The 70,548-nt window shown below is 49.3% G+C and overlaps 2 protein-coding genes, 1 long non-coding RNA gene and 1 other non-coding gene across 4 annotated transcripts; 3 read left to right on the top strand and 1 right to left on the bottom strand.

Moving 5' to 3' along the window:
- Nucleotides 1-4,825: 4,825 nt before the first annotated feature.
- On the bottom strand, nucleotides 4,826-5,881 carry TEX44 (testis expressed 44). Its single transcript, XM_068968501.1, has one exon. The coding sequence runs from the start codon at nucleotides 5,879-5,881 to the stop codon at nucleotides 4,826-4,828; it is 1,056 nt and encodes a 351-aa protein (XP_068824602.1).
- A 17,053-nt stretch (nucleotides 5,882-22,934) lies between these two features.
- Nucleotides 22,935-23,007, top strand: TRNAG-CCC (transfer RNA glycine (anticodon CCC)). The gene has a single exon. It is a non-coding gene; the product is annotated as a tRNA-Gly (tRNA).
- Nucleotides 23,008-41,651: 18,644 nt separating this feature from the next.
- Nucleotides 41,652-48,660, top strand: NMUR1 (neuromedin U receptor 1). Its single transcript, XM_068968500.1, has 3 exons — nucleotides 41,652-41,762; nucleotides 43,625-44,510; nucleotides 48,278-48,660. Exons 1-3 carry the CDS (start codon nucleotides 41,652-41,654, stop codon nucleotides 48,658-48,660), a joined length of 1,380 nt encoding a protein of 459 aa, XP_068824601.1.
- Nucleotides 48,661-62,995: 14,335 nt separating this feature from the next.
- LOC138076959 (uncharacterized) lies at nucleotides 62,996-68,886 on the top strand. Its single transcript, XR_011144688.1, has 4 exons — nucleotides 62,996-63,121; nucleotides 65,760-65,901; nucleotides 66,856-67,051; nucleotides 67,912-68,886. It is a non-coding gene; the product is annotated as an uncharacterized lncRNA (long non-coding RNA).
- Nucleotides 68,887-70,548: the final 1,662 nt, after the last annotated feature.

The raw sequence follows: 70,548 nt of genomic DNA, 5'->3' as shown, positions 1-70,548 counted from the left end.
AAGGAATTCCCTGGCGGCCCAGTTGTTAGCACTTGGCACTTTCACTGCCAGAGCCCAGGGTTTGATCCCTCGTTGAGGAACTAAGATCCTGTAAGCTGCTTGGTGCAGCCAAAAAAAAAAAAAAGTTTAGTATTTATCCATCCAACACAGTGGCCCATGTGCCTGTGACAGGCTGGATCACCCCCATTTGCTGAGTGCTCCTGTTTCATGAATTGCTTCCTCTTGGCCTGTGAAATGGGGCCTTTCTCCAAGTCCCTGACTCTGGGCCTTGCCTTGCTCACTCCAGCCAGAGTTGGGGTGCACCCATGAGCCCCTGTGTTGGATTCCTCATTCCTGAGTGCACCGCCCTGACCTTGCAGGTACAGTAGCACCTGTTTGCCTGGGGGGTCCCACCTGCAGAGATGATGTGTTGCCAGGTGTATTTGCCAACACCACAGTTAATCCCACTACAAAGGGAAAGGCCAAGAGCAGGCAGGGAAATTCCGTCCTTAGCCCACAGCTCCATAGCACGCTTCTGTCCTAATAAACACAATGATCGTTAACACATTGCACTCAACAGTGTGCCAGGCACATTTCCAAGCCCTTGCTTCATTTATTCCTCACAACAGCCTGATGGGGCAGGTGTATCATCATTTTACAGATGAGGAGACCGACACAAGGGGGATGAAAGGAATGTAGCTAGGAGAACTCAGGGTAGCCTGACCCCCAAAGTGAAAGTGAAAATGAAGTCGCTCAGTCTCATCCGACTCTTTGTGACTCCATGGACTGTAGCCTACCACACTCCTGCGTCCATGGGATTTTCTGGGCAAGAGTGCTGGAGTGGGTTGCCATTTCCTTCTTCAGAGGATCTTCCCAACTCAGGGATTGAACCCGGGTCTCCTGCATTGTAGGCAAAGCATGCACTATATAACTAGGGTGGCTTTCTTTTTTTTTTTTAACTTCATGGGTGTGGAAGCTTTTATTTTTTTAAATTATTTGCTTATAAATAATAATTTTTATAACGTTTATTTATTTCGGTTGTGTTAGGTCTTCGCTGCTGCCCAGGCTTCTCTCTGGTTGTGGTGAGTGGGTGCCGCTCTAGCTGCCGTGTGCGGGCTTCTCTTGTTGTGGAGCACAGGCTCTGGGGCTCGCAGCCTTCAGGAGCTGCAGCTCTCAGGCACTAGAGCATGGGCTCAGTAGTTGTGGTGCCCAGGCTTTAGTTGCCTGAGGCATGTGGAATCTTCTTGGACTAGGGATCAAACCCATGTCCCTTGCATTGCAAGGCAGATTCTTATCCACTTTAACCCCAGGAGAGTCTGAAGCTCTGCTGGCTTTAACACACGAAATGGTGTTGTTCCAGCCGCCCTTGCTGTGAGGAACCGCCATTTCTGGACTGACCCTGCCCCAGAGGTGGACTTGAGGCCCATGCCAGGCAAAGAGCTACTTCATTTCCCGTGGCCTCCGTGATTGGCTCAGCAGAGCATTGGAGCCGTGTCTTCCCCTGGGATTCTCCTGCCAGAGCCAGGGGGAACAAAAGCCTCTCTTTCCAGGAAGGTGTCTGAGCACCGGAGAATGGAGCCAGCACAGGAGGGGCCAAGCTGGAAAGACAGAGCCCTGAGATCACGGCTGAGGCCTGGGTGCAAACACTCTGGCACTTGGCAGTTGTGCTCGTCGGCTGATCCTTGCCCCTAACCTGGGTTGCACTCAGCTTCCATCTCTCGTTCGCCTTTGCAGCCTCAGGATCTGGCAGTGCCTGGCCTAAAGCGGCGCTTTGTTCTTGTTTAGTTGGTAAGTTGGGTCCGATGCTGTGACCCCATGGACTATAGCCTCATGGACAGGCTCCTCTGTCCATGAGATTTCCCAGGCAAGAATACTGGAGTGGGTTGCCATTTCCTTCTCCAGGGGATCTTCCTGACTCAGGGATCAAACCTGAATTTTCTGCATTGGCAGGTGGATTCTTTACCACTGAACCTCCTGGGGAGCAGAGTGGCACTTGCATGCATGCGTGATAAGTCACTTCAGTCGTGTCTGACTCTGTGAGACTCTGTGGGCTGCAGCCTGCTAGACTTCTCTGTCCATGGAATTCTCAAAGCAAGAATACTAGAGTAGGTCACCGTGCCCTCCTCCAGGGGATCTTCTGGACCCAGGGATCAAACTTGCATCTCTTAGGCCTACCTGCATTGGCAGGCGGGTTCTTTACCACTAGCACCACCTGGGAAGCCCAATAGTGGCCCTTACGCTGCTTTAAAAATATTTGTTGAAACCATTTGGGGTCCACCTGGCAGTTCTGTCTCCTCTGCTCTGGACTCTGGACAGGTCGAGCTGCTAGGCCACCCTCCCCTCCAAGCACCCACCATGCCTGCCTCTACTTTTGTCATCCTTGCCTCTGTCGGGAACACATCCTTCTCTTTCAGCCTGCCTCAAAGGGCCCCTGATCCTGGGATCTGAACTGACAACCTCCCTCCTCTGGATTCCTTGCTTTCACTCCATAGGGGCAGCTCACCTACAGAAAGCGGCAGCTCCTTGAGGGAAGGGGTAGACACACCTGGTTTTATGCCCTTGGGGCCTGGCATTGGACTTATTCACAGGAAGCATCTGCTGGGGAGGGATGATAAGTGCATGCCTCTGGGGGTCAGGCCGGTGACGTCAGTGCTGATGTAGGGCAGGCGGTTCCCTCTAAAGTGGGCAGCTTGGCTGCAGGTTGCCCAGAATAAAGAAGGCCCCTAGGTTTCTCAAGAGAAGCAGAAGTCCATTAATAAGTATTTATTTATTTGGCTGCACCAGGTTTTAGCCATGGCACGCAGGATCTTCAATCTTTGGTGCAGTATGCAAACTCTTAGTTGTGGCATGTGGGGTCCAGTTCCCTGACTGGGGATCGAACCTGGGCCCCCTACATGGGGGGTGTGGATGCTCAGCCACTGGGCCACCAGGGAAGTCCTCAGAGATCCATGCTTTTATTTAAAATCTCTTGGCTTGGACTTCCCTAGTGGGGCAGTGGATAAGAAATCCACCTGCCAATGCAGGGGACTCGGGTTCGATTCCTGGTCTTGGAAGATTCCGTATGCCTCAGGGCAACTAAGCCCGAGCACCACAATCACTGAGCCCGTGCTCTAGAGCCCTCAAGTCACATCTACTGAATCTGTGCAACACAACTGCTGAAGCCCGTGCACCGTAGAGCCAGTGCTTCGCAACAATAGAAGCCACTGCAATGAGAAACCTTCCCACCACAATGACGAGTAGCCCCCGCTTGCCACAACTAGAGAAAACCCGCGTGAAGGAACGAAGACCAGTGCAGCGGAAAATGAAAAGAAAGAAAGAACTACTGTGAAGGGCAAACAACCCATCAGTGGGCTGGTTCCCACCAAGATTGTCTCCAGTTTGGAGACTCTGCTGGGAATGAAGGATGGGTGAACGCAGGACGCCATGGCCAGGGCTGTAGAGAAGGTGTGTGGGTTGTGACCCGTGTAAGGCGCCCAGCCAAGGGCGAGAGTCGGGGCTGATGTCCAGCCAGATCACTCACCAAGTCACGTGGCCAGGTTGGCACTGTATCCAGCCAGAGGGTGGAATGGTGGCCTTCCAAAGCAGGTGTCTCCCTTGTCAAGGTGGATGGATCACAGACAAGGCTCAAAACCACGTCAAGAGACTCGGGTCTAAGGTTACCAACTTATCCTGGTTTGCCTGGGATTTTCTTGGTTTTAAATCTGAAAGTCTCACATCCCAGGAACCCCAGGCAAAGCAGGGTGGTTGGCCAACCTACCAGGATCCCTCTTCCCACTGTGTCCACCGTCTGCTGGAGGATAGTAATCGTGGCAGCTGACACGTGTGAACTCATTAAGTGCCAGACATCATGTGTAAGGACCTGCGTTGTTCTCCTCACGTCTTAGAATATCTTCATGGTATGGGTTTGCTGTTGGTTCTATGGAGGAGAATTGGAGGTTTAGGAGGGTGAAGGGATTGGCCCATGGCAAGTAAGGGTGCTGGGATTTGGACCCACATTGGTCTTGCTCTGCATTCTCAATCCCACTACCAGAGAGCCCGGCAAGCTGGCCTGAGCCTGCTAAGCCAGGAAGCCCCAGAGAAGGGCCAGGTCTTGCTTCCTCAGAAACGCACTTACCTGGTTAGAGGTCCAGACCAGATCAATTTTTGCAGTGGTAAAGAATCTGCTTGCCAGTGCACGAGACCCAGGAGATGCGGGTGCCATCCCTGGGTTGGGAAGATCTCCTGGAGGAGGAAATGGCAACCCACCCCAGTATTCTCGCCTGGAAAATTCCATGGGCAGAGGAGCCTGGTGGGCTACAGTCCATGGGGTTGCAAAGAGTCAGACACAACTGAGCGACAGCACCCACAGCTCCCCACACCTGGCCTCCCCGGCCTGCCCAGGCCCTTCTCTTTCTCTTTTTTTAATTTTAATTTTTAAAATTGTATTGACCATGCCATGTGGCATGTAAGATCTTAGTTCCCATGCTAGGGATTGAACCTGTGCCCTCTGCACTGGAAGGCTCAGAGTCTTAGCCACTGGACCACTCGGGAAAGTCCCAAGGCAGGTCTCTTTCTGCACTTTGGCTCCCAGCTCCTGAGTGGGACAAGCTAAGAAGCCCTCAGGGGGGCACCTTTCCGTTTCCAGAACACCCTAGCCCCCTCCTGTCCCTCCACCCTGATCCCACTGCACAGACAAGGGAGGAGGCTGGCGCTTGGAAAATAAACGCTCGCCAGTGATTTATTGCCCAGTCTGGGGAGAGCTGTCCAGAGCAGGAGTGGGCGAGAAAGGGGGGGGGCCAGGAGTGTCCCCGGGGTCTCGGGAAGCTGCAGAACATGGGGTCCAGTCCCAGTAGGGGGTGGCGTGGGCCTAGTGTGGGGTGAGATGGTTGGTCAGGTAGCACATGGCCGAACGGATGCCCTCGACTGTCCTCCGCTCCACCGATTCCAGCACGTGGGTGATGGAGTGCAGGGCCGCTCTGGTCCTCACCACTAACCTGGAGGACAGGGCAGAGCTGGCTCTCCCCAGGATGCTGGAGATGGAGCGCAGGCTGGGCCCCGGGGTGTGCAACAGGTCTGACACAGAGCCACGGCCGGTGGCCAGGAAGCCTGTGGCTAGGCCCATGGTGGCATCGGACCACACCAGGATGTCTGCCAGGGAGCTGATGGACCCCTCGCCCCCGCCCAGCAAGCTGGTCATGGAGCGCATGTAGCTGTTCTCTTCGTCAGCCGTGGAGTCCAGGGGACCTGTCCCCGGGGCCAGCTCTCCAGGGCCCGGCGAGGCAGCGGTTGATGGCGAAGCATCAGGATCAGGGGTCAAGGCTTCGGGACCCTCCAGCTTCTCCTCAACAGCTTCAGGGGTGTCAGCAGTCCCAGGGTCAAGCTGGTCCTTGGGGTCTGTGGTGCTCACGATGGGCTGAGCCTCCACATTTTGGGGGGACTGTGTCTCGGCACTTGGGGTGGCTGTTGCTGGCTCCTGCTCTCTGTCCAGGGTGGCCACTGCTTGTGGTGTTACTTCCTCAACCAGGGAGTTAACTTGGAAAATCTGAGGATTCTGAGTCCTGCTGGAATCTTGCAGCAGCCCTTTCTGCACTAGGTTCTGGAAGCCCAGGGAATTTTTCAGGGCACCTGGGGCCAGGTCAGCAGGCAGGGCTGTGGCCTCCCTGGGCTCCTGGGCCTGCCCCTCGGCAGCTTCATGCCTATCTGCATCCCCAGACTCCGACGTGGTCCCCGAGGTGGCTGGCTCAATGGAGGCCTGAACTACATCCTGCCATTCAGCTGATGTTATAGCATCAAGAGACACTGGGTCATCTGTGAGGAGGGGGACCTGACTTTGGGACCCCACTGCTGGGAGGTCTGTAGACCTGCTGTCCCCATGCGGAGGGGTGCTGGTGGCTCCGGCCTCTCCCGAGGGCACGGTGGTCATCTAGGCCCTTTGTTACTTGTGCTGGTTGAGAGAGTGGCCGTGGCCCTGCTGGGCTGAGCTCCCCAGAGGGTGAGGTCACAGGGCACTGTCGAAGCTGGCGATGTCACAGGTACTTGCAGAGCAAGGGTCCTGTGCCTCTGGAGTGGCTGCCCTAGTGGGCTGAGTCTGTGGGGCTGTTTGTAGCCATGTTTTCAGATGTCTAAGGAGACGCAGGCAAGTGTCTTGGAAAAGCAGGGAGGTTGTATACAGGGCGGGTGCCCACCAGGAATTGGGATGCTGTGGCTCTCGTGAAAGGATGGGATGCAGATGTTGATTTGTAATAAATGTTATAAGGGACCATTCCCAGCACCTCTCTGTCCACAATGGTGACTCACTTGGCCAGTCCTTCTGCAGAGACTCAGTTTCGCAGCAGTGGTGAGTAGGAACAAAGGAAAGGGAGGGGCTTGGGCAGCTCCCAGCCCTGACTGTCTTGGTTGTGGGGAGCTATAGACTTAAGGCTGTGTCTCACCACAAAGTTTGTATGGTTGAAAGCTACAGTACTTGGAGGTGGAGACTTGGGGAAGTGATTGGGTCATGAGGGTGGAGGCTTCATGAATGGGATTAGTGCCCTTATAAAAGGGACCACACAGACTCCCTGGCCCCCTTCTCCATTTGAAATGCAGCTAGAAAACAGCTATCTATAAACCAGGAAGTAGGCTTCACTGGACACTGAATCTGCAGCCCAAATGTGCTAATACAGGGGTTAACCCTGTGATGTGGAATAAATACTCTCCATCTTCTCTCTGCTTAGCTAGGCTGAGAGGGCAGAGAATAACAAACGATCTGTAAACCCTCGAGTGTTCTCTGGAAATGTGTGGATCCAGATAAACCTATTCGAGCTTGTGCTCTTCATTAAGAAGGTGGCTGGAGTGAAGGTTCCAGTCTGTTGTGTCTTGCTTCCCCTGGGGTTATCAGCTAATATTTAGTGACTGCTTATCATAGGCAGATATGTGACTTCCCCGGTGGCTCAGATGTAAACAGTCTGCCTACAATGCAGGAGACCCGGGTTCAATCCCTGGGTTGGGAAGATCCTCTGGAGAAGGAAATGGCAACCCACTCCAGTACTCTTGCCTGGAAAATCCCATGGATGGAGGAGCATGGTAGGCTACAGTCCATGGGGTAGCAAAGACTCGGACACGACTGAGTGACTTCACTTTCTCTTTTATCACGGACAGCAGAAGGAGCTAAACATCTAATCCTTCCAACTACCCTGTCATCTCTAGGTAGGTGCCATCTATTATTATACCCATTCTATACAGGGGGAAACTAAGCCTCAGAGGGAATAAGTGACTTATTCAAAGGCACATATCAATAAGCACTGAATCTGTGATTTGAACCCTGTCTGGTTTCAGAAGTCAAGTTCTCCAGCACTGTTTTATACCCAGAAGGGATACTGAAATATCGAATGACCAGCATGGTAAGGATACTAGCTAATGCAGAGAGAGGCCTACCATAATCCAGCCGCATCAGTAGGAAACAGTTGCTGTCACTTCTCCCAGCACCAGGCTCAAAAGTATTTCTTCTCCCCATGAATGCTCTGCAGCCATCTGAGAGGTCACAGGGCAAACCCAAGCTTATTGTGGGTGGGATAACCTTACACTTTGTGAAGGAATTATTGAGAAGACTGGTAGTTGCTCACAAAAGCCTAAAGTCTAAGGGCAAGTTTCTGCACAGACAGAGTTCAGCGATGCCTTCAGGATTCAGTCTTCTTTCTCTCCTTCTCTCGGTTTCCCCTTTCTTACTGATGGCTAGATTTAGGGGAAGATTCCTCTGGGTGCAGGTTGCTAGCACCTTCAGGCTAGTGCAGACACCCTGGTCCTTGGTAATTAATGGCAAACATCAAGCCCTGAGTCTCATGGGCCTTCTATGAAGGAGTCAACACAACTTGGGGACCAAACCCGGGTTGGTCAGGCCTGGAATGGGGCTTGAGGTCAGCCCCACTGAAACACAAGGCCTGTAAGTGGAAATCAGGTTGGTCCCCAAAGGAAATTGGGTGCCATTACCAAAAGGAGGCAAAATGGATGCTGGTCAAGAAACACAGAAAAGATCCACTCTATGGCGATTATAGACATCTAAAGAAAGTCTGTTTATTGGGGAAAAGCCTGGCAGGTAATGAAGGAAAATGTTCAGAAGAGACTCTGATTATTGTGACAAAATCAAAAAATACATATAAGCAAAAACAGGTAAATAGCAATAAAAATACAGTAAGCAATATGGTAGACTGAGTGATGGGAAGCCTGTTAACACCAGCACACTTACACAAATATCATAGGGTTAGTATCTATACTGTAGGAACTTCCCAGGTGGTCCAGTGGATAAGACTCAGTGATCCCAATGCAGGGGGCCTGGGTTCGATCCCTGGTCGGAGAACTAGATTGCACATGCCACAACCAAGAGTTCACCTGCCACAGCTAAAGATTCCACGTGCTGTAACTAAGCTCACACAACCGAGTAAGGAAGTCAAGGAAGGCCTGGAGACCCCCCAGAAGCTGGAAGAGGCGAGGAGGGCCTTCCTGGAGCCTTGAGAGGGGAGTGTGGCCCTGTTGACAGCTTGACTTTGGACTCGGGTCTCCAGAAGCATGAGAGAATGACTGTGTTGTTGTCAGACACCCAGTCTGTGGTTATTTGCCTCGGCAGCCGTGGGAAACTAAGATAGCCTCTCACGGTGATGGTGATGTCCAGTTGTTATCACTCTCAACACGTGCTCAGACACCATGTACTCGTCCTCCAACGATGTCTCATGGTTAAGTACTATTACCACTTTGTACAGATGGGGAGACTGTAGCTCAGATAGAGGAAGACCTGGGTATGAGCCAGGCTGTCTGGTCTGAGCCCACACTCTTCACCCCTGCACGATCAGGCCAACTGACATTTAGCAGCCAGCACCCCTTTGAAGCAGGTCAGAACTTTGTTTCCACAAACCTGTGTGATCATTTCTGGGGCAACCCCCCCGCCCCCGCCATCCCCGTTGCCCCAGTACCTGATGTTTCTACAGCTTTTCTACACCCGCTGTGATGGGCGCCTTTGACATGGGCACTGCTCGGTGCTGCCACCTTGAGGTGGCCGCTGGGATCAGGCCACTCCCCAGCCTTCCACCTCGGTTCCTAAGCGTGGGCCTGCAGCTCTTGTCTGCAAGAATCCCCTGGGGCCCTGTCCATGACGAGGGGGGTCCCCACAGCCCCCACCTGCCCGTGAGACCATCTTGGGGCCTGAGTCTTTGGTGGGTGCTCCGTCGCAGCTCTCGCTGCCAGGGCAGCCACCCTGAACACCAGTGTTCTAAGGGGAAACTGCAGTTTTTGCCCCTTGCCAGGACTCCCACTTTCTGCATGTTCAAGACATTTAAGGAGTCGGAGCTCCAACCATTAGCAGGTGGTGTGGGAATTCCACTTAGAACCTACAGTGGATTTGTTTGGGAGAAGCAGGTTAATAAGCCCCATGGGATGGGGGCTGAGACCCCCAAAGGCATTCATTCTCAAATGACAAAGGCCGTCACCCTGCTTTCTAAGGAGGTGAATGTGGTTATCTGGAGAGGAGAGGCTTCGTTCGGAAAGAGCTGGGTTTGGGCTGGGAGTCCTACAGCCAGGCCATTCTGTGGGAGAAAAGAGCTGATGGCTTTGAAGTTCCTTGGCTGCACCAAGGGGAGAAAGGTCAGGTCTCTCTGGGGATGGAGCAGGTGAGGCTTGGGGAGAACAGAAAGATCTAGAGGGAATTTTTAAATTGTTTGTGTTGAGGTCTCCAAGGTAAACTCCTCACCTCCACAACATCGGAAATCAGGCCTTGTTTGCCAGCGCTTTTGTGTGAGTGCTGGTGCCAGAGACGTCAGGCCCAGAGGAGCAGGAGGCTAGGGTTTTCTCCTGTAGGCTGGCACAGAGCAGACTGCCCTGGGGACGCAGAACAGGGACAGTGGAGTGCTGAGCTACAAAATGGTGCTGGGACAATCGGTTAAGTATTGGAAAAACAGTGGCTTAGTTTCTCACTCTCACTTGGAGATGAAAACTACAAAGAGAGAGAGTGAGAGGTCATAAGTAAACTGCAAATACTTGATTTGGGGAAGAAGTACTTTCTAAATATAGAAGCCAGTAAAGAAATTCCAAGGAGGGGAAATCAGTCTAAAAATAGGTCAAGGACTTCCCTGGTGATCCAGTGGTCTAAGACTGCGCTGCCAATGTGCCCGGGTTTGACCCCTGGTTAGGGAACTAGATCCCACGTGCCTCAGCTAAGACCTGGCACAGCCAAATAAATATTTCTTAAAAAATAAAAAGAGAAAAATAAATAAATTTAAAAAAGAGGTCAAAAAGTAATCTAAAAAAATTTTAAGTACAAGCCACAAACAAAAAATGTTTGCTACAAATACCCTAGAGGGTTAATATCTATACTGTATAAAGATCCCAGATTGAAAGGACACCATTATGTTCCAAATAACACAATATGCAAAGAATGAGAACAGACCATTCACCAAAGAAATTTAAATACCTAATAGCCATGAGACAAAATTCAGAAGTACTAGTGGTCAAAGAAATATAAGATTTTAAAAAAAAAGCAAAACAAGATATTTTTGGGTAGTGGGATGACAAGTGACTTAATTTTTGGAGGGGAGCAAACTTTGTTTTCTGATGTTTCTCTAGTAATATTTCTTACTTGCATCAAGAAAAGATTCTAAAAGTTAAAAGCACGTGGTTTGGTCAAATAACAAGTGAATAGCCTGTATCAGAGACTTTTTCATTGTGGTGGATCATGGACAAGTTTTTTCTTTCAAGCTCTTGCACATTTTAAAATTTATACAATTCATTTGCCCTTTCAACAATGGGTAAAAACTACTTGAAGCATTAGAACAAATTTGCAAGTTAAGATAAATTCCTTCTCCCTAACCTTCCAGAAGCCTGGGCTCTGAATGTAGATAGGATTCCTGGGGCCACCCAAACACCCACTCTGAGTGGGAAGGGACTCGAACTGAGGGGCCACACCCACACCTTCCTCTGCAAAACAAAGGGGGTACTTCAGCCACCCCACACACACACCACACATACACACACGCGCACATGCGCACACACACACACACACACCCCCGTTGGACTGCTGCAACTCTTAGGATGCCTTTGCTAGTCTCCATCTCCAGGGTCCACCCCCATCTCTCCCTACTCTCAGGTTTGGCTGGCCAGCGGCTATGAGAGAACTCAAGTCCCTCAGAGGTCCGGTTGGTGGCTGTGGGGTGGCCTGGGGGGGGCCGCTGAAGGGACGCTTGTGCAGACCAGCCTTGAGAGGCCAGAAGTCTGCCCATGCGTCCCTCCATCCATTCTTCTTGTATTACCCGTGGGTGTCCGAACTTCAGAATGTGACTCTATTAGGAGACGGGCCTGTAAGGAGGTAATTAAGTTAGAAGAGGATCATCCGGGTGAGCCCTAGCTCAGAATGGCTGGTGTCCTTTGAAGAAGAGGAGATGTGGATGCCGACAGACACACAGAGAAAGCCGTGGGAACATGAAGACAGCCCCCCGTACACCAAGGAGAGCAGCTGGGGACAGCGCCTTCCTTCACGGCCCTCGGAAGGAGTAGACACTGCCAGCGCCTTGACTTCTGACTTCTGCTTGCAGTTCTGTTGCTTAAGCACCCCCTCATCTGTGGCACTTTGTTCTGGCAGCCGAGCTGACAGACACGGGACTCCTGAGCAAAGGATTAGGCCCTCAAATAGAATCACAGAGAAGGATTCCCTGGTGCCCAGTGGTAAAGAATCTGCCTGCCATTGCAGGAGACACACGGGTCCGATCCCTGACCCAGGAGGCTCCCACACGCCATAGAGCAGCTACGCCCGGGAGCCGCAACTACTGAGCCCAGGCGTCACAAATACCGAAGCCCGCGCGCCCTAGAGCTCAGTGGCTGCAACAAGAGAAGCCACTGCAATGAGAAGCCTGTGCACGGCAGCTAGAGAGTAGCCCCTGCTTGTCACAACTAGAGAAAAGTCCGCACAGCAAGGAAGCCCCAGCACAGCCCAAAATACATAAATTTATTTTAAAAAATCACAAAGAGATTAAAGATAGGTATCTAATGGCAAAGAATCTATCATCTAATTTAAGAGACAGGTCACCAATCTGCTGTCACAAGGTGGCCTAGTAAGTTGAAAGCACATTCCCCAAAGTGTGCAGGTTCCCTGGGTTTGGGATGCTGGGAAGACTTAACAGGATGGCTAGAGGTCAAACCACGGTGGTGAGGTCACAGGGTTTGGTGACCTCAGCCTTCCCAGCTCTCTTCTGGCTCCAGAGATCTGCTAGTCTCCTATGGGGGCTGGAGGGTGGTAAGGCAGGGTCTGGGGTCAGGGCAGAGCCCTGAGCCACCTCCTGCTCCCAGCATGGACCCAGCTGTGCTCCACCCCTCGGGCAGCCTGTCTGGACAATCTATTTCCCGCGACTGGGACTCACTGCTGCCTCTTTTCTCCTCCCACCAGGGGCCCCTCAATTCAGAAAAAGTGGGGATAGGGCTTCTTCCACTTCAGGTGGGTTTCCCCAGAGGTATTGCTCTAAGGAAGAGTTACTGAGCCTTAGCTCTAAACTAATGGTTTTAGCCTCCTTAGTCTGGAAGGAACAATTTGGAGAAGTGGTGAAAGATATGGGCCACTCCCCAGACGAAGGAAATGACAATCCACTCCAGTATTCTTGCCTGGAGAATTCCATGGACAGAGGAGCCTGGCAGGCTATAAAGTCCATTGGGTCACAGAGTTGGATACGACTTAGCGAATCGACAACAACTACCTCCAAGATCTGAGCTGTGTCTGGTTATTTGCATTCCAGGGACAAGCAGACCCCCCAAATCCACCTGCCAAGTGACTGGTCGGCCCACGGCTGTGCACAAGTGGAGGGAAGGGTGGTCAGGGATGGAAGGCACCAAAGCAGCAAGAGGGGTCCTGTAGCGAGGCAGTGGGAGCACCCTGACTGATGCTGGAAGGAAGCCTGTCCCTGAGGCAGATCTCACTTTCTCCTGCAGGCCAGGCGAGAGGCATGGAAGAAGCAGAGCTTTGGAAAGGTTTGGGGAAGAAGCCTCTAGGAGCCCAGCTCTGTAAGAGCCTGCCTGCCACACTGCAGCATGAACAAGCGTTTTGCAAACATTCCCCAGAAAGACAGGCTCTGTCTTTCAGAACAAAGCAGGAACAGCAGAGCAGGAGGCCCAATCAGGTTCTGAGTGAATAGAACAGAAAGTCTCATCCTGCCCCTAACAGGAATGTGTTCATGGGGGACGATCAGCAAGGAGTTTAGGAAACTGGGGTTTGGGGAGTGGACAGCATTGTCAAGGTAAGAAGTTGGTGTCCCCAGTGTGTCCCCTGGAGTGGAGGGACCGCCAGCTTGCAGACACCTAGACAGGTCCCACTCACCCCGCCCCCCACTTTGTGTCCACACTCAGCCAGCCACCTTGGGTGTCCCTTGGCTTCTGGATTGAATTGTGGCACCCAAAAGACATGTCCACCTGCAACCTCAGAATGGGGACTTATTTGGAATTTGCAGATTCCAAATTTTTTTCCAAATTTGAAATTTGCAGATTCCAAATTTGAAATTTGCAGATTCCAAATTTATCAAGCTCATCTCCAGATGAGATCATCCTGGATTTAGGGTGGGCCCTCATTCCAATGACTGGGTCCTTGTAAGAGTACAGGGGAAGATGCTGGGAAGGAGGCAGAGAGGGGGAGGCCACGTGAAGACTGAGGGAGATGGGGGCCAAGGAACACTCAGAGTCACTAACAGCGAACAGAGGCCAGGAGAGGGGCACGGGGCACATTCTCCCGCAGGGCCTCCAGAAAGAACCAATCCTGTTGACAATTTTTAACTTCGGGTTTCCAGAACTGTGAGAGAAGAAGGCCATCTTATAAGTTTACACATATAAAATAGATAACTAATAAGAAGCTGCTGTATAGCTCAGGGGACTCTAATCAACGCTCTGTAATGGCCTGTATGGGAAAAGAATCTAAAAAGGAGTGGATATATGTATATATATAACTGATTCACTTTGATGTACAGCAGAAACTAGCAGAATATTGTAAATTAATTATACTCCAATAAAAGTTAAAAAAACAAAAGTTTGCAGTAGTTTGTTACGACAACCCTAGAGATGAATACAGCTTCCTATGGTGATCACAGGTGTTCGGAAAGGATCACAGGAGTAAATGAATTTCAGAAACACTGGGCTTCCACGGTGGCTCAGCAGTAAAGAGTCTACCTGCAATGCAGGAGACGTGGGTTCGAGTCGAGTCAGGAAGATCTCCTGAAGGAGAGTGTGGTAACCTACTCCAGCATTCTTGCCTGGAGAATCCCATGGACAGAGGAGCCTGGCAGGCTACAGTCCACAGCATGGCAAAGGGTTGGACATGACTGAAGCAACCGAGCGTGTGTCATACTAGAGGTTTCGTTCCTGAGGAACGTCTCAGAGCCTTTGATAGGCTACAGAGCCCTTTGAGTTTTGAAGATCGGGGCAACCAGTGTTGAACACACATTTCTCAAGCTTATTTGACCAAGGAACAATCATATATTGGTCAGCTTGGGCTGCCATACAGACTAGTGGCTTAGACAACTGACATTTGTTTCCTACAGTCTAGAGTCCAAGATCAAGCTGTTGGCAAGGTTAGCTCTGGGGAGGTCTCTTTTCCTGCCTTGCAGATGGCTGCCTTCTCACTGTGCCTCGCATGGACTCCTTTCTGTGCATACATGCAGAGAGAGACAGAGAGAGCACATAAGAGCTCCAGTGTCTCTTTCTCTTTTTATAAGGACATGAGTTCTGCTGGATTAGGGTCCTATGCTTTCAGCTTCATTTAATCTTGATTACCTCCTTAAAAGTATTTCTAGGTATAGTCACATTAGACCTTCAACATACGAGTTTGCAGTGGAGTTGCGGGGAGAGCACAAACACCTTTCACACTGACACACCTGGGGAGATGCAGATTTAATTGCCTTGAACTTGACCCCAGGGATAGGGGGTGGCAGGGGCCACTGTTAGTGAGCAGGTGGCTGTCATCCATCCGTGCCTGTATAAGGATGTCCTTGGTACGACAGGAGAGAAGAAAGAAGATGTAGTAGGTATTTTTTGAAGGTCACATCATCTTGCAACTCCTCCTGTCAAAAGGAGTCTATTTTCTTTAGCCGCTGAATCAGGGCTTAGTCATGTGACTTGCGTCGGTCAAGGGGACAATAGGAAACATGAGAAGCAGAGGCTTAAAACGTGTTTCTGCATTGGGGCTTGGCTCCTCTCACTCCTTTTGGAGCCCAGCTGCCAAGCGAAGGAGTCTGGCCAGCTTGATAATGAGATTTGTGTGGCCTAGTTGCCTTCGTCACCCCTGCCAAACGCCAGACACGTGTGTGGGGCTGTCTGGACCATTTCAGCCCCTAGCCTGTACCAAGTCAGCCTTCTCAGTACTTTGGGGAACATCTTTGTCACCAGTTTTACTATTAAAATTTTCTAGCCTTTTAAAGATATTAGCATGATGAATGCGTGCTCAGCTGTGTTCAACTCTTTGTGACCCCATGGACTGTAGCCCGCCAGACTCCTCTGCCCGTGGAAATTTCCAGGCAAGAATACTGCAGTGGGTGGCCATTTCTTTCTTCAGGGGATCTTCCCAACCCAGGGACTGAACCCGCATCTCTGTGTCTTCTGCACTGGCAGGTGGATTCTTTTATTGCTATGCCACCTGGGAAGCCCATTAATATCAGGTAAAAAATCTTAAACTGATACCCCACAAAAATAGGATGTGAGGTTTATTAGACTGGTCCCTGAAATTAGCCATAGGTTGACTAGAGAGAAACTGGAAATGTTTCGAATGACAGAATGTATCAAACATGTGAATACTGACCTATCTTGGGTATTTTTGAATATCCCACTGGAAGGAGCTGGTGAAACACATGGGTTTGCTTAAAAAGCAATTCCCTTTTGAGAAATGCACCATCTTCTGAAAACCCCGCTGAAATGATTGTCTTCATTAGTCTTGGTTGTCTTGGGAGTGTTAGGGACAGGGAATGCGGGCAAGAGAGCAGCTGATGTGGGCACCTCCCTGGTGTCCTCCTACTTGGCCTGGCTCTCGGCTGCCCCCTCGCGCTGGTTCTGAGGCACTGCAGGAGGGTGCCCATCCGTTATTCTTTATGCAGGCTCCTGGCTCTGGTAGGTGGCATCCTTCCCAGCCAAGGGACAGAGTGAGGAAGAGGATTGCACTCCATGCCTCACTCCTACTCCCACTCTAACAGCTACACATTCACTGTCACACTACAAGGTGTCCAGGGACAGGAGACTATGGATCGTTATCAACCACTGCCTCCGTGCATGCATGCTCAGTCACTCAGTTGTGTTTGACTCTTTGCAACCCCATGGACTGTAGCTCACCAGGCTCCTCTGCCCATGGGGTTTTCCCAGCAAGAATACTGGAGATTGAGTAGCCATTTCCTTCTCAGGGGGATCTTTCTGACCCAGGCATAGAACCCAAGTCTCTTGCGTCTCCATTGGCAAGCAGATTCTTTACCACTAGGCTTCCCTGGTGGCTCAGATGGTAAAGAATTAGTATGCAATGCAGGAGACCCAGGTTCCTGGGGACTGGAATACAAAAGTAGGAAGTCAAGAGATATCTGGAGTAACAGGCAAGTTTGACCTTGGAGTACAAAATGAATCTGGGCAAAGACTAACAGGGTTTTGTCAAAAGAACTTATTGGTCATAGCAAACACCCTCTTTCAACAACACAAGAGATGACTCTACACATGGACATCACCAGATAACTAAATGAGATATTCTTTGCAGCTGAAGATGGAGAAGCTCTATACGGTTAGAGAAACAAGACCTGGAGCTGATGGTGGCTCAGAATGTGAGCTCCTTATTGCAAAATTCAGGCTTAAATTGAAGAAAGTGGGGAAAACCACTAGACCATTCAGGGGTGTGTGTGTGTGTGTGTGTGTGTGTGTGTGTGTGTGTGTGTTTTAGTGGCTCAGTCATGTTCAACTGTCTGGGACCCCATAAACTATAGCCTGCCAGGCCCCTCTATCCATGGAATTTCCCAGGCAAGAACACTGGAGTGGGTTGCCATTTCCTTCTCCAGGGGATCTTCCTGATCCAGGGATTGAACCCAGGTCTTCTGCATTGCAGGCGGATTCTTTATTGTCTGAGCTACCAGGGAAGCCCAGACCATTATGGGCTTCAAATCCCTTACGATTATACAGTGGAGGTGATGAATAGATTCAAGGGATTAGATTTGGTAGAGTGCCTGAAGAACTATGGATGGAGATTCATAACCTTGTACAAGAGGTGGTGACCATAAATATCCCCCAAAAAAAGAAATGCAAGAAGGCAAAGTAATTGTCTGAAGAGGACTTACAAATAGCTAGGAAGATAAGCAAAAGGCAAAGGAGAAAGGGAAAGATATAACAAACTGAATGCAGAGTTACAGAGAATAGGAAGGAGAGAAAAGAAAGTGTTCTTAAATGACCAATGCAAAGAAATAGAGGAAAACAATAGAATAAGAAAGACTAGAGAACTCTTTAAGAAAATCAGAGGTACCAAGGTAACATTCCATGCAAAGACTGGCACAGTAAAGGAGAGAAATGGCAAGGACCTAACAGAACAGAAGAGATTAAGAGGTGACAAGAATACACAGAAGAACTATACAAAAAGGGTCTTAATAACATGGATAACCACGATGGTGTGATCACTCACCTAGAGCCAGACATCATGGAGTGTGAAGTCAAGTGGGCCTTAGGAAGCATTACTATGAACAAAGGTAGTGGAGGTGATAGAACTTCAGCTGAGCTATTTAAAATCTTAAGAGGATGTTGTTAAAGTGCTGCACTCAATATGCTAGCAAATTTGGAAAATTCAGCAGTGGTTGAAAAAGGCCAGTTTTCATTCCAATCCCAAAGAAAGGCAATGCCAAAGAATGTTCAAACTACAGCACAATTGCACTCATTTCACATGCTAACAAAATAATGCTCAAAATCCTCCAAGCTAAGCTTCAGTAGTATGTGAACTGAGAACTTCCAGATGTACTAGCTGGACTTAGAAAAGGCAGAGGAACCAGAGCTCAAACTGCCAATATCCGTTGGATCACAGAAAAAGCAAGGGAATTCCAGAAGAACATCTACTTCTGCTTCATTGACTACACTAAAGCCTTTGACTGTGGGTATCATAACAAACTGTGGAAAATTCTTAAAGAGATGGGAATACCAGACCATCTTACTTGCCTCCTGAGAAATCTGTATGCAGGTCAAGGAGCAACAGTTAGAACAGGACATGGAACAACGGACTGGTTCAAATTGGGAAAGGAGTATGTCAAGGCTATATATTGTCACCCTGCTTATTTAATTTATATGTAGAGTATATCATGCAAAATACTGGACTGGATGAATCCCAGGGTGGAATCAAGATTGCCAGGAGAAATATCAACAACCTCAGATAGGCAGATGACACCACCCTAATGACAGAAAGCAAAGAGGAACTAAAAAGCCTCTTGATGAAAGTGAAAGAGGAGAGTGAAAAAGCTGGTTTAAAACTCAACATTCAAAAAATGAGGATCATGGCTCCTGGTCCCATCACTTTATGGCAAATAGTTGAGGAAAAAGTAGATACGGTGAAAGATTTTAATTTCTTGGGCTCCAAAATCACAGCCATGAAATTAAAAGACACTTGCTCCTTAGAAGAAAAGCTATGACAAACCTAGACAGTATATTAAAGAGCAGAGACATTACTTTGCCAACTAAGGTTCATCTAGTCAAAGCTATGGTTTTCCAGTAGTCATGTATAGAGGTGAGAACTGGACCAGAAATAAGGCTGAGCACTGAAGAATTGATGCTTTTTGAACTGTGGTGTTGGAGAAGACTCTTGAGAGTTCCTTGGACAGCAAGGAGATCAAACCAGTCAATCCTAAAGGAAATCAACCCTGAATATTCATTGGAAGGACTGATGCTGAAGCTGAAGCTGCAATACTCTGGCCACCTGATGGGAAGAGCTGACTCATTAGAAAGTACCCTGATGCTGGGAAAGATTGAGGGCAGGAGGAGAAGGGGGAGACAGAGGATGAGATAGTTGGATGGCATCACTGACTCAATGGACATGAGTTTGAGCAAACTCTGGGAGATAGTGAAGTACAGGGAGCCTGGTGTGCTGTAGTCCATGGGGTCACAAAGAGTTGGACACAACTTAGCGACTGAACAACAACAACTTACCTCAGTATGTATGGTACACACACACACACACACACACATATATTTTAATTGGGATCTTGCTGTACTTTCCATTTAAAGCTTTGCCATTGTTCACTTATTTAAAATGATACTTTAAGCAATTTCCTATAGCCTTAAATATAGTATTAATAGCTGAATATATTTTAATATAAATTTAAATTGGAAATATTACTTTACATTGAATAGCTGCATTTCCATCATTTAGATACACCATACTTTATTTAGCCAGGCACCTATGTGGGATGTTTTTTAGTCAAGTTTTCACTAGGTATAGCTGCAGCAACAACATATCCCCACATCTCAGGGGCTCATAATCATCAAGGCTCGTTTCTTGTCCTTCTTATATTTCCTTCACAGCGTAGTTGAGGCTTCGCTCCTATGGGCTGGGTCGGCTGTGGCTCTAATTCTCTGTTCAAGCCAAAGGAACAGTCCCCAGGGACACGTCAGTTTTGTGGCAGAAGACAGAAGTGCGTGAGCAGGTGGAAATAAGCAATGGCTCTTAAAGTCTCTGCCGCAAGTTTTGTCCCCACACAGGCCATTTGCAAACGCAGTCATGGGGTCAAGACCAAGGTCAGTGGGGCGAGGCGACTACTCCTGCCAGAGAAGGGGCCACAGGTCACATGCAGTGGGTGGGGTTGTATAATCCTCTTCAGGAAGGGAGGGTGAATAATTGGGAACAATAATACAATTGTCTGCAGAGGTTCCCATGTTGAAACTATTAAAGTGCTTTTGAACTCTCTCTTTTTTAAAAATGATATTAGATCTCAAGCAACTTTTGAAATTAAAATTTCATTTTAAACAAGGTCACACAGGTATATGTTTTTAAAAGTCAAACAATTCTTTAAGGTTTGTAAAACAACACCCCTCCCCTCAAAAAGCAGCTTCCTTTAGCCAAATTCCCACACCTCAATCAACTGAAAAAGAACTTTCCCCCAGTTTTACCACATGCCAGGAATTGTGCTAAACAACTTGCCTAGGGTATCTCAACTTACCACCACCTCAGGAGGTAAATATTATTATTTATCTTCCTAGTGGAGAAGAAATCTAAGCTTGAGAAGTGATTTCTTTGGACTGAGCAGCCATTTGCCAGCAGAGGGCAGATTTGCGATTGGAACCCAGGTTACCGAATTTCCGCAGCAGTGGTCCTGGAAGAGCGGTCCTGGCCCGCAGCATCCGCCTCACCTGGGACCCTGCTAGAAACACTGGTTCCTTGGGCCCCACGCCAGCCCTGCGGACTCAGAAATTCAGGGGTTACAATTGGCAGTTCGGTGACTCAGATTGACACAGGAAGGGGCGTGTGCCCTGATCACCCCCGCAATGCTGGCTTCAGTGATGTGGGGGCCATTAGAAACACGACTTGGGAGCCGGACATAGGCGCCCCTGGGCCCCCGTGGTCCTCCCCACTGTACCCCACGCCCCCATCTCCAACCGATCTGCCGCGGATCTGAGCGAAAGGGCCGCTCCTCTTGCCCCGTTGAGGGGCGAGCGTGTGCAAGCGGGGCTGGGGGCCTAGCTGGTTGCCCTGGGAGGTCTCTGCAGCCCTGACCCGGGCCCGGAGTTGCCTGAAGTCTGGTCTGGAACTGGAGCCCTTCGCATCTAGGAAGTAAAGGGTGTGTGGGGTGGGGAGGGGAAAGCCTACGAATGTCAGAAATTTCCAAATCAAGCTCATGGCTGAGCTTTACAGAGGGTATAAAGCTCAGCTTGCTTGCCTGGTTTCAGCTCCTCACCCCCACGCTGATGGGCTTCAGCTCAGCCCTTCCCTGCCCCACACTCCCCCCACTCCACGCCTCACCCCCACCCCATGCCACAGAGCTAGAGGTGGGGTCAGGGTGGAGAGCTGAGGGTCGTCGGTCAAGAACCCACCCTGTGGCTGCAAGGCTCCTCCTGTCTCTGTGGAACCCCGGAAGGTGGCTGCTCCCACCACGTGGGGCTGCGCTTGAGCTGGGGCTGCTCCCTAATGCCACCCTGGGCCCCTCATCCTGGGGGCACCCAGCTCGTGCCCTCCCTCTCTTGGTCCTTTGCTCCCCAAGGGGCATTTCTGGGACACAGGAGATGGGTCCCTCTGCCCTCGGGCCCATAGTTCTCCTCTCTCCCTTCCCCTCTCTGCCTATCTCCCCCTCTTGCCCTCTGATGGTGGAGGGGTACCTTGCCCTCCTTGGAGCCATTACTCTGCCCTTCTTCCTTTTCACTTCCTCAGCAAACCCTTCCAAGTTCTTCTAAGAAGGACTTCAGGGGAGAAAGGGCCCTGCCTGAATGGGGACGCCGGGGTTGGAGTGGAAGGCAAATGTGGGAGATAGTTTGAAGGCTGAATCAACAGGACCTGGTGGCTGATGGGTGTTGAAGACAGGGAGAAGTCAAAATCCAGGCAGCTGGGAGAACAGGCCTGGAGCCAGAGATGTGAAAAGTTTGTTCATATTCAAGGTGATGGGAAGACTCCAGCCAGTGGACAGGTCCAGAAGGCCATTGGGAAGGGCTGAGCCTGGATGCTGTTCATGGAAGGGATTAGGGAACACTGGTGAGGACCACTCCTGGGGAGTGAGTGGATGAGCCTGCAGGGGGCAGGCAGAGGCTCAGATCAAAAGGTGGAGACGGTCCCACCTAAATAAAGGGGACTGAGGCCGAGGAGGAGCAGGCAGGGAGGCTAGAATGCTTATAAATAGCTAGTGGGGACCAGCTGGCCCACAGCCCCATGCAGGCTGAGCAGGGCTCTCAGCTGGAAAGGGATGCAGGCGGGCCTGGGAATCAGGCATCCATGTATCCAGGCAACCTGGTGCATAATAGGTGCTCAGTGTGTGTGTTTCTGACTGTGAGGAACGCATGAAAGACTGAAGTGTGTTAGTTTCCTGTGGCTGCCATAGCAGAGTAGCACAGGCTGGGTGGCTTAAACAACCGAAATTAATTTTCTTGCAGTTCTGAAAGCCGGAAGAGCGAGATCAAGGTGTCATCATGCTTGGTTGCTTCTGAGGCCTTCCCCCTTGGCTTGCAGATGGCCATCTTCTCACTGTGACTTTGTGTGGTCTTCCCTCTGTGTGCTAATCTTATCTTCTCATAACACCAGTCATATTGGATTAGGGCCTCCCAGTGACCTCAGTTAAGCTTAACCATTTCTTTAAAGATCCTATCTCCATGTCTAGTCATGCTAACTGGGGGTTAGGATTTCAACAGGTGAAGTTTGTGGGGACACAATGCAGCCTCTAACAGGGAACAGTACATAGACCTGGGGGCTTTCCAGGTGGCGCTAGTGGTAAAGAACCTGCCTGCCAGTGCAGGAGACAATAGGAGATGCAGGTTCGATCCTTGGGTTGGGAAGATTCCCCTGGAGAAGGGAATGGCTACCCACTCCAGTATTCTTGCCTGGAGAATCCCATGGATAGAAGAGCCTGGCAGGGTGCAGTCCATAGGGTTTCAAAGAGTCAGACACGACTGAAGCAACTTAGCACGTATGCACGGGGAGATAAAATATACACACTGAAGTAATTTTAAGAAATGGTGCACAGTTAATTGTTAAATTGTGTGCTAGAGAGAAATAAGAAAGTAAGACTGTATATAAGAAATTATTACACATTGGAGATGCTGAATAAAACGAAGTGAAATTCCCTGGTGGTCCAGTGGGTAGGAGCCTACATGTCTACTGCAGGGGACATGGGTTTGATCCCCTGGTCTAGGACTAAAATCCCACATGCTTTGCATTGCAGCCAAAAAAAAAAAAGGTGAAGGGGATTTTCTCATGCGTCTCACTCAACAACTTCTACTCAAGAGTAGCTCCTGTTTGGGAAATGTCATCATTTAGCTGGATATATGCTGTTTAAATAGTCACTTGAGGGACTTCCCTGGTGGTCTAGTGGTTAGGACTCTGTGTTCCCTTTGCAGGGGGCCTGGGTTTGATCCCCAGTTAGGGAATTAGATCACACAAGCTGCAACTAAGAACCGGCCTGCCGCATCGAAGGTCCTGCACGTGGCAACGAAGATCCCGCGTGCCTCAACTCAGACCTGGTGTAGCCAGAAAAAAAAAGTTAAAAAACAAGGGCATTGGAAAAGCAAAGAATCCAGGATCTGCGAGTGAGGAAAGAGGGGGGAAAAGAAGAAAGTACATGAAGTGGGCAGTCCGAGTCTCTGTCGCAGGTCCCAACCCAAATCCCTTCTGTCTCTTCCAGTCCAGACTCCACCTAGCAGCCAGAGTAATTGTTTGCTTAAATTTTAAGGCACTGCCTTTACAGAGTGGGGAAAAAAAATCTAGCAGTACAGCTGATAATATAGTGAAAAATAAGTCTCCCTCTAACTCCTACTTCCCACCCGCTCAGCCCAGAAATAATCTCTGGACTTTCCACCTGCAAAGCACACTGCAGCGTTTTCCTGCTGAAGACGCTTCCCGGGTCCCAGAGTCTGCTCTTGGACCCGGCCTCCTTTCTGCCCTCGGTTCACCCTGCTGACCTCCTGTCTCATAGGGGCGCCTCTCTGGCTTCCACTCAGTCACTGAGGGCAGTGCTCCTCGGCCCTTCCCCTGCTGTTCTCTCCTCCTGGAATACTCTTCAGGGCTCAGTTCAGTTCCATCTTGTTCAGCAGCAAGTCTTTCTTTTTAGGTCCAACCCTGTTCACAGCATCAAGCCCTCCACCCTCCAGTCAGGGACCCAAACCCCTGCACCACTGAATTCCACCGCTCTACTGTCAACCCCCAAGGACCTGATGGGGTCAGCCCCCTGTCAGAAGGTGGGAAGGGCTCCTGCCCGAACATGGATGATCTTAGAAGCTAAGGGATCATTCGTTTCTTGACTATGTATCGGGGAATTCCCTGATGGTCCAGTGGTTAGGATGCAACGCTTCTACTACAAGGCCACCTGATGTGAAGAGCCAACTCATTGCAAAAGACCCTGATGCTGGGAAAGATTGAAGGCAAAAGGAAAGAGGGGTGGCAGAGGATAAGATAGTTAGATAGCATCGTTGATTCAATGAACATGCATTTGAACAAACTCCAGGAGATAGTGAAAGACAGAGAAGCCTGGTATGCTCCAGTCCATGGGGTCGCAAAGAGTCGGACACAACTGAGTGAGTGAACAAAACCAAAAACAAAACAAAGCTGCAAGGGGCATGAGTTTGATCACTGATCAGGGAAATAAAATCCTGTAAGACAGGAGGCATGACCAAAAAAAATCAGTATCAGGTGCTGTCTCCTGTGACCTGGTATCAGGAAGATACAAGAGAATGAGAGGGTCATGTTCTCCTGGAACCTGCAGACCAGATTGAGGAGATAGGCAATGAACAAGAAAATGAACCAATAAGATTATCCCAGGCTGCAGTTCCATGAAGGGCATAAACAGGGGATGTAGCAGAAGGTTTGGGAGTGGAGGAGGGCATGCCAGAATGTGTGGTCAGGGAAGCCATCTCAGAGCCCCGAAAGATAACAAGGTGCCAGGGAAGGAGCCGGGGAGAGAAAGTTCTAGCAGAACAAACAGCATGCATGTGCAAAGGCCCTGAGGTCTGAGAGTGGTCCAGCCAAGCACAGGGAAGGAGAAGGTGAACACAGCTGAGCGAAGCTGAGCTGCACGCTGACTTAAGCTGGGGTTTATTCTAAGAGCCTTAGGAGGATTTTCAGCAGGACAGTGGCGTGATCTGGTTTGATTTATGAGGAAGCCGGCTATGGGACCTGAACTTCGTGAGTCCTTTGAGTTGTTTCTGTAATTTTCCATTTGCAGTGTTGTCTTGGGATAGTGTTATTTTTGGTTTTCTGGCCAACTTGGTTGAACCAACAGCGGGATTTATTTTATGCGTGTAGAGAAGCAAAGCAAGTCTCAGCAAATTTCCTACCTGCTTCTCTATGACCTCGGGGGTTATATCTTCCAGGAGAGACACTCGTACCCCATGAATGGTAGACCCTTCATCCTTGACATTGCGCCATTCAGCACCTCTAAACGTGCCTTCCACTGACAGATGCATCAATCAGGGCTCTCTAGGAAAACAGAACCAATAGGAAATAAGTGATAGATAGGGAGGTAGCTAGATGGGTGGATAGATAGATGAGAGAGAGAAATAGAATGATAATGAAACCTTTAAGCCAACCTGGACTCTTGCTCTGGGCAACTCTATGTGTTTTAGGAGTACCAACTATCTTTTGCTTGAAAATGAAGGCGTTTGACACTGCGCAGGTCTGAATTTGGGAAAGAAGAAAATTCCAGGTGCCTGTTTCCCAATCCAGGCCTAGAGGCTGGTGTGAGAAGGCGGATGAAGCCTGGACCTCTCCCTTCTGCTGTCTGACCCTCAGCCTGTGCTCAGTGACTATCAGTGAGGTTCATGACCAAAGTGACCTGGGCCTACAGGGCAGGAGATGCCGCGCCACGTTGGTCCCTTTGGCTGTGGGGCCTCTAGAGGAGTTACTGGCTCCCTAGTTGCAAGTCTTGGCTGTGCAATCTTGGCTTTTTCTTAATCAGATACTATAAGATCACAGTGAAGGGTCTGACTCTTCCCACAGAGTCTGCTGAACTCTGACCCCATAGCCCTTCATAACCTCCTGCTTCTCTGTCTTGGTGGTTTGTGTGGTCAGATGACACCCAGCCACAGAGACAGGCAAAATAAGCCCAAGGGGAAACAAAGACTCCCACACATCCTGCCTCGAATAAAGGGCAGAGGTAGGCCCTGCTTGTTGAATGGTCTCACCACTGTTCCCAGGCCTTAAAGTGTGTGCGTGTGTTAGCATGTGTGCAAATCATGCTAAGCATGCTTGGGATTTGAAGGCCAGCTCTGTGATTAGTCTGGACTTTGGTTCAAGCCTTTGCCCGGACAGTCAGTCAGGGGGCAGACCCCCCAGCTGAGTTCCCTATGGATGGAGCTCAGAATCAGCACTGCCCTGAGGGACCTTGACCTTCAACCTGAAGAGCATGATTGCTTTCATTTGGGTTCCCTCAAAAGCAAACCTTGAGATGAGAATTGGGTAAAGTACTTTGTTTGCAATGTGATCCCCAAAAGCATGGGGTGGAAGAATGAGACAATAAGAGGAAAGAAAATCACAGGTGTATATTAATAAGCCACTTCTGGCTTTGGGAAACTGGGGTTCAGTCCTAGTGGGAGCCCTCTGAGAGGCTCTGTGGAACATGCCTCGGATTTATTTCAGCAGGGGGAAAGGAAGCTGTGCTGGTTTTTTTTTTTTTTTTAAGTTTTATTAAGATATAACAGCCACACCATGCAATTCACCTATTAAAAGTATACAACTCAGTGTTTAAAAAAATTTTTTTACAGATATATACAACCACCACCATGGTCCATTTTAAAAGCTTTTCAGAGCCTCAAAAAGGAATCGCACCCATTTAACCCCTTTCTACCATCACCCCACCTCAGCCTACGCAACTGTTAATCTACTTTCAGTATATGTAAACTTGCCTGTTCCGGCCATTTCATGTGAATAGAATCATACAGTATGTGGATTTTCGTACCTGGCTTCTTTCACTTTTCAAGGGTCAGTTGAGCTATATATAGCATGTATCTATACTTCAATCCTTTTTCATGGCTGAATAACATTCCATTGTACATATATACCCATTTGTTTCTCCATTTGGGATGTGAATACCAGGAAGCAAGGCTCACTGGGGCCATCTTGGAGGCTGCCTATCACATGGGGCATTTATTCATCCATTCCCACCCTTCCGTAGGAGAGTTGTTCCTGGGGAGTTAAGTCCCTGACACTTCTGCCCTAAACCTGAACATCCTGAAGACACTTTCATGCAGAAGAACACCCTCAGGCAGACAGAGATTCAGGAAACTGTCAGTGCGTAGTTGCTGTATTTGCAGATGTTTACAAGAGATAAGAGCAGGGTGCTGATTTGGTCTGTTATGGTGATCAAACCCATCCCACATCAGGACTCCCATATCCTCCTTCCTTGCCAAAAGGCCCACTGCCACCCAACACTTGCCCTCATTCGAACATCCCTCCCCTCCCCTGCCCGACCATTCTTATCTGTTCCTCCCTTAGTCGGTCGACAGCTATTTCAGCAGATTCCACAGGCTTCTTTAAATACTTAATTGATTTTTTTTGGTTTTATGATTATATAAGCCATAAACATTGCTGAAAATACTAAACAAAAATATATTGCTAGGAAGTAGAAGTCCCTTATAATCTCACTCTAGAAATGATCACAGTTGCTTGACTGACACATATTCTTCAATAATTTTCTGGGCATAAACAAATAAAACAGAAGGCAAAATTCAAATTATTAAAAAAAATTTTTTTTTAATCCCACCTACTTAAAAAAAAATCAAAAAACACCTAGTCATTTACATGGCTGGGATCCAACCCTCCCTGCTATTATGTTCCTTACAGGTTTCTCTTGGCAACATATCTTGTCTGGGTGCCCCTCTAGGACAACATGTGTAGATTAGCCTCCATTTTTCACATGCATGCACAGTGCTGCTTAATATGCATGTCCCACCAATTGTTTTCCCATCCCCTATTGATGGAGAATTGATGCTTTTGAATGTGGTGTTGGAGAAGACTTTTGAGAGTCCCTTGGACTAAAAGGAGATCCAACCAGTCCATCCTAAAGAAAATCAGTCCTGAATATTCATTGGAAGGACTGATGTTGAAGCTGAAACTCCAATACTTTGGCCACCCGATGCGAAGAACTGACTCATTTGAAAAGACCCTAATGCTGGGAAAGATTGAAGGCAGGAGGAGAAGGGGATGACAGAGGATGAGATGGTTGGATGGCATCACCAACTCAATGGACATGAGTTTACATAAACTCAGGGAGTTAGTGATGGACAGGGAGGCCTGGAGTGTTGCAGTCCATGGGGTCACAAAGAGTTGGACACGACTGAGGGACTGAACTGAACTGAACTGATTGACAGAGATAGCAGGTGCCTTTGGGGCCCTCTGTCTTTTCCCCTAATGTGACTCTGATTTCAGCCTCACTGGGGAGGGAGGGGGGTCCCCACTCAGGCACAGGCTTTACCTTGTCCCCTTTCTGCTCCAAGACCTCTGACACACAGGAGTCCTCGGGACTCTTGTACAAACACAGTCAGGAAGTGCAGGGGGAGCCAAGAGCTCCAGAGAAAGTCAGTTAGAAACCAGTTGTCTGGTCCTTCAGGCGGATGGCTCTGGGTAAAGGATACTTTACCCAGGATACTCTGCTTTCAGGAGCTAAGATAATTTAGGTTGTCTCCAATTTTTCATTATTACAAAGTTATAACAAGTAGCCTCTTACACTTATCTCTGTATTTGAGCTACTATTCTTTTCCATTAATTTTTGGAGGTAAAGTTGCAGGGCCGAAGGGATAAACCTCACTATGTGGTGGCTATGGCCAATCTGTCCTCCAGAAATGCTATGATTCCCATCTATGGTGGGTGAGGAAGACTGTTTCCCTGTCTCTGGGAGGCTGAGTGAAGTGAGTAGGGTGTCCTGCCTGCCTCCCGGATAGAGGTGGGGAGGGGGCAGGGACAGCTCAGAGTCAGGCTTGTGTGGGTTAGGAGGGGTCGACAAGATTGGTTACATACTGAGGGGGGTCCTTGTTGTTGCAGTCAGTCGCCCAGTCGTGCCCGACTCTGTGACCCCATGGACTGCAGCATGCCAGGCCTCCTTGTCCCTCACCGTCTCCCAGAGTTTGTCCAAGTTCATGTTCATTGCATCGGTGATGCCATCCAGCCTTCTCATCCTCTGTCACTCTCTTCTCCTTCTGCCCTCAGTCTTTCCCAGCATAAGGAACTTTTCCAATGAGTCATCAGTTCACATCAGATGACCAAAGTAGTAGCTTTGTTTCCAAGACAAGCCATTCAACATCACAGTAATCCAAGTCTATGCCCCTACCACCGATGCTGAAGAAGCGGAAGTTCTAGAAGGCCTCCCAGAACTAACACCTGAAAAAGATGTTCTATTCATCATCCAGGACTGAAATGCAAAAGTAGGAAGTCAGGATATACCTGGAGTAACAGGCAAGTTTAGCCATGGAGAACAAGATGAAAAAACAAAATGAAGAGGGGGGCCCACCCAGTAAGTAAATATGCTGCAAATAGAAGGCACATTTCTCACTCTCAGGGAAGGTGAATGCTGGGGCATTGGATTGGAATTAAAGGTACTGATGTCAGTTCATGTTTTTCAGTGTTTATTGATAGATATAAAAATAAATATTGATTGTGCATATGTATTGTATTTACTTTTGTAAAATAGAAAGTTATATTTCCTAGTTGGGCTCACTGACAGGGCCTGGGGGCAGCAACACTCCAGTAGTAATGATCATACAAGGCATCCAGATCTTTGTTTCTAAACCCCAGTCTCTGCCAAAAGGAACCAGATCTCCTTGGAAAATGGCTGATTTCAGACTGGTGCAGGGAAATACATGATGAGCCTGTAATATCTTATTGTGCAAGAAAACACAGAAATGTTTATGATGAAAATGTGGAAAGGATATAGGAGGCAGCTTGATGAGGTTCCCACTGGCCAAATCTGGGATAATTTAAACATGATAAATAATGATAATGGATTATTAGAAATTCTGCTTCCACACAGATATAAATAAAGAGTGAGAGCACAAATTTTTATCTTACAGTATAGTGCAATGAAGTATAACCAATGAAGAAATGATAGAATTACCACTTGGCAACCAATAATTAATCTAAGAATCATAGAAAATGCTAAATTAGTGGGTGTTTGATGAGAAATGGAATGTTTACACAATCTCAAAGTACCCTCCGTGAAATACAAATTAATTCCCAAAGAAAAAGTAGTAGTTTTCCAGAGAACCTTGGCAGATACCACGTTAATCAAGGGAATAAAATGATCATTTTCAGTAACAGGACCAATTAAAACTGGTGGCTGCCTCACAGGATGCAATGAAAAGAACAAATCTCCCTTTCTGTGATATTGCCACCCAAAATGTATAACCTGAATCTCTCATAAGGAAACATCAAGCCTTACTTGAAAGAAATCCTGCAAAAGAACTGGCCTGCGTGCTAAGTCACTTCAGTCGTGTCTGACTCTTTGTGACCCCAAGGACTGTAGCCTGCCAGGCTCCTCTGAACACGGAATTCTCTCTAGGCAAGAATACTGGAGTGGGATCCCCTTCTCCAGGGGATCTTCCTGACCCAGGGATCGAACTTGAGTCTCTTACATCTCCTGCATTGCAGGCAGGTTCTTTACTACTAGCACCACCTGGGAAGTCCACGAAACAACTGACCTAGAATCTTTAAAAATGCCAAGGTTATGGAGTCAAGGGATGATTGAGGAACTACTGCAGCCTGGGACAACTGGCAGAACTTGAAAGCGTATGAGCACTGGCCAGCAGGAATGCCTCAGTGCCGGTCCTGATGTTGATGGCAAGGTTGTGGTGATGCAGGAGAGAGTCTCCATTGGCAGGAAATAGGTAAGAAAGTATTTGGGGAGACTGAGCTTCAGGCCAGCAGCTTATTTTCAAAAGGTTCAGGATGTACTACGCTCGCAAAATTTTTCTGGAATGTATTCTGTTGTTAAAAATGCTGCATGTTCCCCAGAGTCTATAAGAATTATCTCACTTAATCCTCGCAGCAGCCACTTGATGGATGAGAGGAATGAGGCCCTGGGACTCACACAGGCAGTTGGGGCAGTGGGGGATTCAGCCAGGCCTGCGCTGTCTTTTTAGGTCTTTTGGTGAGGAATGTGGTCCGTCAGGATCAGGGCTTTGCAGGGGGAGTGAGAAGCAGGGAGAGGGAGAGCCAGTGATGTCTCCTCACAGAAATGATACTGAAGCCTTTAAGCGCCCAGAGGACCATGCTGTCAGGCGTGATGGGTCCTGTGCCCGCTTGGGGACCACACAGGGGGCAGGATCTGGTCCAGGCTCCTGGTCGGAGGCTCCTGTGTGCCCCTCATGGGCTTTGGGCAGAGGGAGCCCTTCCATCCTGGCCCCTGCACCAGGACCAGAGGGCAGAAGCCGCCACACCTGGAGGCGAGGAGTGCAGACCAGGTGCCTAGCCCCTGGCTTCTCACACAGGACCTGGGAAACTTGGGTGTGCAGCAGGGGCGACATAGGGGAGGCATGACAGTCGGGGTGACAAAACGGAAGCGATATGGAGGGGCCTCGAGGGCACAGGGTATGTGACCAACTGGAGGGCGTTACTGTGTCCAAGTTTTCCTGAGCTGTCCTTCAAAGACTTCTCACCAGACTAGCCATGACCCTGATGATGGCTTGAACAAAGGGCTTGAGCAGAGACAAGCTGTCAAGTTTAAGAAAGGACCTGCCTTTTAAAATGGAAAAAAAAAAAAATCTACAACTAAGATGCTTACTCCTGGGTAGAAAAGCTATGACAAACCTAGACAGCATATTAAAAAGCAAAGGCATTACTTTGCTGACAAAGGTCTATCTAGTCAAAGCTATGGTTTTTCCAGTAGTCATGTGTGGATGTGAAAGTTGGACCATAAAGAAGGCTGAGCACCAAAGAATTGACGTTTTCAAACTGTGGTACTGGAGAAGACTCTTGAGAGTCCCTTGGACTGCAAGGAGATCAAACCAGCCCATCCTAAAGGAGATCAACCCTGAATATTCATTGGAAGGACTGATGCTGAAGCTGAAGCTCCAATACTTTGGCCACCTGCTTCAAAGAACTGAGTCACTGTAAAAGATCCTGATGCTGGGAAAGGTTGAAGACAAGAGGAGAAGGGGATGACAGAGGATGAGATGGTTGGACGTCATCACCGACTCAATGGACAAGAGTTTGAGCAAACCCCAGGAGATGATGAGGATAGGGAAGTCTGGTGTGCTGCAGTTCACTGGGGTCAAAAAGAGTCAGATACGCCTTAGCAACTGAACAACAAAAATAAGACCCAATGTAGCTGAATAAATAAACAAATATTTTAAAAAATAAAGTAAAATGAAAAATACATCTATATATATATATTATTATAGGATGGATGAATGTTGACTGCTGAAAAAGAGTCTTTTGATTGGAAAACAAACAATTACCCTAATCTGCTCCTTGGAGATAACCACGGTCAGCTTCAGAATTGAGTACTGCTCAGTGCCTGGGATGGATCCCGTCTGCTTCGTTCCCCAGGGGCATACATGTCCCCATTCTACAGACGAGGAGACTGAAGTTGGTGGAGCGAACGGACTTACCCAAGGCCACTGAGCTGGTCCACAGCTTCTCCTTGCCCTCGCTGCAGCTGCCCTCCCTCATTACAGAAAAGGCCCTGCCCCCTTCCTGCTGGGGTCCTCCTGGGTCCTTTGGGGCCCGGTGAGGTTGGAAACCTTTCCCGTGGCAGGGGTTCAGCCTGACTGAAGTGGTTATGCCCTAATAATGCCCTGCTGGTTGCAGCCCACTCTTCCGGACCTTGTTTACAGTGCCTGCACACAAACACACTTGAGAGATTTCTGGGAACTTGAGAGCTTTCACAGGAAGGCAGGATCCCAGAGAGACCACCTGAGGGTGGGGAGTGCCTCTCGATGGGGCCTGCCTCCAGTCCGTAGCTTCTGTGTCCCTCCCTTTCACTTTCCACGAGCCCCTCTTGCCAGGGAACAAAGAGAGAAACCTCTTTATTATTTTCTCTCAGTGCCTTGGAAAAAAAAATATTAAAAATCACTTCCTTTGTGTTCAGAAAATGTACGAAGTTTCTGAGACATGCACCTACCCTGATTTATTTTGAAAAACAGTTATCAAAAGCTGGCTGGGTGCCTTCCCGGAAACTCCGCATCCTTTATTTCATTTAATCTCCATAATAACCTTATGAAGCAGGTCTGTTGTCATTCCCATTTTACAGATGAAGAAACTGAGGCATAGAGAGCCTAAGCATCATATCTCCAGCAGCCAAAGGATGAAGATAAAACAACTTGTACCCCTGGAAATGCATCTAACAGCCTCTCTGAGCTGGGACTACACATTATAACCCCTTGGAAGGCATCAAGCCCTAACTAGGGAAAGTTTGAATGTTTACCAAAAGTTCCAGAGTGAACTGGGTACCAACACTCTGGAGAAAGGCACTTAGTGGCCTGGCTTGTCCCCACGGAACAACTATCCCTGGGCTAAATGGTGACAGGCTAGCCCATGGCAGCTGGCACCCCAATGAGTTCAGAGCCTTAAAGAACCCTGATGCACCCAGGTAGCTCTTGGAGAAAACTCGTAGCCCAGTGAGGGAAAGGCAAATGGGCTTCAGAAGGGGAACTAGGACTTTGTGGGTGGCACTAGTGGCAAAGAACCTGCCTGCCAATGCGGGAGATGTAAGAGATGGGGGTTCGATCCTTGGCTTGGGAAGATCCCCTGGAGGAGGGCATGGCTACCCACTCCAGTATGCTTGCCTGGAGAATCCTATGGACAGAGGAGCCTGGTGGGCTACAGTCCATGGGGTTGCCAAGAGTCGGACATGACTGAAGCGACTTAGCAGGCGCACCTGGAAGATTCCACATGCTGCGGGGCAACTAATGCCACAACCAGAGAAGCCAGTGAGCTGCAACTAAGGCCTGACACACATGGCCAAATAAATAATAAATGAATAAATATTTTTGTAAAAAAGGAGGGAAACTATGGCAGACGTGTTTATACACATGTAGTCTCTGAGCGGGTAAATATACATATGAACTTTTGTTTTAGGCCTAGACTCTTGCAATTTGACCTGCTTTAAAAATGGGAGAGCCAGACTCAGAAATGTAGAATAAAAGGGAAAGTTTTTACTCAGATAAACATAGAGTCAAATCCCAGCTCCAGCGCTGAGCTGGGGGACCTTGGGCAAGTTATTGAAAATTGTGGGCTCCCTGCTTCCACATGTTAAAAGTCAATTCATTATAATCTCCGCCTCAAGGCAGCTGGGAGGAGAACTGACATTCTCTTCCTGAGGGCAGGCTGTTTATAAGTCTGCTATTTTGAATCCAAATGAACTAATAAAAAGGGTTAAACTTTCAGTTCCCAGATGTGCTTCCCTCAAATAGGAGTGTGACCTGGGCCTTCCTATTTGAATAACTGGAATTTCTTTTCTTCTTGGCAGACACATGTTCTCCTTGGTATCATTTTCCAAAAAGGTTACGTTGACACTTGTGAGCTGGAGCAAGCCACTCACACCCAGCAGCAGGCTCTGCTGGGTTGCCAGCCCCTCTCTCTCAAGCTGGTGCATTTGAAGAGCCCTCGAACCCTAGCTGGCAGATAGTAGTAGTGTTAGTTGCTCAGTCGCATGAGACTCTTTGCAGCCCCACGGACTGTAGCCCGCCCTCCATGTAGGCTCCTCTGTCCATGGGATTCTCCAGGCAAGAATACTAGAGGGGGTTGCCATTTCCTTCTCCAGGGGATCTTCCCAACCCAGGGATTGAATCCAAGTCTCCTGAGTCTCCTGCATCGGCAGGCAGATTCTTGAGCTCCCTGGGAAGCCCTGACTGGCAGATTTGTTGTTCAGTTGCTAAGTCGCCTCCGACTCTTTGCGACCCCATGGACTGTAGCCTGCCAGGCTCCTCTGTCCATGGGCTTACTCTGGCAGGAATACCGGAGTATTTCCTTACTTGTGTGGTTTGTTTGGCTGCTTGGCACCTGTACTGTCTGCCAGGAGCTGTAGCTGCCCCATTGCATGGGGAATCCTCCTTTCTCCATTGCAGAGGGCCTGAAGGCTCCCCTTCCCAAATAGTGAGAGTGCTGAGTTAGGATCCAACTTCACAGCATCCGGCATGTCACCTTGGGCAGGGGTCCATCAGGTGCCTCAAAGAAGTAGGGATGGGGTCCCAGCCTGGGGCTCATGTTGCCGCACCACCAGCCCTTTCAGCTGCAGGAGGTCTTCAGCTACCTAGTCTTCAGGAAATCATGCTTAAATCAGCCAGAGCCAGTATTGATATTTGCAAACCAAGATCCTCACCTGGCACAGGAGCCCACATCACTTGCTACAAGAATTTATATTTTTACCAAAAAATGTACAGTACTTACACCACCACAAGTCATGGTTAATCCAAGAGAGGGGTTTAAACTTTATTTTTATTTGTTTAGAGATTTTGACTTGGAGCAGTAGTTTACCATTGACTGCTGTCAATCTTCACTGTAGTTTTAAAGAAAAACTGTAAATGACGGTGCTATCCAAGTCAAATAAGTGCGTGCTTGCCTCATAGTGAAGTTGTAGTTCTCCGTTACATATATATATTTTAATCAGTATTCAACATTTTGTGGATGTTGACTACCTGAGGTTTATTTTCAGATGTGCTATTAACATTTTGTTGGATTCAGAGGGTTCCTTAGAAGTTTTATGTATAAATAGGTAAAATAAAAATTAAAGCTTTGTTTCATTAAAAAAAAAAAAAAAAGAATTTCAGTCATAGAATCTTCTAGCATCCTGCCTTGAAGTGCTCAGACTCCTGGCCATCTTTAACTTTGCGACAACTGTGCCCGCACTGATGCCTAACTCCCCACCACACGCTCTCGGCGTCCGGTGTTTGTACCCTTCCCCAAGTCTAACGACTGCTGGTGGCTACACCCAGCACTTCTCACCTTGTGATAACCTTAGAAAGATTCACCCACATGCACGAACAATTGTCATTTTTTCACTACTTCTGGGCTCTTTCATTTATTTTCTCCAACTTAATGCTATTTCCTTCGTCGTCCTGGGCCTGTTTTTTGTTGTTGTTGGCACTTGACTATTCACTGCTTCTGTATCTACTGGCTGTGGAAGCAGTCTGCCTTGGGAATGGCAATAATTGGGGAGAAAAGTAAAGTGGTTATCAGACCAGCTAGGAGTGGTCCACTGTCTGTAATCACAATGCTGAGTGGCAAGAGATTACTCCTCCCAGGCTGACTGTTCCCTCTACCCTCACCGTTTGGTACGCCACTGCCTCTGGGAAGACAGTCCCATGGAACTGATATTCATGGAACACACTGAAACTGAACCAGAACTGAAGTATTAAAGTGGTAAAGGTTTGCGACTGACTGTCACACAGTCCAGAAAAAATTGCATATACACATACACACACAGGGCTTCCCTGCTGGCTCAGAAGGTAAAGAATCCACCTGCAATGCAGGAGACCTGGGTTCAGTCCCTGGGTTGGGAAGATCTCCTGAAAGAGGGCATGGCAACCCATTCCAGTTTTTTTTTTTTTTTTCCATTCCAGTTTTCTTGTTTTTAGAATCCCATGGACAGAGGAGCCTGGTGGGCTATAGTCCATGGGGTCACAAAGAGTCAGGACTGAGCGACTAAGCACACAGACACACACACACACACACAGACACACACACACACAGAAAAGGATTCAAGAAATGTAAAAGTTTAACATTTGGTGAATCTGTGTGGAGGACGTATAAGAATTGTTGATTCTATTCTTTCAACTTGTCTGTAAGTGTGAAATTGTGCCAATATTAAAAGCTAAAAGGGAGAGACTTCCCTAGTGGTCCAGTGGTTAAGACTCCATCTGCCAATGGAGGGGACAAGTGTTCAATCCCTGGTCCGGAAAGTTCCCACATTCTGCAGAGCCTGAGAGTGGCAGCTACCAAAGCTTGAGCACTCCAGGGCCCTTACTCTGCAACAAGAGAAGCCACTGCAATGAGAAGCCTGTGCTCCGCAACAGAGGAGCCCCCACCTGCCACAGCTAGAGAAAGCCTGCACAGCAACGGAGACCCAGCCCAGCATACACAAATAAATAGAAACTAAAAGGAAGAGCAAAAACTCTACTGTAGACACAGTGAACCATGGTGAACTAATGAATTCCCAAGTCTGACTTCATTCACTGGCGGAGCTTTGGTTCTGAAGTAACCGTGGGCATTCCTAAAAGGGACAGTCTAAGGAGTGGTCTCTATACTGCCTCTGAACACAGTGTCTTAGCTAGGAAGGTGTGCAGCACGCAGGTACACACACACCCTGAGGAGGCATGAGGGACACACAGGCTCAGGATGAGAGCGGTCCAGGCTTTTTTCTGGTCCTCTCGCTGTGGGACCATGGCCACCAGTGGAGGTTGAAGCCTGGGGCACCTGTCAGGTGCTGGGGGAGGAGGTGGGTGACCCCTCTGGGTTTCAGTTCCTCGGGGACCTGACAGACTGGGGTAGTTCAGAAACCAGCTGCCTGGCCCTTGGGTGGCAAGGGCCAGACGGCCTCAAGCAGGCCTCTCCATGGGGAGGAGAGGCGGAGGTCTCCGGGGTCCAGCTGCAGGGCCCAGCCTGCCGGAGCTGTGGTCATGCTCCCCCTAGTTTCGTCTTCTCCTTCCCTCCTGCTGGGGCCAGCTCTCCGGCCACAGCTGTCTGGGGACCTGTCCCTCCCAACCGGCAGAATGATGCACCCCCAGCCCTGACCCCTGGAAGTTTTCCAGTATCTCCCAGAGAATTCTGAGCAGAGTTATGAACGTCATTTCCTGAGTGGCTCAGTCCTAAGTCTTTTAACCAATGTTATTGAGCTTAATGGGCTTCCCTGGTAAGTGAGACGGTAAAGAATCTGCCTGCAGAGTGGGAGACCTGGGTTCACTTCCTGGGTAGGGAAGATCCAACCCACTCCAGTATTCTTGCCTGGAGCATCCCATGGACAGAGGAGCCTGGTGGGCTAGCATCCATGGGGTTGCAAAAGAGTCGGACACGACTGAGCGACTAAACAGCAACTCTGGCGGAGAGCCCAGGTGGATGGGGTGGGAGGGTGGGTTGGGGGTTCTCATCCAGGCCCCACTGTCCCCTGACTTCTTATACCCTCTCGTTTCATGAGAGTGAACGAGTTTCTGTAAGGAGTCAGGCCTGGCAGCGTGTGGAGTGTGGGTGACTATTGAAGCCACACGGCTTCCTAAGATGTATCTCAGACTCCATCATGGGGCCCAGACCTTTCCTTCCTCCCGGCCATGGCCTACTCAGGCCCAGCTGAGCAAACCAGGTGGAAAAGGCTCTAACTGCCCAGCTGAGCAAACCAGGTGGAAAAGGCTCTAACCACGGAGGCACCCAGCTGAGCCTGGACTGTCCTGTTGCAACGTTCGCTCTTCCCAGCTCTCCATGTTTACCGAGCCTGATTACTGGCGGCTCCTGGGCTGTCTTCACTGCCTGGGCTTCAGAACAGCCCCTCCGTCTGGTCCAGTGCCTCAGCGTCCCCAGGCTCACCTCACTCTCCTTGTCTCATCCCCAGGGGGTAGTAAAGCAGGGTGGAAGTGGGGGTTTCTGGGCCTTCCAGGAGTCCCCAGGGTGAGGAAGGCTACGGGACTCATCACAGGCCTCAGGCCCAGCGAGCCCTGCGGGTGGGTCAGAACCTGGGAGGCGGGCCCACCAGCTCCTGGAGGTCCCAGTAGCACTCCTCTGGCAGAACTGCTGTTGTGTGGAGGTGGACCCTTAGCACCCAAGCCTTGGTAGATGTCTACCATCCAAGCTCCTGAGACTGAGATACACACCCAGAGAACCTGACATCCGTTTAGTCCAGGCCTCAGCTCTGCGGGAGTCCCAGACAGACAAGGCCGTGGGGAAGCCACCTCAGGACGGGGTGGGAGGCAGTGGATGTCGGGGGTTCTGATGGGACATGCTGCCGTGGAGGTCTCGAGCTCTGGCCCAGAGGCTAGGACACCCAGGGCCCTCTGGACAGTGCTACAGTCATGATGGCCACTGGGCCTCTCCTTTTGGAGGGCATCCTTTTAGCCTCACGTGGTCTTTGATGGCTGATCACGCTGTGAATGGTGGGGTGGCGGATGATGAGATGGTTAGATAGCATCACTGACTCAATGGACATGAATTTGAGCAGGCTCCAGGAGATAGTGGAGGACAGAGGAGCCTGGCCTGCTGCAGTCCATGGGGTTGCAAAGAGACGACCATGACTCGGCGACTGGACAACAACAATGCTATATGAAAGATGCAGCCAGCTGTAGGAATTCCTAGTGGGTGGGAGCCATTCTGCCTCTCTTAGGCAGAAATAGGGCTTCCCACGTGGCACCACCTGCCAATCCAGGTAGATGTGAGAGATGCGTGTTCAATTCCTGGATCAGGAAGGTCCCCTGGAGGAGGGCGTGGCAACCCACTCCAGTATTCTTTCCTGAAGAATCCCATGGACAGAGGAGCCTGGCAGGCTATATAGTCCATGAGGTTGCACAGAGTCAGACATGACCGAGTGACTTAGCATGCACGCACACAAGGCAGAGATAAGGTCCTTCCCCATCCTTTTTTGGGCTCTGAGCACCTCCAGAGGGTCCACAGTGGGTTTCAGGCTGCTCAAGAGTCTGAGTGAAGTGGTGGTAGTTGTGTGTGCGAGTGTGTTCCAGGAAGGGGGGTAGGGCTTGACGAAGCTCATTGCATGTTTAAGTGCTGTCTGTGACCCCATGGTGGGCTGTTCCCAGCGATGCCCTCTGCCCCTCACTGCTCATCTGATATGACTGCAGCCCTGATCTTGAAGGCACCAGCCAGGCTCATGCATCTGGGCCTGAGTAGCTATCAGGGATACGCCAGAATCTTTTCTCTGGGGGACACGGGGACCCTGTGTCTCTTCGCTGCCCACAACCTCCTTGAGCCTGGGGCTGTGTTTACGTGTGGAATTCCTGGGAAGGTGACTCATGGGGAGGAGGAGGGGGCAGAGAGAGTCTAAGGGTAGAACGTCTTGCCTCCAGTTGTCATTAGGCAGAGATAATCCCACTCAAATCCCACCGACATTCTTGAGTGTTGGCGGAGTGCCAGCCCTGTGCAAAATCTTCACCGTCATGTCTCACGGCAGGCCACAGGATCGTGGCAAGGATGGTACAGAGGGTCTGTGTCTCTTCTCCTCATACAGCTCACAGCCTCCCTGGGGCCTGGGGCTTTGTGCTTAACCCTTCCTGGTGCTTCTCACAGTGTGGTTCTGGAGCCGAGGTTCCTCTGGGTCAAATCTGAGGATTTCTGGATCTCGCCCAGACTAAGGAAATCAGACCCTGGGAAGAGGCCCAGAAGCCAGCATTTCCGACTGTGAGATCCATGTTGCTAAACTCCCGAGCGAGTTCCTTCAGCTAAGGAGCTGGCTGGAGGAGGGGGGCTGAGCCCAGAAGGTGCTCCCTGCTGGGTTTACCAGTGGGCAGTTTGAGGGAGTGGGAGGAGACCCCAGGATCCATGGCTCTTTCCACTCTACAGTTTTCTCCCTCCTGTGGACACCCTGTGGTAGGGTAAGAGAAGCAGGCGGAACATCTGAATGGCTGGGAGCTAGTTGGGGTATCTGGGGTGGGAGAATATGCTGATGGGGATGTGGGCTGGTGCGCCAGGGTAGGGGGATCAGGAAGTCAAGCGGAAGTGGGGAAGTCCAGTACCAGGCTAGACTTCAGTGTTCTTAGTCAGAAGGGAGTGTTGGGCCCTACAGAAGGTTTTCAAGGAGTGGAATGTCATTGTGGGGGATTCAGGAAGATGGCTGGGCTGTGGGAGGCCACACTAGAGAGACAGTGGAGGTTCTTACAGCAGTCCTGGGGGAGGGGCAGGCACAGCCCCCTGGACTTAGGGGCTGGAGGACCCAAAGGCAAAGGAGTGAAGGGGGAGGGGGTGGAGACTGCTGTCCAGGGACTGAGATAGACAGAAGGGGAGGAATCCCATGTGAAGCCCAGGAGCCTGGGATGAGACCCTTTCGGGCTTGTTGATTTGGAGGGGCTGGTGGGATGTCCTTGGGGGTAAGTTTGAAAGGCAGGGCTGGAGAAGGTGGGATCTGGAGGGACACCATAAGAAGGGTTATGTAAAGAGTCAGCATGCTGGAACATGAGGACAGAGATATGAGACCCTGATCACTCCAGTGGCATCTCTCTGAGGCTCAGTTTGCTCATCTGTAAAATGGGTTGCTGTGAGGGTTCCGGTGTTCCTGGAAGCGTCCCCCACCAAACCCTTGGAAACACAATCGCTACGGTTTGGGGGTTCGGGGTCCCCCAGATAAGTGTGTCCGGGTTCAGCTGTTGAGGGGGGCTAAGCTGAGCTGAGGGGACGCCACTGCCCTCTGTTGGCTGTCCGAGCCAGAGCGCCCCTGGCCCCCGACGGGCGGGGCGACCGGCGGGCTGCTAGCGGGCTGGCTGCCTCCAGACGGCCAGTTGGCCGGCTCTGGCGCCGCGTCCGTCTGCCGATAAGAGCGAGGACGCCCGGCCCGCGCTCGCCGCGTGGGCTCCCGGCCCCTGGGATCTCGCGGGGCGCAGGCGGCATGGTAGGTGCGCGGGATGTGGGCGCGGCGGGGAGGGCGCGCCCGCAGGGTCGCCCCCGAGCGGTAGGGATCGCAGGGCCAGTTGAGACGCTTCCCCCGCAGCCCCGCTCTCCGGAGGACTCGCAGCCTCGTTGGGTGTATCTGTCTTTTCGCCGGCCTTGCGCGCCGCGAGGCATGGGGTCTCTGGTGCGGCGACCTTTCCCCGGGTTCGTAGGAGCCTCTCTCTCGAACCCGGGTCGGCGCCTAAGCGTTCTGAGCTCATCGCTGCGGTCCCGGCTTAGCTCTCGCAGCAACACCGGTAGGGAGGGCGGGGGCGGCAGGGGCGGGAGGAACTTTTGAGGGGATAAAGATGCCCCTCCATCCCAACATGCGGGGATTCGGTGTCAGAGAGGCAGGAAGGCTGGGGGAGGCTTCTGGGTGGAGGCTTTGGTGAGAAGATACTCGGGATGAAGAATACTTGGGATCTAGGGGAGAGAAGGACCTGAAAAATAAAGTTGGATGGTGGGTACACAGGTACGTGGGCAAGGGGAGCCCCGAACCCGCATCTGAGAAGAGGAAATGGAGCTGGAGCGAGGATCCAGGGAGAGGATCCAGGAAACAAGCCGGAAAATCGGCGGTTGCTCAGCAGGGAGGGGAGGTGGTGGTGGCCGGTTTGAGGAACAGGCTCAGGTGGGCAGCTCCCAGTCTTTCGCATCAAGCCTCAGGACCAGAGGAATCCCGTTCAGCCCCTGCCCCATGTCCCTTAGACTGTCCTTCATTTGCTGGGTGAGAAGTAAGGAGCATGTCACTATGCATTGGAGTTGAGCACCTGAAATTTATCAGGCACATTCCTGAGAACTTAATTCTCTCATTTACTCTTCCCAGAAACTAGCTAGGAGGGAGGCTGTACCTACTTACCCATTTTACAGATAAGGAGACTGAGGCACAGTGAGGTCCTGTCACAAAAGAGGATGGCGGACCTGGCACTTGATCCCCGGCCAGTCTGTTTAGCTTCATAGCCAGGTCCTTAGCTACTCTATCTGTATGCTATGTCACTTCAGTCATGTCCGACTCTGTGAGACCATATGGATTGTAGCCTGCCAGGTTCCTCTGTCCAGGGGATTTCCCAGGCAAGAATACTGGACTGGGTTGCCATTTTCTTCTCCAGGGGATCTTCCCAACCCAGGGATCGAACCTGAGTCTCTTATGTCTCCTGCAGTTGCAGGAGGGTTCTTTACCACTAGTGCCGCCTGGGAAGCCCCACTCTCTCTGGTGGGCTGGCAAAGAGATGGGGAGCCAGAGGGAGGAGAGTGAACCTCAGAACTGGCAGCATCAAAGGTATCAAATCGACTTCAAACGGTTCAGGGAATAGAAAACAGAAGTAAGCACTAACTTTTGGATCAGCATTATAGTTTTGGGCCCTTTCACTCCCTTGCTTGATCCCCAGTGACCCAGTCCTCCCAGCAAGGTCATGTAATGAGGCCCTTTTGTGTGTCAGGCAGACAGTGTGTTAATACCGTTCATGGATTAAATTTCTGGATCCTTGTAATAAGGGAACAGCCACAGAGAGGTTACCATGCAAATGGTCCCACAGTTCGAAATTGGTGAGGCTAGATTTGAATCTAAGCAGGTGTTTCCAGAACCCTTCCTTGCTCATCAGGACCAAGTGATACTGTGCACTGTGCCCGTTTTACAGGTGCCCAAACTGAGTGTCTCTCCCAAAGTCCATGGCCTGGAAGGGGAGAGACTGACAGGGACTGCTGATGGCATAGCGCACGCTTCAGAGTTTCCATCACTAACCAAAGTTTTCAGTAGCTTGTGAAATTAAATATTAAAGTTCCGGGGCTTCCCTGGTTGTCTAGTGGTTAAGAATCCGCTTGCCAATGCAAGGGACCTAGGTTTGACCCCTGGGCTGGGAGGTTCCCCCATGCTGCAGAGCAACTAAGTCCATGCACCACAACTACTGAGCCTACCAGACACAGTTACTGAAGCCCACTCGCCTAGAGCCTGTGCTCGGCAACAAGAGAAGCCATTGCAATGAGAAGCCTGAGCACCGCAACAAAGTGGCCCCCGCCCCCTGAAACTAAGAGAAAGCCCATTGCACAGCAGGGAAGACCAGCAGGCCAGAAGAAAATAAATAAATAAATCTTTAAAAAATTGAAGTCCCACTTTAAAAAAAATCATTTTTAAGATGTATATTTTGGGGGGAATTCTTTAAAATTTTTTATTTATTTGGCTGCATTGGGTCTTAGTTGCAGCACTCAGGATCCTTGTTGCTGCGTACAGAATCTAGTCTCCTGAGCAGGAATGGAACCTGGGCCCCCTGCATTGGGAACACAGAGTGTCAGCCATTGGATCATCAGGAAAATCCCTAAGATGTACATTTTAAAGAAGAAATTGTGATGGGTCTTACAATGGATGGCAGAGTTTTCCTTTCTCAGTGGCACAAAAAATAATGGCCCTCTTGGTGTCAACGGCACCTTTAGCTGGAACTAGGATAGAGCCAGTTTCCCTGAGTGACTTTCTGGGTGTCTCTCTCTTCCGTTTCACAGGTTCCTCTCTGTTTCAACTGCTCCATCATCCCTGGAGACAGGTCTCTGGGTGCAAGGAGCCGGGTGTCCTGCAATGGCAGCAGGGCTCTGGGGCCCTTGGACCCCCAGGACTTGAACCTGACCGACGAAGAGCTCAGGCTCAAGTACCTGGGGCCCCAGCAGACGGAGCTGTTCATGCCCATCTGTGTCACCTACCTGCTGATCTTCGCAGTGGGCGCGGTGGGCAACGCGCTGACCTGCACCGTCATCCTGCGCCACAGGGCCATGCGCACACCCACCAACTACTACCTCTTCAGCCTGGCCGTGTCGGACCTGCTGGTGCTGCTCGTGGGCCTGCCCTTGGAGCTCTACGAGATGCAGAACAACTACCCGTTCTTGCTGGGCGCCGGCGGCTGCTACTTCCGCACGCTGCTCTTTGAGACCGTCTGCCTGGCCTCAGTGCTCAACGTCACCGCCCTGAGCGTCGAGCGCTACGTGGCCGTGGTGCACCCGCTGCGGGCCAGGTCGGTGGTGACGCACGCCCATGTGCGCCGCGTGCTCGCGGCCATCTGGGGCCTCGCCGTGCTTTGCTCTCTGCCCAACACCAGCCTGCACGGCATCCGGCAGCTAGATGTGCCCTGCCGGGGCCTGGTGCCCGGCTCGGCCGTGTGCACTGTGGTGCGCCCGAGAGCCATCTACAAACTGGTGGTGCTGGCCACTGCGCTGCTCTTCTTCTGCCTGCCCATGGCCACCATCAGCGTGCTCTACCTGCTCATCGGCCTGCGGCTGCGGCATGAGAGGCAGCTGATCCCCAGGCAGGAGGCCAAGGGCAGGGCCAGGACAAGCGACAGCCGCAGGCTCCGGGGGCTGAAGGATGGGGGTCGGACACAGGTGACCAAGATGCTGTGTAAGTGTTGCTGCTGGGAAGGGGGACTGAGCCAGGCGCTAGGCATGGAGCTGGGGGTTTTCCAGGCCTGGGGGAAGGGGTTGAATGTCTGGATTTATGAAGGGGGATTAGTGAGGGGAGTAACCCCACCCCCACCCCCGTGTGCACGTGCACATGTGTGCATACTCTTTTAGACTAACTCGTGAGAAACTGACACGAAGGATAAACGTGAATGGTTCATAGCAGGAATCGGCTGCATAATCTGTGGAGCCCAATGCAAAATGAAAATTCAGGGTCCCCTGTTGAAAAAATGATTAAGAACCTTAAGACAGCAAGAGTAGAGCTGCTGTCTTGACCGTTTTAAGGTCAGGGCTTGGTGCAAACGCACAGGTCTATCACCGTGAAGCCGGCTCATGGGACCAAAGGCAGACAGGGCAGAAGCTGGGCTCCAGGATGACCGAGCTGTCATGGGCTCTGGATCCCCCAGGTCTCTCATCTTTGCTCCCAAATATGTCTTGGTTCTGTCCTTCCCTGAGCAGCCTGGGGGCATGACCTCAGACACAGAGTTCCCCTTTCCTGCGGAACTAACTGTCCTCTTCCCTTAGCGGCAGTTGAAAATCCCAGGGAAGGATTCTCATTGGTGGGCTTAGGTCATGGCCTGCCACGGGGCCAGAGCGGCAGGATGCTGAGGTGAGCAGCCCGCACAGATCCACGTGGTGGGATCAGGGGGAGCAAAATTCCCAAAAGGGGATGGGGTGCTGGAAAGGCAAGGTGGTGAATTTCCTGCATGCCATGTCTGCAGCTCACTGGGGACCACACGAGTGGCCATGATTTGAAAGAGGTTGTGGGACTTCCCTGTGGCCCAGTGGTTAGGACTCTGCACTCCCAATGCTGGGAGCGCAAGTTTGACCCCTGGTCTGGGAACCAAGATCCCGCATGCCGCACAGTACAGCCAAAAAAAAAAAAGGTGAGAGAAAAAAAGAGGTCATTAGAGGCATGTTTGTGAGGGGCTATGTGATCAGGACAAAAGTGGGGGCTGGGGCTGACTAGGGCACACTCAGCTGGCTTGAGACTCTGGATCTTACTGTGGCCCTATGCATGCTAAGTCGCTTCAGTCATGTCCAACTCTGTGTGACCCTATGCACTGTCGCCTGTCAGGCTCCTCTGTCCACGGGATTCTCCAGGCAAGAGTACTGGAGTGGGTTGCCATACCGTCCTCCAGGACCTGACAGCTTCTGCACATAACACAGGACTCCTAAACAAATAATACCATCCCCCTAAGTTGTGGTTGCCAATTGATCTGACAGTTGTGTAATGATTTGATGGCCCTAGGCCTAGCACTTTCTCATAAACAGTGGTCCTGGGGAAAACAAGCAAACTGATGCTCACCCAGTCATTGATTTTCTCCCCACCGTGCCCTATTCCACAGGGTCTGAATCAGGTAGGTGGGATGAGCCAGGACAGGATGGCGCTGGTGAGACCTTGGTCAAAGTGAAGGGATTTTATCCAGCGAACTGGGGACTGCCCTGCTTCCACAGAGGGACTCACTCCTCTCACCCCCAAGAACAGTGTCCCAGATCCCGCAGTCACTTGTGCCGCCTCCTAAGGTGGGCCCGACCTGGAGCTCTGTGCTCACCCCTGCACTAGAGACCACCTGCCCCTGCTGATTCCTGCTTTCCTGCCCACTGGGGGCGAGTCTCTGCCTCTGGGGTGGCTCTTGCCTTGGAAAGTGGGGTGTTTCCTTAAGGCTGCCTTGCTTGCTGGCCTGGGGCTCTGGCTTTCTTCTCTGCCTCCTGTCTTCACTTTCTGAGGACCTACTACACACCAGGCCGTGTGCTGGGGATGTTGTAAGCCATGTTCTGACTGAAATCCCAGATTATGAGGAAGGCCACAGACGGCCGTAAGAGGGGGAGACACTGCGGGGGAAGGATCGTGAGTTGGAGAAGCAAACATGAGGAACAAGGCACAGAAATCAAGGCAGATCTGATGGCAGAGACCCAAGGAAGGGCAGGGTTAAGACCAGGGCTGGAGGGATGCTCCGGAGAAAGAGTGAAGGCTTGGCTGCCTGTCCTGCCTTTTTTCTGGGGGTGGGATGGGACCTTTCAAAGAAAGGGAGTTTGTGCAGGAAGAATACTGAGCTGAGCCCGGTAGAGCTGGGGGCTGGGGCTTCGAAGGCTTCTAGGGCCAAGGCAGGCAAGTGGGTGTGTGTGTGTGTGTATGGGGGCCAGGGTTCATCGTGTGTGTGTGTGTGTGTGTATGTATGGGGACTGGTGTTTGTCGTGTGAGTGTGTGGGGCCAGTGTTCATCGTGTGTGTGTGTGTGTGTGTGTATGGGGGCCGGTGTTCATCATGTGTCTGTGTGTGTGTGCATGTATGGGGAACGGTGTTCATTGTGTGTGAGGGGGGCCGATGTTCATCGTGTGTGTGTGTGTGTGTGTGTGTGTGTGTGTGTTTATGGGGGCCACTGTTCATCGTGTGTGGGGGGCAGTGTTCATCGTGTGTGTGTGTGTGTGTGTGTGTATGGGGGCCGGTGCTCATTGTGTGTGTGTGTGTGTATATGGGGGCCAGTGTTCATTGTGTGTATGTATCTGTGTGTACGTGTATGGGGGCCGGTGTTCATCGTGTGTGTGTGTGTGTGTGTGTGTGTATGGGGGCCACTGTTCATCGTGTGTGTGTGTGTGTATGGGGGCCAGTGTTTATCGTGTATGTGTGTGTCTGTGTGTGCGTGTATGGGGGCCGGTGTTCATCGTGTGTGTGTGTGTGTATGGGGGCCAGTGTTCCATCGTGTCTGTGTATGAGGGCCAGTGTTCATTGTGTGTGTGTCTGTGTGTCTGTGTGTGTGTATGGGGGCCAGTGTTTATCGTGTATGTGTGTATCTGTGTGTGCGTGTATGGGGGCCGGTGTTCATTGTGTGTCTGTGTTTGTGTGTGTGTGTGTATGAGGGCCAGTGTTCATTGTGTGTGTGTCTGTGTGTGCGTGTATGGGGGCCGGTGTTCATTGTGTGTCTGTGTTTGTGTGTGTGTGTGTATGAGGGCCAGTGTTCATTGTGTGTGTGTCTGTGTGCGTGTATGGGGGCCAGTGTTTATCGTGTATGTGTGTGTCTGTGTGTGCGTGTATGGGGGCCAGTGTTTATCGTGTATGTGTGTGTCTGTGTGTGCATGTATGGGGGCCGGTGTTCATTGTGTGTCTGTGTTTGTGTGTGTGTGTGTATGAGGGCCAGTGTTCATTGTGTGTGTGTCTGTGTGTCTGTATGGGGGCCAGTGTTTATCGTGTATGTGTGTGTCTGTGTGTGCGTGTATGGGAGCCAGTGTTCATCGTGTATGTGTGTGTCTGTGTGTGCGTGTATGGGGGCCAGTGTTCATCGTGTGTGTGTGTGTCTGTGTGTGCGTGTATGGGGGCCAGTGTTCATCGTGTGTGTGTGTGTGTGAGTGTGTCTATGTTTGTACTGTCCTCTGACCACAGGCCCCATTCTCCTGCTTCTCCCTGCTTATGCATCAGCACGCATGGGCTCCCGAGTGTCACCAGAGGGGTCCTTAGCCGCACTGTGTCACACACTCAGTTCCAGTTCCATGGCGAGAGAACCGGACCAGGCCAGGCTTGGCTCGGGTGTCCACGGCTGGTCCAGGGCACAGCCCACTGGTCAGTCAGCGGCAGTGGCTCGAGAGCAGCCTCTCCTAAAGGCGCGTGGTCAGGGCAGACAGACTTCCAGAAGCTTCCAGCTGGACCGTGGGCATGGGTGGCCTGTGGGAGAGGCACGGAGGTGATAACAGGTGCCCTCTCTGCCCGCAGTTGTGCTGGTCGTGGTGTTCGGGATCTGCTGGGCCCCGTTCCACATCGACCGCCTCATGTGGAGCTGCGTGTCCCGCTGGACCGAGGGCCTGCTCCTGGCCTTCCAGTACGTGCATGTCATCTCCGGAGTCTTCTTCTACCTCAGTTCGGCCGCCAACCCTGTGCTCTACAGCCTCATGTCCACCCGCTTCCGGGACGCCTTCCGGGAGGCCCTGTGCCCAGGGACCCAGTGCCGCGGCCGCAGAGCCCACCACAGCTCCTACAGCCTCAGCAGGGTGACCACGGGCAGCACCCTGGGTGACATGGGCTCCCCGGGCAGCCAGGCCCAGCCTCTGGCTGAGAACAGTGGCCCAGGGGGCCAGCAAGGGACGCACCCCTCCTGAGAGGAGCCTCATGCTGCTTCACCCCAAGGGGCCAGAAGGTCACACCCAGCTTTGGGGGGGCCACACCTGCCTCTTCTGCAGACTATCCTCTGTCCCTCTTCCCCACTTGGGCCTAGTAACTCTGACTGACACCTGACTACTGCCCCCACCCACGTATTGGAACAATTATAAGGTTGCTGTCTGCCCTCCAGGCCCCTAGGCCTCCTGGTACAGCCCTGCCCTGGTAGGAACATCATGGCTGGTTAACTGGGCATGGGAAGACTCCATCTGGGGGTTCCCCCACCCACCCCCAGTTTCTGAAGTGTTTCCGGGGCGGTCCTTCCTTTCCTTTCCATTTCTTGCTGAGCTTCCGGTTCTGGTCCACTCTGCCCCCTCTAGCTCTTGGTGCACCTGGGAACTTGTGCCCTTCCTCTGACCCAAGCCCTCCCCAGCCCCAGTTGACTTATTCTGCTCTGGGATTTCCACCTGGTGGAGCCGCTAGGTGGCAGGTGTGCCTGGGATCCAAGGGACCTGCTTCCAATCTCAGCTGTGCTGCCACCTCCTGCGCAAACACCACCCCCCCCTACCCCCACCCCCCCTGCCGCCCAGCATCAAGCAAATTGCCTCTCCTTACATGCCTGGGTCCCTTATTTGCAAAACAAAAGAGACCCTGACACTCTGGAGCATCACACTTTGGCACTTCAGCTGGTTTTCTGTGTGGGTGCAGAAGTCACTGCTGGTAACAGATACCCTCAGATTAACAAGGTGGAAATTACCCTTCACATCCTCACTACCTTCAACCTTTACTCCTGCCCTGACCCCTACAAGCTCCCCACCCCACCTCCTCCAGAGCCACCCAAAGAACATTCTTTGATTGTCCTAGAGAAAGTGAGACTTGGCACCGACTGAGGGACCATGTGTGTGAGCAGAGGCCCCTGCCTGCCTCCTTTCTCACCTCCTCACGTGCTGGCTTGGGGACCTGAGATGAGCGGAGCATTGGGCCTGACTGGCCAGAGGATCTCTGGGGACAAGAGACATGGGCCACCCAAGGACAAAGGGTGCCCTGTGGGAACTGCTTGGGGCTCAGTGAAGTGAGAAGAGGGTGCATGCGTGCTCAGTCGTATCTGACTGTTTCAGACCCCACAGACTGTAGCCCACCAGGCTCATCTGTCCATGGGATTCTCCAGGCAAGAATGCTGGAGTGGGTTGCCATGCCCTCCTCCAGGGGATCTTCCTGACCCAGGGATCGACCCGGTGTCTCCTGCATCTCCTGCACTGCAGGCAGATTCTTTCCTGCCGAGCCACTAGGAAAGCCCTGAGGTGAGAAGAGAGACGGGCTAAGTCCTGAAATGAAGCTCATCCTGAATCCCCGTGGATCGCTGGGTGCTCAGCCAGGACTCAGTTCATGGCCAGAACTTGTCCTGCCACAGTGCCCGGCCCGTCCTCCTCCAGAGGGGGAACTGCAGCAGGAGAAACCCTGGCCTCCCTGGCGAGGGGCTGTAGGGCCCCCGGGCGCTACGGGGCTCTCCCTGCAGACTCTCCCCAGCTCAGGCCCCTGGCCCCCTGACTGCAAAGTGGAGGAGATTGTACAAAATGTTCTGGGGTTTTTGAAATTCAATTGTAAAAACAATACTCATTTTAGAAAATTGGCAATTACAAATGAGCGAAAACGAAAGCAGTTTAAAGTAATTAAAAACCACCCTTGCTAGGGGATGAGAGGGAGGAGGAAATAGTTGTTTAATGGGTACAGGGTTTCAGTTTGAAAGTTCTGGAGATTGGTTGCAAACCAATGTGAATATACTTGAATAATATTGAATTATACACTTAAATGGTTAAGACGGTAAATTGTATATGTATTTTACTACAGTTTTTTTTTTTTTTTAAGGAAGGATTAAGCCTAAAGGAAAAGAAAAAAAAAAGTCACCTGTAGCTTTACTCTCCAGAGGTAACCACCATATATAAGACAGGATGGGCAAATCTGAGAAGGGAGCTTGTGTAAAGAGGCTGTGCAGAGCCACGAGGACCCAATGTCGTCTCTGAAATGAGCTCCCCGGAGGCCTTGGGGTGGCGTTCGGGGAGGCGGCCGACGCCAGACTTCAGGCTGGAGCCTGCTATTGTTCCCACAGACTTACTGGACTCCCTGGAGCCTCTCTTAAGTGACGGTCAGAGCTGACGTGCTCCTGAGGCTTTGGTCAGTATTTGTGAAGGGCCAACTATGGGCAGAGAAGCCCTGGGCAGATGGGGGAACATAGGGGAGGTGAGTTATCAGAAGACCTCGGCTCTTAGTGTAAATTCCATGTATGTCTCTCGAGTGTCTCCATAACACGTCAGTGGGTAGGTCCCATTTGTCATGAGTCACTGGTTACCATGGAAAGTGGAAACAGCCGCTCTGGGCTCAGCCCTTGAGAAACGAGTGGAGGTGGAAAGGCCAGCCAGCAAGATCCCAGTCTCTCCCGGATGCAGGGTCTTCTGCAGCTTGCTCTGCTCTTCTGCATGGTCAGGCTGGTAGGGGAGGTGGGGTGCGCAGCAGCATTGCCAAGTGCCCAGTGCTACTCCCAGGACAGGAGTGCTGGCTCCTCTGGGGCTCGAGTCACCTCCTGTCCTGGCCACAGTCATACACATTCCTCCTCCTCCTTGTTCAAGAGGCTGGGCCCTCTCTGCTTCCCGTCTCCTCCTCTCCTGCTGTGATACTGGGTGATGCTGAAGCCCACATGGACAGTCCTCTGCGACCCTGGCATCTGCTCCTGGTCTTTCCTACAGCTTTGGACACTCTGCTCCACCCCGGCCTTTTGGTCCCGTGGTCACCTCCTCACTCCCAGGACCCCCAGGAGCGTTTCCATGTCTGGATGTGGGAGCTCTTGACCATGATTGCCTCGTTCCAGCTCTGTTGCTCTATAAGTGGTAGTTATTCTTTATACACGTCTAACCTTCCTGGTTCTCAGCTGCTCTTCTTTCTCCCAGTCCATCAGTTGCCTCTGCTCTTCACTTCCTTTCTGAGGGTCCCAGATCCCACGGTTCATCACACACAACCCTCTCTTAAAGTATTTCTGAAGGCCGAGGTGATCACCCTTTCCTTCTCAGAAAAAAAGTTTTATTTTCTTTGGGAACTCACCAAGATGGGTGTCATCAACAAACAAAGCTGCGTTTGCCCACCCTTCCTTTTGTTACAGTATCTGCTCAGGAAATATAGTGTGCAGCACTTCACATCCATTCTTCTGTAGACAGATGGCATTTCCAGATGAGTCCTGATGTCTGGGAGCCCATCTCATTTCATACACTTCTCAGTGTCTCCTTCTTCCTCATTCTTGTCTTCTAACAGATCCACCAGGCGTTCTTTGTCCCAAGTCTTCCCTGTAGAGAGGAGCTGCCTTCTTGGAGGGCTCCCTAGTATTTGCATTATCAGCTCATTTGAGGGTAATCCCTCAGTGTGTGACTCTTGGTGGGAGACCAAGCCCAGGCTCCTACTAGTAATACAGAAACTGAAAGCATTCTGGACACGGCATCACTGTGACCCATGACTTGCACTCAGGCAGCTGGAGGGTCCCACGTCGGGAGCACGTGATGCTAAGACCCACGGCAGGGCAGCACAGGGCAGCAGTGCTAATAGCAGCATCCCATCCAGCTGCCCCTGGGGCTCCAGCTGCCCAGCCTGCCTTGGCTTCTGCCCATTTGCTCTGCCAGGTTTTCCAAGAGCTGTTGTTATGAGCTCCCAAGAGCCTTTCAGTAAATTCCTTTTCTGCTTAAGTTGGTCAGAGTTGTTTGCCATTGTTTGTAACCAAGAACCTTAACAGATCCATCCACCCCTGCTGTGAAGGGTACAGACTCTGTTCTACTAGTGGTTGTCTTTACATATCCTTAAGATAAGCAATTATTATCGTTGATTGTTCTAAAACCCCAAACTGCAGTCTGTAATACTTAATCATTCTCCTTCTCACTCTATTTTTAAAACACTTTTTTTTTTTAAGAGGCAGTAACGATGAGGACAGGCTTAAGGAATTTGATTCTAGAAACACGTTTACATTTTCTAAGCACTGTAGTATGCTTCTTCTGACAAAGCAATAAGGTTTAGGTGGTGAGCAAGGATTCTGGTTAGGCTGCCTGGGTTTGAATCCTGACTCAAAAGTCAGACTGGGGACTTCCGTGGTTGGTGGTCTAGTGGCTAAGACTCTTTGCCCCCCAGGCAGGGGGACTGGGTTCAATCCCTGGTCAAGGAACAAGGTTCCAAATGCCACATCTAAAGATCCTGCATGCCGCAATCGAAGATTCCATGTAGCTCAACTAAGACCCAATGCAGTCTAATTAATTAATTAATTTTAAAAAGTCAATCGGTGTTAGGCCAAAGTCAGTCTGGATTGGAAGATACATTTCAAAAAAACGGTGTGCAACCTGCCTGTACACATATGAGACTCAGAGGCCAACACTGACTGCTGTATCCTTCCGGTGTCCAGGTCCATAAGTCTACGAGGTTTAGTTTGAGGATGGTAGTTACTCCATGTCCCCTTGTGTGGCCTCTTTAAGTGCAACAGCTCAGCTTCACCTTTCAAGCTTCTGCACAGGCAGAGGGGGACTGTTGGGGGGCTGCTCAGGAAGACAGGCCACGGCCCAACTGGGGGACAGTGGGGATTCAGGGAAGGCCATACCTGGCTAAGAGTTCCCTGACTCCGGAGAGGTGGTCACAAGCTAGGACTAGACGGGAGGGCCAGGAAGCTGCTGCCAGATTTTCTGGAACATTTACAAGAGCACCTGAGATCTTCATTTTTAAAAAATTTTTGGTTTTTATGGCCATGCCTTGTAGCATGTGGGATCTTACTTAGTTCCCCAACCAGGAATCAAACTTGCATCCCCTGCATTAGAAGCTCAGAGTCAGGGAAGTCCCTGCTACTGCTGCTAAGTCACTGCAGTCATGTCCGACTCTGTGCGACCCCATAGACAGCAGCCCACCAGGCTCCCCTGTCCCTGGGATTCTCCAGGCAAGAACACTGGAGTGGGTTGCCATTTCCTTCTCCAATGCATGAAAATGAAAAGTGAAAGTGAAAAGTGAAAGTGAGGTTGCTCAGTCGTGTCCGACTGAGCATGGGATTTTCCAGGCAAGAGTACTGGAGTAGGATGCCATCGCCTTCTCCGAGGGAAGTCTCTACCTGGGATCTTTTAATCTAACATTCAAGTACCTTCATCAGCTCTAAGCAACGTGGGCCTCATTCATTCAGCTAAGTACTGAGTACCATGTGCCAGGCACTGCATGAGGCTGGGGGGTGGGGTGGGCATACAGGCACTGGAATACAAGGGTTCTGACAGCTGGAACTCTGGGGCACAGAAGACAGGCAGCTGCCCCCATGGAGGGAGGGCTTCCAGGAGGGGGCGAAGCTGCTCAATGCTCAAAAGCCATGGGAGAAGGGGGCTGACTGGCCCTTGACCTGTAACCAGGAAAGGGTGGAGCATCTATAGTGACAGTTCCACCAGAACAGAATTCATGGGGGGGGGACCCTAAATGGAACAGGGGGAGGAATGGACACTGGACAGGCAAAAAGAATAGCAAAGCTGACGGCAATCCAAGTTCTTTGCTCTCATTCTCTGGACTCTCCCTGGCTGCTCTTCCTGGAATTTGGACTTGAAACCTTCCCTCCAGTCTGTTTCCTTGTCTGTCTGGCCTTCAGGCACAGGCAGGATTATTTTTTGTTCCCATTTTATTAAATTTGGGAAAAAATGAATTACACAAATAATTACTTCTATTCCCTACACCTAAATTAATCACTATTAACATTTTGCAATTTGATCTCTGTCATTTTCCGCACATATACTCTCCCTCGTCAATGAATAATATTGGGTTGGCCAAAATGTTCCTTGGGGTTTTATGGAAAAACCTAAGGAACATTTTGGCCAACCCAAAAGATTGTTTTCAATCATTTGCTTTATAAGAGAACTGCCTAGAGCCATCTGGTAGAAGCTCCATGGTTATGATGGCTGGATGAAGCTGACAATGCCCAAACTGTCTAAACAGTGTTACCATCACTAGAAGTGGTCACTTAACCAGATGTTAAGTGCCTCCTGCTGCTGCTACTGCTGCTAAGTCGCTTCAGTCGTGTCCGACTCTGTGTGACCCCTAGAGGGATGAAAAAGAAGTACACCAACCCTAACTCTTGGCAAAAAAAAAGAAAAAACACAAAACCAACTCCTCCCCCTCACCCCACCGAAGCAGAAAGAAAGCCTGCAGATCTAACTGGCAGTCTACAAGACTGCTGAGGATGGTGGAGTCTGCTTAAGACACCTCAATGATGCAGGCCAAATCCAGTATAAGGACAAATTCTGTAAAAATTTGAAGAAGCCTTGGTTTCTTCAACAAATAAATGGGATTTAAAAGGGAGTTTCTGGGACTTCCCTGGTGGTATAGTGGATAGGAATCTGCCTGCCAGTGCAGGAAAACATGGGTTTGATCCCTGGTCCAGGAGGATTGCATGTACCAAGCAACTAGGCCTGGGCACAACTACTGAAGCCCACACGCCCAGAGCGTGTGCCCCACAGCAGGAGAAACCACCTCAAGGAGAAGCCCGTGCACGGCAATGAAGAGTAGCCCCCACGTGCAGCAACAAAGACCTAAAGATAAAATGAAAGGGAGTTTCTATTACAGAGTAAGAGAAGACATATCCACCAAATGTAATGAGTGGAAATGTTTGAATCCTAATTCAAACATGCCAAAGGTAGAAAGGCACTTCTGAGGCAGAAAACTGAACACAGACTAGATATTGCTATTGTCGTCATTTAGTTGCTTAGTCGCGTCCAACTCTTTGTGACCTCAGACTGCAGCACCCCCAGGCTCCTCTGCCCATGGGATTTCCCAGGCAAGAATACTGGAGTAATCTTGACAGCATGTAGCAATATTTAATAAAGTGTTTATAGGTGAAATAATAGGATGCCTGGAATCCATATTAAAATACTCAAGCCAAAAAAATAAAAAAAGGAAAGGAAAAAAGTGCGACAGGGAGCAGCTGAAAAAAGAGTGGCAAAAATATTGAAGTGGTTGAGGTGATGGGTAAAAGGGGATTCATTATATATTCTACTTAATAATGTATGTTTGAAAATGTCCATAAGACTTTGTTTGAAAAATGTATTTGGCTGCGCCTGGTCTTAGTTGCAGCATATGGACTCTTAAGTTGTGGCATGTAGGATCTTGTTCCCTGATCAGGAATCAAACCTAGGCCATCTGCATTGGGAGGACGAGTCTTAAGTCACTGGACCACCAGGGAATTCCCCAGAATAAATTTTAAACTTGCAATAAAGACACACTTTGTGTTTTCCTCAGTGTGATCCCTTATCTCTAGGTGAGAAAAATGGAATTCCTAAATTTAAGGAAGGAGAATTTTTACCTCAACAGGAAATCGCCAAAATTTTCTCCAGGTGTTTGTAATGCAGGGATTCAGGATAGTCTACCCCAAAATAAGCACCTTGGCATGCTGAATATTTTAAGCCAACTGCACTGGAAAATCAGCAGGTGCAGAAAGGACTCCCTGACCTTCCCCTGAAGCAGGTCATAAAACTCTCATGTGAGAGGTGCCCTCCCTCTGCCCAGAGGGAAGGAGTATGTTTTCTCCAAGACTGAGGAACACCAAGAGGAATCTGAACACAGAGGCCTTGCCGTTTCCGCTAGTGACACACTTATACTCCTTTCCATCCTGTCACATTTGGTCACACCCTCCACTCTTCATCAAACATAGCAAAACACTCAGGTTTAACCAATTCTTCAGGTCATTTCATTATGAAGGCTCCTGGCCACATCAAACTTAAATAAATCTGTATTATCTTGTTAATCTGCCTTTTGTTACAGGGTCCCAGCTAAAAACTTTGACAGGTAGATATTTTTCCTCCTCTTACAGTAACAACTTACCTTCTCACCAGCTTTCCCACAATCCTTAAACACTTGTTGATATTTTAATTTCTGTTCATTTGATGGATAAAATGGTAGCGTGTAATTGTTTTAAATGATGTTTTCCTGGTGGTTGTACCTCTTCATTCTTTTTATGCTACCTACATTTTTTTCTGAAAGCTACTTTTCATATCCTTTGCCCATTATTTCCTTGCCTTTTTCTTATGATAGTTTTTCATCTGTTGTTGTTTAGTTGCTCAGTTGTATCCAACTCTTTGTGACCCCATGGACTGTAACCTGCCAGGATCCTCTGTCCATGGGACTTCCCAGGCAGAAATACTGAATCGGTTTGCCATTTCCTTCTCCAGGGGATCTTCTTGACCCAGGTATCAAACCAGCGTCTCCTGCTTGGCAGGCAGATTCTTTACCACTGAGCCTCCTGGGAAGCCCATAGTTTTGTCATATTCTGATACTCAATTTTTATTATGTTACAAGTATTTGTTTCCCAATTTGTTCCTTATATTTAAAATTTTTTATGCACGCTATCTTGCATCCAAAGTTTTAAATTGTAACATGACCAAATCCGTCATAATTTTTCTGCCCTGTCATAATTTTGCTGTGTCTTGAGTGACACCTACATCCCTAGTTCTTATGCAGATGACACCACCCTTATGGCAGAAAGTGAAGAGGAACTAAAAAGCCTCTTGATGAAGGTGAAAGAGGAGAGTGAAAAAGTTGGCTTAAAACTCAACATTCAGAAATCTAAGATCATGGGATCCAGTCCCAGCACTTCATGGCAAATAAATGGGGAAACGAAATAGTGAGACTGTTTTTTCGGGGCTCCAAAATCACTGCAGATGGTGACCGAAGCCATGAAATCAAAAGACACTTGCTCCTTGGAAGAAAAGCTATGACCAACCTAGACAGCATATTGAAAAGCAGAGACATTACTTTGTCAACAAAGGTCCTTCTAGTCAAAGCTATGGTTTTTCCAGTAGTCATGTATGGATGTAAGAGTTGGACTATAAAGAAAGCTGACCACCTAAGAATTGATGCTTTTGAACTGTGGTGTTGGAGAAGACTCTTGAGAGTCCCTTGGACTGCAAGGGGATCCAACCAGTCCATCCTAAAGGAAATCAGTCCTGAATACTCATTGGAAGGACTGATGCTGAAGTTGAAATTCCAATACTTTGGCCACCTGATGCGAAGAATTGACTCCTTGGAAAAGACCCTGATGCCGGGAAAGATTGAAGGTGGGAGAAGGGATGACGGGGGATGAGATGGTTGGATGGCATCACTGACTCGATGGACATGAGTCTGAGTAAGCTTGGGGAGTTGGTGATGGACAGGGAAGCCTGCTGTGCTGCAGTCTATGGGGTCGCAAAGAGTTGGACACGACTGAGCAACTGAACTGAACTGATCATGGATTTTAATAAGAATGCTTAATTTTTTGCTCCCAAATGTTTGTCTTACATTTTCACACACATGGTTTATCTAAAATAATATGGTATTTTCTTCCTTTAGTCTGTTAGTTTGACCTTGATTTACTTGAAACATCTTGCATTTCAGAGAGAAATACTATTGGTCAACATTCTTTTACTATCTTCAGTCAAGTTGTTGTTTAGTCACTAAGTCACGTACCAAATCTAAAATATGTAGGCAAGTCTTTCTTACTCTTCTTTTTCCCCTTATTTGGGATTTTCTGAAGCTAGGACAAGGGCAGGGTCCCTTATCCAGGGCCATGCTTTCTCACTCCCCAAAACACACACATGACTCAAGATTCTCTTTTTTAAATCCCGCTGTGGGTATAATTCCTAAAATTTTGATCCGTTACTACTACTGTCACCCTGCTTATTTAAATTCTATGCAGAGTACATCATGAGAAACGCTGGACTGGAAGAAACACAAGCTGGAATCAAGATTGCCGGGAGAAATATCAATCACCTCAGATATGCAGATGACACCACCCTTATGGCAGAAAGTGAAGAGGAGCTAAAAAGCCTCTTGATGAAAGTAAAACAGGAGAGTGAAAAAGTTGGCTTAAAGCTCAACATTCAGAAAATGAAGATCATGGCATCCAGTCCCATCACTTCATGGGAAATAGATGGGGAAACAGTGGAAACAGTGTCAGACTTTATTTTGGGGGGCTCCAAAATCACTGCAGATGGTGACTGCAACCAAGAAATTAAAAGACGTTTACTCCTTGGAAGAAAAGTTATGACCAACCTAGACAGTATATTCAAAAGCAGAGACATTACTTTGCTGACTAAGGTCCGTCTAGTCAAGGCTATGGTCTTTCCTGTGGTCATGTATGGATGTGAGAGTTAGTTAGACTGTGAAGAAGGCTGAGCACCGAAGAACTGATGCTTTTGAACTGTGGTGTTGGAGAAGACTCTTGAGAGTCCCTTGGACTGCAAGGAGATCCAACCAGTCCATTCTGAAGGAGATCAACCCTGGGATTTCTTTGGAAGGAATGATGCTAAAGCTGAAGCTCCAGTACTCTGGCCACCTCATGAGAAGAGTTGACTCATTGGAAAAGACTCTGATGCTGGGAGGGATTGGGGGCAGGAGAAGAAGGGGACGACTGAGGATGAGATGGCTGGATGGCATCATGGACTGGATGGACCTGAGTCTGAGTGAACTCCGGGAGATGGTGATGGACAGGGAGGCCTGGCGTGCTGCGATTCACGGGGTCACAAAGAGTCGGACACGACTGAGCAACTGAACTGAACTGAACTACAGGGCCTAATGGTGCAAATGACTATTGACAAAGCACATATTAAAATGGCTTAAAGAAACTAGGAGATCATATTAAGCAACTGAGGATGTAAATCAATGGCCTTGGATGAGTTCCTTAACTTCTGTGTGCCTCAGTTTCCCTAAATGTAAAATGAAACCAACTCCAATACTTTGGCCATCTGATGTGAAGAGCTGATTCATTTGAAAAGACCCTGATGCTGGGAAAGATTGATGGCAGGAGGAGAAGGGGATGACAGAGGATAAGATGGTTGGATGGCGTCACTGACTCAATGGACATGGGTCTGGGTGGACTCCGGGAGTTGGTGATGGACAGGGAGGCCTGATGTGCTGCGGTTCATGGGGTCGCAAAGAGCTGGACACGACTGAGAGACTGAACTGAAGATTCTGAGTCACAGATTTGTTTTGAAAAGCCCATGATAAACTATATGAAAAGCAACCAGTACAGTGCCTGGCACACATACAGGTATTAATGTTTTAGCTGTGATCATTACTGAAACAGAGCAGAACGCTATGGTCCTTGCCCTCCATGTCCTCTGCCTGCCTTTCATCTGTGGAAAAACTTTAGACAAAGAATAATTTTAATCAGAAAAGTCAGAAAATGCAGAAACAAAGGAAAACAGTCAAAGAGACCAAATAATAATAGTTTAGTCATTAAGCAAAGTCAAGGACCTTTAGCTCCTTCTCAAGGGATTAACATTTGAGCCACATCTTGTGAGCCATCTTATAAATACTGAAACCCTCCCACCAGGTGGAGGAAGTTAACTACATGGTGCCCATGATATGAAAGTGAAAGAAAGTGAAAGTGAAGTCGCTCAGTCGTGTCCGACTCTTTGCGACCTGTGGACTCTAGCCCACCAGGCTCCTCCGTCCATGGGATTCTCCAGGCAAGAATACTGGAGTGGGTTGCCATTTCCTTCTCCAGCGGATCTTCCCGACCCAGGGATCAAACCCAGGTCTCCCACTTTGCAGGCAAATGTTTTAACCTCTGCACCACCAGGGAAGCCCTTAAAAACAAGAATCCAAGAACTAACATCAAAGATTTCAAGGGAGAAAAGGAAGCCAGGTTGAAAGAAGAAGGGGGAGGAGGTGGGGGGCGGGGTAAAAGGGGTGGCCTTACAGACGTCTCTGGCCACCTACAGATACCCAGGCATTATGGGACTTTTCCCTGGGCCTCCAGAGAAGGGAGGACTGACACTCAGCCCTTACAGAAATCAGACCAGACCAGAACCAGAATTCGAGTTCTCTGCCAAGAGGAGGTGATCAGTCTCCAATCCTCAGCTCAGGCTGAGGGCCCTTCGACCAGATTCCTGCATCCAGGACCGTGGGACTAGAAAAACAGGGAAGGATAGGAAAGGTTAAGGAGAGGAAAGAGAGAGGGAAGGAGAAAGAGCTCAATAAAGTCTCTTGTTTCTTACCGGTCGGGGCACTCTGGCCAGTTGTCCACGTCAGGAGGAGACCAGGGACAAAAGGGTCCCAGTTGTGGCCGGTGGGTCTGGTCTATTGACAGGCAAGCTGACCCCTGAGTACCCCGAGTTGTCAGGATGTCAGTCTCAGCGAAGAAGAATCCCACCAGAGTCGCCATTTGTTGCAGGAAGGAGGACCCCTTCCAGGGCCCAAAACTGGGCTCTTTTCTAACACTTGGAAATGAATTGTCCGAGGAGACACATGTGCTGACAAAGCAAGGGATTTTATTGGGAGAGGGCACCCGGGTGGAGAGCAGTAGGGTAAGGGAACCCAGAATATGCTGCTGCTAAGTCACTTCAGTCGTGTCCGACTCTGTGTGACCCCATAGACGGCAGCCCACCAGGCTCCCCCGTTCCTGGGATTCTCCAGGCAAGAACACTGGAGTGGGTTGCCATTGCCTTCTCCAATGCATGAAAGTGAAAAGTGAAAGTGAAGTCGCTCAGTCGTGTCTGACCCTCAGCGACCCCATGGACAGCAGCCTTCCAGGCTTCTCCGTCCATGGGATTTTCCAGGCAGGAGTACTGGAGTGGGGTGCCATTGCCTTCTCCGAGGAGAATATAAGCTGCCACAATTTCAAGAACTGGTTTCACTGAAACAGCAACCGACTGACCCTGGAACTAAAGACTACTTAAAACACTGAAGATGAGCACGGTCAGACCAACAGCCAACTCGAAGATGACTGTCTCTGTTTCTATGTATAAGCCTCTCTTTGTCTATAAAACCTATTGCCCCCTGACTGCTTGTGGGGCTAGAGGGGGTGGTGAGAGGCAGGTGCCCGGAGAGGTGGGAGGGGGTGGGGTGCGGTGCTGTGCTGGGGGGCTGGAGGGGGGCGGCGGTCAGCCTTTGAATGGTATCTGCCTCCTCCTCTTCCTCCCCGGCTTGCCAGCATCCAAAATAAAGCAAGGTTTTCTTTCCACCAACCTTGCCTCTTCATTGGCTTTTGGGCAGCAAGCAGAACCCCACTTTCGGTTACAGTACTGTCCCTAACTGCTTTGAGGGCAGCTTCAGACGCTGGTGGGCAGCGAGGGAAAATTCTCCAGGGTCAAGAGGCCAACTGCCAGTCTGGGGGGTCTCCACTCCGCCTCGCGTTAGGCCCCTGCCTCCTTCTAGGCTTGAAAATGGCGGATAATACGACCACGCCGCAGTGACTAGGTGGCTGCCTAACCGGATTAACGGACGTGAGCTCCTGGAACCTCCCCTGGCTCACCAGCCTGCAAAGAGTGGCTGTTTCTATGACCCGTGTTTGCTTTCCACAGCTCCACCAATAGTAAGTGCCTAGCTTGTGACCGCCCGCCAGGTCCCCGCAAGTATGGGAACCTTCGCCTACTCTACTCCGCTTACCCCACGCGCTGCCGCCCGCAACGGCGGCGGCGGCAACTTCGAACTCACGCCGGGTGACCGACAGACCATTCACCTGTGGAAGGGGCCCGCCAAGACCAAATGGCCCCCTGAGCGCAGGCGCACTACGTGCTGCCCCCCGGCTGGTGACCCCACCCCCAGTCTTGCTAGCCGCCCGCCCCTCCTAGGGCGGCCGGGGAGGGGCCTAAAGGTAGCACGGGCTCTGATTGGGCAAGGCCTAGCCACGAGGGCGCCATTCTCTTCCGGTCTGTGTGCCGCCAGGGTATGGAGTGGGGAGCGGTGGCTGGGAGCGCTTTCTCGGCTCGTCTGCAGCTGCGGTGTGCGGCAGCCTCTTCGGGGGGCGTGCAGTCCCAGCTGGCCGCGCCTGGAAGCCCTCTGGGCTCAGTGGGCACGGCCCCACACGGGCGGTCGTTTTAAGGCGAGGAGAACGCTTCTGTGACTACCCTGTGCGGGTTAATTTTGGAAGTGATGGTTAAGGATCCTGGACAATGAGTTCTCAGTCTGGAGAGTTAAAGGCACTTGAATTGTAGGTACTGATTTTGTTCCGCTGTGAGGGCTTCCATTTGAGCAGTTGGTAATGAAGTTACAAATTTTTAAGAACATCCAAGTTGTCTGAAAACGTGTGGTGAAGGGAGCAGAATGAGAGGAAAGGGGAGGAATTCCTTTTTTATCTTGAGGAGTTTCCGTTTATAGATGGTAGCGAAGGAGAGAAAGTTTGGGAGACCTAACCTACAAACATATACCAAAAGTAATCTTTGCAATCCATTTTGATATTAGCTGGTGTGAGTAAAAGATTCCGAATGAAAATAACTAGGGTGAAGCCTAACAGATTTATTCCAAATGGAAACAAGGCAAATATTAGAGGCAAGAGGTACATAGCATGAAATGTTGAAGGCCCTGTGATATGCCTGATAGTCTTGTCCTTTTTAAGCAGGAACACAGATGAAGGTGAAACTGAAGAAAATGAGTCTTTCCCCAAAGGAGATAGAAGATGGGGAGGATGAGATGTCAGAAGATAAGGACAGTGGCAGTAGAGATGAGGTATCTATATGTACAGTGTGGAGCAGAGTAACTAACATTAATTTCAACAGTCAAAATCCAGAGTAAAGCACTTAAACTGCACTATTTAATTTAAAAAGTGGTTTTATGAGCACTTCCAACTAGTTTCACAAGCCCACTGTAAACTCCATACCAAAATCTAACAAAATCATTTTTAAAAAAATTGGAGACCACTCTTAGGAGCATAGATGCAAAAATTCTAAACAAAATGTTAGCAAACTGAGCATCAGTGTTATGTAAAATGGATGATGCATTGTGACTAAGTGTGGTTTATTTGGTAAAAGTGTTCTTTGTTTGAAAAGTGATAGTGATTACCTAGAGATACTGGTTTGAAAGACAGTTTCTTTATTCTTAAAATTGCTTCCTTAAATTTCATTAGTTTGCATGCCCACCAAACATAATGTTTCCATATTTATCCTTTTGGCAGGTATTTAGATCCCTAGAATGTTCTGCTTCTGGCTGGGTGAAAGTCGCTCAGTTGTGTCCAACTCCTTGTGACACCATGGACTATACAGTCCGTGGAATTCTCCAGGTCAGAATACTGAAGTGGGTCGCCTTTCCCTTCTCCAGGGGATCTTCCCAACCCAGGGATTGAACCCAGGTCTCCTGCATTGCAGGCGAAATCTTTACTAGTTGAGCCACAAGAGAGCCTCTTCATTAATATTTGAACATAGATAGGTTAAGTTGGGTCTAGAAGAATTGAGGTGGGTGACTGGGTACACAGCTAAAGAATATTGAATGCCTCCTCTGTGCAGCCACTGTGTTAGGACTTGATACACTATCTCATTTCATCCTCACAGTGACCTTGTTAGGTAGACTGAATAGGGTTAGTGAATGGAAAGCAAATTATCCAGGGGGTAGGGGGGTGGTTGAAATAGGTGAATGGGATTAAGAGGTAGAAACTACTAGTTAGTTATAAAATAAGAAAGTCACAGGGGTACAGCACAGGGAATATAGTTAATAATATTGTAATAACTTCATATGGTGTGTAATCTGTAAAAATATGAAATCACTGCATTGTACTCAATGGTAAAGAATCAGCCTGCAATGCAGGAGATCTGGGTTTGATCCCTGGGTTGGGAAGATCCCCTGGAGGAGGAAATGGCGACCTACTCCAGTATTCTTGCCTAGTGGGCTGCAGTCCATGGGGTTGCAAAGAGTCGGACATGACTGAGCAAGTAAGCACAGCACGCACTGTGCTGTAAATCTGAAACTAACATGATATTGTATGGTAATATCAATACTTCAAAAAAGTAAATTATCCATACACACCTTTGATTGTAATTGAAAACACATTAAATGTGTGCTCAGGAGATTTCCCTGGCAGTCCAGTGGTTAATACAGGGGGTGCAGGTTTGAGCCCTGGTTGGTGAGATGATCCCATATGCCTTATGCCCCAAAAAACCAAAACGCTGAAAAAAAAAGAAACAATGTTTTAACAAGTTCAATAAAGACTTTTAAATGGTCCACATAAAAAAGTCTTTAAAAAAAAAATGTGTATTCATTTGTTAGTCTTTTGATGTGGGACTAAGGCCTTGTCTTTGACTTCACTGTTGCAGGAGCTTATCTTCTCTGTATAAAGTATACACAGAGTGTATCTTCTGCAAGGCCTTGTCTTTAAAATTTGTTTCTTTAAGGCAAAATAAAACTGACAAAACAACCCAAGAAAGCAATTTGAATACAGACTCCTACATCTACATTTTTACAGTTTTTTCCATTCTTTTATGGTTGCTCACCCACACCTAATTTGACTGCAGTTTTTAAGCATTATCAAGTGTGTCCAAAGTGTTCAAATTTGTTTTCATAGATTCGATAACTTTTTGGATTAATTTTATTGGTTTATATGAAATTTATTATGTAATTGAAACTGTAATACACTGGTCATATACAAGCTTTCATGCAAAGATAGCTGAAGCTTATTAAAGATTATTTCTGCTCATGGGGGACAGAAATGCCTAGGTGTACTGAGTACCATGTAGTAGCCCATTAGCCATACATGCTTTGCATCTCCCAGGTATCAAGTTAGTAACTCTTGTTTGGAATTGGTCATTTAATCCTTTCACAGACGGAGCTTGGTGTGACGTAGTTAAGTGGACAAAGATAGGAGAGCAGCTACTGTTCTGTGGTGTCCACAGTATGGTGCATTAACTCTCTATACCAGTCAGAGCCAAAACATTTCCTGATGAGTGTTTTTTGTTTTGAAACCCAGACTGTATTAGCTCAGAGGAAAATAGGAGTAGTCACATTATACTTTTCTTAAACTGAAATGCACGTGGTATGATTGTAGACTGTTCACACTGGCAACCCTTGGTCGTTCCTCTTTAAAATGTGTTGCCTGTGACAGTTTCCTTTGATTGGTGCAGCATATGGTCCCTTTCACATGCTTTCCCTGATCCCATGTCATTCCTATGGCCAGTGAACTGGTCCTTCATCTTATGCCTATAAATTTTGTTCAGAACCAGTAATGCTAGTCACATCATATTGTAGTTACGCATCTCTTCCTGTGATGTGGGTTGAGATCTGTATGTGTAATCAGTTATGTTTTATGTTTTGCTGGGTCTGCCATGATATCACAGATGTATGGCTAGCTGAAAAAAAAACGAAATTTACTTTCTTACAGTTCAGGAGGCCAGACGGCAAAGATCAAGTTGCTGGCAGGTTGGTTGCTTCTGCCGCACCTCACCTTGGCATGCAGATATCTGATCTATGGCTGTGTTTTCACAAGGTCATCTACTGCCCATAGTTCTTCATTTTTGTATATGGTGAGTCTTCAGTGAGTGTTCTGCTACAATTTTCATCTTTAGTCATTGAGTTTTGTAATACCATGCCCAGTTTTTAGTGGCTCTGGATGGGGATTGATGGTGTAATTGGGAAGCACGAGGTCCAACTTCAGGGGCCTGGCTCTCATTCTTGTGTATGTTTCAGGTGCCAGTGTGGGGCCCTCTCTTGTGTTTTGCAGAGCTCAGCGTGTCTGACTCTTTGCAACTCTACGGTTGGACTGTACGCCTGCAGGCTTCTCTGTCCATGGGCTTCTCCAGGCAAGAATACTGGAGTACTCCAGAGGATCTTCCCAACTAAGAGATGGAGCCTGCATCTCCTGCATTGCAAGTGGATTCTTCACTGCTGAGCCACCAAGGAAGCCCCCCTTTAGTGTTTTACTAGTGTGCCGAGATTTGGGACTCCACAGGCACATGGAGCCACTTAGACAGTAGTTGATTTGGTGTGTTTTCTTAGGTGGTATCTTGCATAGGTTTTAGAAACCTAGATCCTTTCCTGTAGAGATTCTGATTTGAAAGTTTTAAGTGAAGTCCCAAGAAATTTTTTCCCCTTTTTATTTCTTAGATAAGCATGCCAGGTGATCCTGGGGCTGGGAGCTCTTTTATTGCACACTGAGAAATTCATCCTGGAGAAATCAGCGTGGACGCTAACATGTGGGCCTGAGCAGACTTTGCACTTGCTGACTGTGCAGTGTGACTGCCACCTCCTGGCCACAGGGGAGATATCTCTTTATTGTTGCTCTTCTCTAGCTCAGTTGGTAAAGAATCCACCTGCAATGCAGGAGACCCTGGTTCGATTCCTGGGTCAGGAAGATCCTTTGGAGAAGGAAAAGGCTGCCCGCTCCAGTATTCTGGCCTGGAGAATTCCATGGACAGTCCATGGGGTTGCAAAGAGTTGGACTCGACTCTCACTTTCACTTTTTCACTTTCCTCCTCCAGGTTGTTGTCCTGCAGAAGAATAGTAGGAAGATTACTACTGCTCCAGGAAATAAAATAAGAAAAAAAAAGTTTCTCGGAGCCATTTGCTGAGAAGTTAAAATCACCACACAGGAAGGGGCCAAGTTTCCAAAAGACAGCAGGATTGCCAAGCTCGAGGACCGTGAGAAGAGGGCTGAGAACTCTGGGGAGGAAGAAGGTAAAAACTGTGAGTTGGATCAGTATGAGAGAGGTAAACAGACCCTTCTTGGGGCGTCCCTGCTGGTGACTACAGTGCCATGGTACATGGCTTTTGGAGGGCCTCTGTGGAAATACCACCCTTGGCACCCCTGGCCGATTCCCCAGACTTGCTTTGAGGGGTCCCAGTGGACATTAGGCTTCTTCTCTCCACATGACCAGATTCAGAGTTTTATCTTTGAATATTGTATATTATTTGTTTCTCTCTTTGTGCTTGTAAACCAACCAGGTTAATTGTCCCCTAGATTTGACTCTCAGTGATTCTTTTATCCTAATGGCATCTGTGTAACATTTTAAATGGTATTGCTTCCAAAGCAGTAATTCTCAGCATTGGTATTAAAATACAGTGGCAGTACATTTTTAATTATTTCAAAATAAAAGTTTGAAATGACAGTGAATTTTTTTGTCTTAGATGTGTGTATATAGTCAGACTTAGGAGCAGTTACTCCCAAAGATGAATTTGTTATTTTCATTCTCAGCTAGTCTGTGCAGTAGTAATTGATTAGGTGGGTTTTCATTTAGATTCTAGAAAAGAAACCTTGTGTCCTACACGGGCCAAGGGGAGATGAGCCTTTCCCTGGGGGGTGGAGGAAAATGATCAGGATCATGAGGATGATGACAAAGGCTGGGAGGAAGAGGAAGGTCACATTGCAGGTGAATTCTTTACCACCTGAGCCATGAGGGAAGATCCCGGTATGGACTGCAGCGTACCAGGCTTCCCTGTTCTTCATATCTCCCAGAGTTAGCTCAAATTCATGCGCATTGAGTCGGTGATGCTGTCTAACCATCTCATCCTCTGTCACCCTCTTCTTCTGCTTTCAGTCTTTCCCAGCATTATACCACAGCCTGGACCCGCTCCCATGGCTCAGACCACAGAGAGTTCCGTGCTTTATTTGATGAGTTAGATGCCCAACATGGAAGCATGTTCTGCTCCACGGGACTGAAGTGGCTGAGTCGTGGTGTAGTCCTAAGGCAGTTTTTGGAACTGGTGGAAGAAGTTGAGTTTTTCATGTCCTCTGGAGGAGAATCTGTGCCTCAGCTCACGAGCAGAGATTGGGTCAGAGACTTCGCCTTTTGGTTGTCATTATGACACACCTAACCATGCTGGCTATTTCTCTAGAAAGGCATGCACAGGTGCTGGCACAACTGTATAATTCAGCTGACTCATTCCTGGTGAAATTGTGTCTTTGGGAGACTCATTTGGCACAGAACAACCTGGCCCACTTTCCTGTGCTGGAGTTAGTTTCCAAAAATGAAAATGATGGCCTGCACTACATCTCTCAAATTAAAGAGTTGAAGACTAAATTCCAAAAAAGGTTCTCCGATTTCACACTTTATGAGAATGAACTGATACTGCTCCGTTCCCCTTTCTCAATTAGGACTCATAATGTGAATGAAGAGCTACAAATGGAAGTTAGTGAACTGCAGTGCAATACTACACTGAAAGCCAAATACCACAATGTTGAGATTCCTGAATTCTACAGACATCTTGGGAATGGTTACCCTAAATATAAACACCATTGTGCAGAGATTCTGTCCATGTTTGGAAGTACTTATGTTTGTAAGCAGCTATTCTCTGCTGTGAAACTAAAGAAAACCTAAATGTGGCTCCCAGTTAAAAGATTCAAGGATGAATTCTCTGCTGTGTGTTGCAATGCAAGGTCCACAGCCTGATGTTGACTGACATCTTGTGGAGTAAGAAAGGAATGTCAGATTTTTAATTTCAAAGCTGAAGAGTAATAAATTATGGAACTTTGAACAGTTATTTCTGTTTCCAAATTACATTTTTTTTCAATGTCAAATTTAAAGTGCAATCTCTGGCATTGTATTTGTACCTTATAAGATATAAAAATAACATTTGATTATATCCTGGCAGTTTATTTTCTTCTATACTTTGCCTTTCTAGCACTTAGACTATTCAAATTTATAAACCTCTGCCCTAAAGGCAGCCATACTTTCCTTAAAGGTGCTTGTGAACCAGGGATGTGAACCAGGGAGTCAGCTGGAAGAATAGAATGTTTAGACACCTTGTGCAGCCTTGTCCCATAGGAAGACAGACATACCAAACTGACCGAGGGGCTCAGGCCAGGTGTGCACTGATGGGCCTTCACCAGAGTAAATTCTCTGGGCGTCACATGAGCCACAAGGTTGATTTCCAGGGGTGGGATTCCTCTTCCGTTCTGCTAGGCTCTGAGAAGGCCAGAGAACCACCCTGTCGTCCAGGGAAGGAGAGGCAGATGGCATCAGTGACCCTCAGGACAGCCTTCCAGTGGAGGCCCTGGCCACTAAGGAGGAGAAACTCAGCTGGACAGTCACCGCGGAGCAAAGGGGGATGGAGGCTTTAGGACAGATCTAACCCATGGCTCCAGTCTTGGCTGGGCCATCAGTGCTCTCCAGAAGTCTTCCATTTCTCTTGTCCTCGTGACCCCCTCTTCTCCCCCGAAGCCAGACCGTTCTCTCCCTCTTGTTTGGTAACATCACCTACTAAATAAAGCCATGGTATCCCTCCCTGCCCCCACAACTCACCTTAGGACCCCTCTCGTCACCTGGACGCTCTTCGTGCATCTGCAGCCTCCTCCCCTCCTAAGGTGCCTTCCTCCTGCCCCTGACTGATCTCCACCCCTCACTGCACCCCAGTCTCCATCCCCTGCCTCTTTAGGGCTTTCCTCCATCCTCTACCTTTCTGTATTTCTGGGATTTTTGTTGGCACTGGCTCCTTCCACCGAAATTAGACATGACCATGGAGAACGTCCCTGGTGGTCCTGTGGCTAAGACTCTGCGTTCCCAGTGCCAGGGGCCCTGGTGTGGGATCTTCTAAGCTCATTCACTGCTCGTTGTTGTGGTTTAGCTGCTAAGTCGTGCCCAACACTTTTGTTACCCCATGGGCTCTAGCCTGTCGGGCTTCTCTGTCTGTGGGATTTCCCAAGCAGGAGTACTGGAGTGGATTGCCGTTTCCTCCTCCAGGGAAGGCATGGTCTCTAAGAGTTGTTTGTACACCCATGTTCACAATAACTAAAATCCAAGTGTCTCTCAATGGATTGATGGATAAGCAAAATGTGGTTTATACATCCGATGGAATATTAGTCATCCTTTAAAAAGGAAGGAAATTCTGACACATGCTATAAATTGATAAACCTGAGAACATGATGCTAAGTGAAATAAACCTGACTAAAAAAAAAAAAAAAACCCAGCATGATTTTACTTATTCGAGATGCTGAGAGTAGTCAAAAATCATAGAAGCAGGAAGTTGAACAGTTATTGCCAGGTCTATGGGGAGGGAGGCTGGGGAGTTTTTGTTTCATGGGTATAGAGTTTCAGCTTTATAAGATGAAAAGAGTTCTGGGGATAGATGGTGGTGATAATTGCATAACATTATGAACGTATTTCATAACATCAAACTGCACTGAAGAAAATTAAGACGGTAAACTTTATTGTGTGTATTTTACAATAAAGAAAATC

The sequence above is a fragment of the Capricornis sumatraensis genome, chromosome 3 (genome assembly GCF_032405125.1).
Source record: "Capricornis sumatraensis isolate serow.1 chromosome 3, serow.2, whole genome shotgun sequence".
Lineage (NCBI taxonomy): Eukaryota > Metazoa > Chordata > Mammalia > Artiodactyla > Bovidae > Capricornis > Capricornis sumatraensis.
Note: the sequence above shows the minus strand (reverse complement) of the source record. Positions and strands in the feature narration are given on the sequence as shown.

Coding starts and splice junctions, on each gene's coding strand:
- TEX44 (XM_068968501.1), bottom strand. CDS start 5,881: ATGACCACCGTGCCCTCGGGAGAGGCCGGAGCCACCAGCACCCCTCCG.
- NMUR1 (XM_068968500.1), top strand. CDS start 41,652: ATGGAGCTGGAGCGAGGATCCAGGGAGAGGATCCAGGAAACAAGCCGG. Junction 41,763..43,624: donor GGTTTGAGGAACAGGCTCAG/GTGGGCAGCTCC, acceptor TCCGTTTCACAG/GTTCCTCTCTGTTTCAACTG. Junction 44,511..48,277: donor ACAGGTGACCAAGATGCTGT/GTAAGTGTTGCT, acceptor CTCTGCCCGCAG/TTGTGCTGGTCGTGGTGTTC.